This window comes from Rhinoraja longicauda, chromosome 4 (assembly GCF_053455715.1).
Source record: "Rhinoraja longicauda isolate Sanriku21f chromosome 4, sRhiLon1.1, whole genome shotgun sequence".
In the NCBI taxonomy this organism is placed as follows: Eukaryota; Metazoa; Chordata; class Chondrichthyes; order Rajiformes; family Arhynchobatidae; genus Rhinoraja; species Rhinoraja longicauda.
Window position 1 is genome coordinate 42,590,430 of NC_135956.1, and position 72,089 is coordinate 42,662,518.

The window sequence follows — 72,089 nt, forward strand, 5'->3', positions numbered from 1 at the left end:
TCCGTATTTGGATATCCCCTATATCTTTCCTACCCATGTACCTGTGCGAATGTCTTTTATATGTTGTTACAGTACCAAAACTGCACACAGTACTCCAGTAAGATTTGAGTAGAGGAGCAAGGAGGTCCTACTGCAGTTGTACAGGACCCTGGTGACATTGCACCTGGAGTATTGTGTGCAGTTTTGGTCTCCTAATTTGAGGAAGGACATTGCTATTGTGGGAGTGCAGCGTAGGTTCACCAGGTTAATTCCCGGGATGGTGGGACTGACATATGATGAAAGAATGGATCGACTGGGCTTGTATTCACTGGAATTTAGAAAGATGAGAGGGGATCTTATAGAAACATATAAAATTCTTAAGGGATTGGACAGACTAGATGCAGGAAAAATGTTCCCCATGTTGGGGGAGTCCAGAATCAGGGGTCACAGTTTAAGAATAAGGGGTTAGGACTGAGATGACATTTTTACCCAGAGAGTTGTGAATCTGTGGAATTCTATGCCACAGAAGGCAGTGGAGGCCAATTCACTGGATGTATTCAAGAGAGACTTAGATATAGCTCTTAGGGCTAACAGAATCAAGGGTTGTTGGGAAAAAGCAGGAACAGAGAACTGATTCTGGATGATCAGCCATGATCATATTGAATGGTGTTGGCTCGAAGGGTTGAATGGCCTACTCCTGCATGTTTCTATCGACAGCCCTAAAAATGTAGGAAGTGCAGCATAGGTCAACAGACATGTACGTAGGGCTTTGGGCCTGTCACATGAGGAGAGATTGAATAAGCTGTGCCTCTGTTCTCAAGAGTTTAGAAGAATAAATGACCTTACTGAAATTAACAAAATTCGCAGAGGAATTGTCAAGGTAGGAAAAGGGGAGATATTTACATGGTTAAGGAGGTTAAAACTAAGACCACAGCTTCAAAATATGTGGACAATAATCTCTCCCTCAATTTCAGCAGACAAAGGAACTAGTTATCAACTTTAGGAAGCATGGTGTGCATGCCCTAATCTGACATAGCTTTAGATATAGGTACATATAGTTCACATGCACGCAACATCAATCCCAGGAACAGCTTCTTTCCCTCTGTTATCGGGCTTTTGGTGGTCCTTCCTTTAGCTAGAGTGCTATCCTTTTCACCTCTACCCCATTGCAGAGATTGGGCTTTGTCTATGGAACTGATGTGCTGCAATGCTGAGAATTATATTCTGCATTCTGTATCTTCCCCTTTGCTTTATCTATTGACACAAAGCTTTTCACTAGTCTTTGGCACACTTGCCAACAATAAACCTAAATCTATGGCGTAGACTATTTAGGATTGAAATATCTTCACTAATAGGTTAGTGAATCTTTGGAATTCTCCTAAAATGTTGTGCAAGCTCAGCCATCGATTGCATTCAAAACAAAAATGATATACTTCTAGATATGAAAAGAATAAAGGATGTGGGAATAGGACAATAAAGTGGCGTTGAAGTAGAAGATTATTCTTGACCTTATTGACCATGATCGAGCTCAGACAACTGAATGATCTACTTGTGTTCCTTTTTTCTCATGTTTTCTAATGTTCTTGTGTATCAAATTCTCATTTTAAACCCTAGATATTATTATAACCAAGATCCAAGAAGGAAGCTTTACTATCTCTGCAGTTAAATCAGCTAAGATGTCAAAGGAGATAGCAGCAGAATTCTATAAAGATCACGAAGAAGAGCCATTCTTTAACCAATTGATAGAATCTGTGTCTCTGTAAGTAATAAGTCATTCACTTGTTGAAATAAGTTCACCCAGTCTTTGTGGAACTTTTAAAATACTGAATGTTATTGGAAAGATGCTTATTCCCTGAAAGTGGGTCACATGTTGACAGGGTGAAGAAGGCATTTGGCATGCTTGTTTTCATTAGTCAGGACATTGAGTATAGAAGTTGGGATATTATGTTGCAGGTGTATAGCTCATTGATGAGGCACACTTGGAATATTGCTCATCCTACTAGAGGAAAGATGCCATTTCAAAAGAAAAAGTGCAGAGAAGATTTATGAATTACAGCGATAGGTTGGGCAGACTAGAACGTTATTATTTGGAGCGTAGGAATCAGAGAGTTGATCTTATAGATACATATAAAATCATGAGGTGCACAGATAAGATAAATGCATATAATCATTTTCATGGGTTTGGGGAATCATGAACTACAGGGCGTAGATTTAAGGTAAGAGCTTTTATTTAGGCACAGAAATGTGGAGAGAATGGCAGGATATGGACCATGTGCATGCAGAAGAGGTTAGTTTAAGTTGGTATTATTTTTGGCACATACATCATGGAATAATCTGTTCCTGTGCTACAGTGCTCTATGTTCTAGTATCATACTTTCTTATCCATTGTTTGTTGGTAATCCACTCTTTTGTTTACAAAATGCTGGAGTAACTCAGCAGGTCAGGCAGCATCTCAGGAGAGAACGAATGGGTGACGTTTCAGGTCGAGACCCTTCTTCAGACTGATGTCAGGGGGCGGGACAAAGGAAGGATATAGGTGGAGACAGGAAGATAGAGGGAGATCTGGGAAGGGAAGAGAGGGACAGAGGATCTGCAGTTATTTTCTTACACTTTTGTTCACAAATATTTATTTTCATCTTCCCTGTCTATGTACCTTGTAATTTTGTATACATTTATCAGTTCTCCCCTTAAGGGCCTGTCTGAAGAAGGGTCTCAACCCGAAACGTCACCCATTCCTTCTCTCCTGATGCTGCCTGACCTGCTGTAATACCTTCGATTTGTCCCAGTTACGCGATTTTTAAGGCGACTGCCAGCGACTGTCAAAGTCGTAACAGATGGGCAATTTTTGTTTTACCCTACAACAATGTCTACGATAATGACCATGACAATGCCGAGTCAGGTCGTTACAAGTTACTTTTTTTGTGAAACTAGCACCTGGCTAAGAGATTACACCGTCTTCGGAAACATCGCAAAATTCCCACGCTTACCTGACCGTCAAACTGTCGCCTCCAATCTACCTGTCAAATGTCCTGACGGTAAATAAATTGGTTAAACAAAACTATCTTCTGGTATCTTCAAATGCCTTTTTAAAATTTTCGTATTACGTGCTTCTAAATGCATCTGCAACAAGGGTTTTTCAGTGAACCTCCAGCAGAACCAATGCGTTCTCGTGGGAGACTTGGAATCTGGTTTTAACATGATGTCTGGAACTTTTGCGAAGGACAGCAAGAACCCGACTGCCAATACTGTTGTCCCCGCTGTCTTTGTATCAGCCTCCCCGGTATCAACATCTTTTACTTATCTAGTCCCGCTGAAAATCCCACGGCCACTCTTCCTCTCACTGTTAGGAGATCCAATTCCTTGTAACCTGCTGCAGTCAGGTTGAAGAAAATAGACACTAAAAAGCTGGAGTAACTCAGAGGCAGCATCTCCGGAGAGAAGGAATGGGTGACGTTAGGGGTCGAGACCCTTTCTTCAGACTGAGAGTCAGGGGAGAGGGGAAACGAGAAATCCCTGAACGCTGGTAAGGAACAAGTGAATGAAAGATGAGTTGCTCCAGCTTTTGTGTCTATCTTCGGTTTAAATCAGTATCTTAAGGTGAATGTATGAAGGTCCCTGACCAGAGGCAACTCCCTGCTATCCTAATTACTAATCGTTAAACCACAAAAGAAGTCACTCTGCCGGTGTTTACACTGTCACACCATCACTCGACAATCCCCTGCCATTACAGTAAGGTCCAGTACGGTCAGCAGTTCATCAGGATACCGGAACAGAATCATTTCACCAAATAGTTATTGACTGAAAGCAAGTTTATGTAGTTAAGCATTCGATAATAATCACTCTATTGTTTAAAATCGACCAATTACTGGTGTCACTAAACTGCAACTTATTCAATTATAACGGAGGAGAGACAGCATCGCGGTCTCCGCCCCCATTCCACAGCTGGCGTTGCAGCTGCACTTCGGTCAGCTGTCAAAATGGGTTTTGACAGTTCCTGTCAGACCTTGTCTTCTCCTGATCCCGGTACCTGTCTCCAGTTGACGTTGGTAGTCGACAATGAAATTCATCCGTCCTCAGTACCGGCGACAACCTAACAAACCTGAGGACAGCATGCGACAGCGCCCGCAATAAGCTACGATACTTGGCGACAAGCCAGCTGTCGCCGAAAAATTTAGAGCAGGTAACTTTTTCCACGACGCGCCAAGAACCACTACGACTCATTGAAGACTCCTCACGATCATGCCTGCGACACCCCGGCGAGCCTAGTCGCCGGCAGTCGCCTTAAAATCGCCTAACTGGGACGGGCCCTTTAGTCTCCTTTTTGAGGAAATCAAACCTAGTCCATCCCATATATCCTCATCATTGAAATCAGCAAACCCAGCCAACATCCTTGTAAATCTTTTTTGCACCCTCTCCGGTGCAATTAGATCTTTCCTGTAGTGTACCGACCAGAACTGCAGACAGAATGCCGACTGTAGCCTATCCAAATGTTTGTTTATAAGTCCTCCACGTTCAATAATTCAATGATTCAATTATACTTTATTGCCACATGTATCTAGGTACAGTGAAATGCTTTGTTTTGCACACAACCCAGTAAAATCATACAGCAGACCACACCTTGGCAGTACACTAGAGACCGCATTTCTGGCGCCGACTAAGTTTGTATATTTTATGCCCGGCAAATAAAGGCCAGTGTACCGGATAACATCTTCACCACTATATCTACCTGTGTTACCACATTAGGGAACAATGAACTTGTCCACCAAGGTCCCTCTGTTTCTCAGTACTCCTTCGGGACCTACCATTCATGTTGTACAGTATGTCCTACCCTTACCGAACCTATGAAAATGCATCACCTTTTGGGTTTAAATCCCATTTGCTATTTCTCTGCTTTTTTAAGATGATTGATTAGGCTTACATTTACTAGAGTTTAGAGGAATGAGAGAAGATCTTAACAAGATTCTGACAGGACTGGACAGACATGATGTGGGAAGGATAATCATGAAGGTCAGGCATTGAGGACCAGGAGTTACAGTCTAAGGATAATAGGTAATCTATGTACAGCGGTGCTGAGAAGAATTATTTTCTCCCAATGTGAGTTTAGTTTGCGGAATTCACAGAAAGCAGTTAAAGCCATATCACAAAATATATTCAAGTAGGAGTTAGGTATTGTACTTAAGACAAATAAGATCAAGGGATTTGGCGAGAAGATAGAAGCAGAGAACTGAATTTGGATAATCAGCCATCATATTGGGTGGTGGAGCAGGATCAAAGAGCCAAATGGCCTACTCTTTCTATTTTTCAACTTAATTCCCCATTCCATTTAAATGTGAATGTTACACATATTGTTTAATATATGACATAATTTATTATAATTTTCCAAAACTTTCACATATATTTCATCATCCATTTACTAAGTTGGCTCACACATACAGTGCGCTTTCATTCCTCTTAGTTGGGTTGGCTGAAGGTAGATATGTTACGTTATTATTTGGTTTGGAAAAAAATGCTTTTTAACATGGAGAAGATATGGTGCCAGAGTAGTGCCCATTAATTTCTCATTAAAATAAAAATTACAATTTGTTTGTGGAAGTTGAAAATGCACCTTTTCAAGCAGAGGATACTAAAAAGAGGTACAATTTTTGGATGTAATTTATTACATTACTGGAACGTTAAAGTTTTCTTTCTGTTATTTTAGGGGTCCATCAATGATCATAATTCTTACCAAGGAAAATGCTGTTCAGGAATGGACAGAATTGCTGGGACCTGTAGAACTTGAGCTGGCAAAGATATCTTCTCCAAATTCCCTTCGGGCGCAGCTTGATTCCAGTATTTTAAAAAATCAACTTCACAGTTCTTCCAGTGCAAAACATGCTAAGGATCACATTAAGCTATTGTTTGGAGATACCCTCCGAGATTCATTTGTTCTAGGTAATTTTATTATGACTTTAATTTCCAAGACCAGAATTGTGTTTGCATATTTCAGTTAATCTTTTAAGCAATGTGGTAACATTTATCAAACGTAACACAAAAATTAATTTGTTTCACTCATTTGCTAACCTGTGAACAAGAAATTAGGATCAAGAACAGATCACTCAGCCCCTCAAACATGTCCCACCATTCAATCTCATTATGGCTGATCTACTCTGGCCTCAAATAAACTTCAGTATCAGTTCCCTATAACCCCCAATTCCTCAATCTTTGAAATATTTATCTATCTCTACCTTAGATACTTTTAAAGATCCAGTCTCCAGCATCATCTGGGGCAGAGTAATCCATTGATTCAACACCCTTTTCGAGAATAATAGTTTACAAAACTCAATTTCAAATGACTGGGTCCTTGTCTTGTAGCTTATTGCCTTTCAGCATGTTAGATAAAAATGGTAAGACTAACTTAATTTTTCAGTAGAACATGTTGTCAGCATTCACTTTATCTATTCACCGATTCAAACTTTTAGTTGCATTTAAATTAAATGCATGGAGTGCTAGTACCGTGCATGTGAAATCTAAAGAGTTACAAATAACTTAAAGCAAATGGCAAAATAAGAGGTTATAATTCTTTGCAGTATTTACAAAGGTTCAAAAAGCATTTCAGCCCTTTAGGAGCTTTTGTCAAGGTTGAAGTGAGAGGTGGATTCTAAAATATAATGACGAAAACTGAAGGAAAATTAGATAGATTGCTTTGGTCACGTCCATCACAAGTGAATTGCCTCCTGCTCTTTACTCTATTTGGTAACTACTGAAGGGGAGATATTGCATTAGGTATCTATAAGAAGTTATCCTTTTTTGCCCCACAATTTGAAGGATCAGATTTTCCTGTATGCCTAAAAAAAGATGGACAGAAACTTGAAACAATTAAAATGGCATGACTTATTGGATGAGATGAAACTCTTCAGCAACAAGTTAGGATTCAATGAAGTAAAAAAAAAAACAGTCTTCAATCTATCAGTTCATTTCCAAATTACTTATTTAGGCAGAGAACCAGGCCAGAGGATGACGGAGCTTCTCTTTCGTTACAAAGCTCAATAAGCACATTTAATAAGTGAGCATGCACACATAAGTGTGTAATATGTGCACATTTAACTTGCTCTTCCAAAATCAGTCATATTTAAATACTTGCATAAGACTGTGGGCCGTATCAGTCTTGTGAATTCTATGTTTATACACTTATGTTCTCTCAAGCACTTTCTGTACCCAGACGTCCGTTGAGCAGCCTTTCATCCAAGGAAATATAAAGGCCTTCACTGACATAGAATTCCAAGCTCCCCTGGAGATAAAAGGAAGGAGACCGCAGATGTGGATATGGCCAAACCTGTCAAGAATGTAACATACAACCTCAATTCGAATGCTACTGACACTCACCCTTGAGACTAAATTAGTAACTTTTCAAAAAGTTTAATAACCTTAGCAAGACAGCCAAGGTTACATGCAGAATTTCACTCACCTCATTCAATTTTTCAACTTGGACAACAGAACAACAGTACATCCCCACATTATGGGGGATTGCATTGCTGCTAAATAGTCTGTACCACAATTTTCCATGACATGAACTATAGATAACCATTGATTTTCGCTCACATAAATTATGTAAGCGCAAACCTTTATGTCACATGTCACCATTTTTGGCAGTGATTTGTAAATTCCACAATGGTGATTTTCCAATACCCAAACAGCCGTAATGCGGAGGTACTTTATAACATCTTCCAAAAGTGAAATCATCACAGTGCACTTATATAAAGAAAGGTACTATCCTTGGAAATCCTATATTATAGCTATACATGCAACCTATCAGTCTCATGTGAACATGCTTGTGCCTGTGATATATCTAGCTTATTGCACATCACAATGTGTACAGTCTCTCTTATCCATCTGGGGCACATATAATTACCTACCATGTTCTGGACAAGGTTTTGTAGGTAAAACCAAGGCCCTCGATGGGAACAACTAGAATACTTCACCCTAAAGTTAACAGCCCCATCAATGTATCTTGTACCATATTCTCTCTGGCTTTTACGTCACAACTTTGATCATGATTCCTTTAATTAACACTTGGGTAATTACACGTTGGGGAGAATCATGTTAAAAAGTGTCCAGTCAAACTCCCTCATGGACAAGATATGCTAATTAAGTCCTTTTCAGAATGGCAGGCAGTGGTGAGTGGAGTGCCGCAAGGCTCGGTGCTGCGTCCGCAACTATTTACAATATACTAGACCAAGTGGACCCATTGGGTCCATTCCTCATAGAGGGGGAACAGGGTAGGGGAGAGGGTGTGTCTGAGTGAGCCCTGGACCTAAAGCCTCTACGGTATTGGTGTAGCACCCTCAATCCCCCCCCACTCAATCCCCCTTATCCCCCCCTCCTCCCCCCACTGACCCACTCCATCCCCACTACCTCACCCCCACTTGTCCCTCCCCTGCCCCCACCCCCCCAGCCCCGCCTCCACCCCATTCTCCCCTCCCCACCCTTATTCCCTCACGCTCCCCTCCTCCCCACCCCCACTCTCCCCCACCCCTCCTTCCCCCCACACCCACTCTCTCCTCCCCCACCCTCACTCTCCCCTCTTCCCCACCCCCACTCTCTGCTTCCCCCCACTGCCGGCCTTCCCCCCACTCTCTCTTCCCCCACCCCCACTGCCCCTTCCCCCAACCCCCTCCTCCTCCAACCCCCCTCCTCACCACTCCTCCCCCCACCTCTCTCCTCCCCCCACCCCTCCTCCCCCACCCCCTCCTCCCCCCACCCCCTCCTCCCCCCACCCCACCCCCTCCTCCCCCCACCCCCTCCTCCCCCCACCCCCTCCTCCCCCACCCCCCCAGCCCCACTCTCCCCCTCCTCCCCTCACCCCCACTCTCTCTTCCCCCCACCCTCACTCCCCCCCTACCCCCACCCTCCCCTCCGTGCAGCCGTTGACTGCAAAAGGCACTTACCAGTGCCCGTGCATTCAACGCTGACTGCCGACGTGCGAGTCTCCACCGGGGCCGGGTGAGAGGGGAGAGGGGAGAAGGGAGATGGAACGACTGAGCGCGGGCGGGCGGCGGCGCTGCCTGCGGCCATATTGTTTCGGTGAGTGAGCAGCAAATGAAGTCGAACGTGGCCCATTGTGACGTCATACGTTGAGGACTTTCAGGAAATGGGTTAGAAAGTGATTTTTTTAACTTTAAAATGTCTGTAGCTTTAAAAATGTAGCTTCAATTTGAATGAGAGTTGTTAGACATTATGCCCAGGATAATGGTGAGTAACGTGGTGCAAAAATTGTGGCGCTATAGTGTACCATTTTGGCTGTGCGAAGCACCAAAGGTATGGTGCACACAAACACACAGACAGAGAGTTTTAGTAATATAATAATAATAGATAGATATTAATCATTTGGATGATGGAATTAGAAGTAACACTAGCAAGTTTGCAGATGACACAAAGCTGGGTGGCAGTGTGAACTGCATAGAAGATGTTAGAAGATTGCACGGTGACTTGGACAGGTTGAGTGAGTGGGCAGATGCCTGCAGATGCAGTATAATGTCGAAAAATATGAGGTTATCTACTTTGACGGCAAAAACAAGGAGGCAGATTATTATCTCAATGGTGTCAGATTAGGTAAAGGGGAAGTGCAACGAGACCTGGTGTCCCTGTACACCAGTCACTGAAAGTAGGCGTGCAGGTACATCAGGCAGTGAAGAAAGCTAATGGCATTTGGGCTTCATAACGAGAGGATTTGAGTATAGGAGTAAAGAAGTCCTTCTGCAGTTGTATAGGGCCCTGGTGAGACCACATCTGTATTGTGTACAGTTTTGGCCTCCTAATTTGAGGAAGGACATCCTTGCTATTGAGGCAGTGCAGCGTAGGTTTGCGAGATTAGTCCCTGGGATGGCCGGACTGTCATATGGGGAAAGATTGGAAAGACTGGGCTTGTATTCCCTGGAGTTTAGAAGGATGAGAGGGGATCTTATAGAGACGTATAAAATTATAAAAGGACTGAACAAGCTAGATGCAGGAAAAATGGTCCCAATGTTGGGGGAGTCCAGAACCAGGGACTACAGTCTAAGAATAAAGGGGAGGTCATTTAAAACTGAGGTGAGAAGAAACTTTTTCACCCAGAGAGTTGTGAATTTGTGGAATTCTCTGCCACAGAAGGCAGTGGAGGCCAATTCACTGGATGAATTTAAAAGAGAGTTAGATAGAGCTCTCGGGGCTAGTGGAATCAAGGGATATGGGGAGAAGGCAGGCACGGGTTACTGATTGTGGATGATTAGCCATGATCACAATGAATGGCGGTGCTGGCTCGAAGGGCTGAATGACCTCCTCCTGCACCTATTTTCTATGTTTCTCTGTTTCTCTGTCTGTAGTTGATGAGTATTCTCTACTTCATCTTTTGCCTCACTCTTCCATGCCACATGACACACACTTACTTTCATAGGAAATGCTGACTCTATGGTATGTCACTGGTGACCGTGCACTAAATTATCACCCTGGGATGCACCACACAGATAAACTTTCATCTGTTTTCACTAACTCCCCAGATCTAGAGATGATCTTCACTTTTATTTTGCTTCTATGCTCTCTGAAGATCTCTGTGGCATCAGAGGTCATTTGGAAGCTGATGATTTTGCATGTTAGAAGACCAGTGAGTCTTGCCTATCAGGGAGTTGGACAGACTATTTTTAACATGATTTGCTTCAATTTTAGTGTAATTTTCCATCTATGTGGATCAAAAAGTCACAATCTAAGAGAATTGGGTAATTCTTGTTTGGTTCCTGACTTGTTACATGCTTTGGTCTTTGTTCAACTGCAAGCAAACAAGGCAGGTCATGGATTCTGTAATCCACAGAGATGGGAAATTACACCAGTGGCAGGCTGCATAATGTTCAAAGTGCCTGGTCCAACTCCTTAGAGATGGGACCTGCCAGAAATGGGTATGTATTTCAAGATATGTGCAAAATATCTTTATATATGAATCACACATTAAAAATGGGGCAAATTGGTATTCTCAAATTCAATTTTTAGACTAGTTAAACATATAAGGTTCATACCTGACCAAAGAGGCAAAACTTAACTAAGTAACACATACTCAGAGATGTAAAATGACGCTAACAATGCCATGATAACTAAATAAAGATATTATGAAACAAGCTATATAGCAAATAAATCAAAATATATCAATTTAATTTCATACATTATTATTGTTATGTTTATAATTACAGATGAGCAACCAACTCTTTCCAGTACCGGTTTGCTTTCCGTGCCTCCTTCAGCTGAGCCTAGTACCACTGCTATTGAATTATTGGAGACTGAGGCTCCCACTGATGAGCAAGAAATAATTGATACTGATGGTATGGTAGCACCTGAGACCCAAGCTACATCTGTTCCTGGGGAAGTTGCTGATTCTGACACCATAGATGCATCTGCGCCTGTTGAAGAATCTGGTGCCAGTGACATTAATGCTTCTGGTGAAGTTTCTGTTATCGATACCACCGACACCCCTGCTCTTGCTGAAATGGCTGATGTTGGAGATGAAGGTGTAGTTTCTGCTGAAGTTCCTGATGCTGGTACAGAAGATAAATCTGCTCCTGTTAAAGTCCTCGATACCCAAGACCTAGTGGTTCCTGATAAAATCCCTGATGCTGATATCCAACATGTACCCACATCTGATGAAGCCCTTGAATCCACTGCTCAAGATGTGCTTGTTCCTAATGAAGTCCCTGATGCCAGTACCCTTGATGTTTCCACTCCGGGTGAAGCTCCTGATTCCACTACCCAAGATTTATCTGTTCCTAGTGAAGCCCCTAAAACCAATGTAGAGGATGTATCCCTTCTAGATGAAGCCCCTGACTCTGCCATTCAAAACTTAGCTATTTCTGATGAGGTTTCTAATGTATCTGATTCTAGTGAGGTCCCTGACTCCACCATTCAAGATGTTTCTACTCTTGGTGAAGTTCCAGATATTTCTGATCCCACCAATAAATCCAACTTACAAGACATTTCTGCACATGTTGAAGCTCCTGATGACAATGCGGAAGATTTATCTGCTCCTGTTGTAGCCACAGATGCTGACAATGGAAATGCTCCTGTTGCTGTTGAAGCTCCTGATGCTGAAGTTGAAAGTTCATCTGCTCCTATTGAAATCCCTGATGCTGATGTTGAAGCCCCTGCTGCTGATGTTGAAAGTTAATCTGCTCCCATTGAAATCCCTGATGTCAGCAATGAAGATGTGCCTGCTCCCAGTGAAGTACCTGCTGCTGATGATGGAGGTACACCTGCTCCAGTTTGAAAACCCTGATGCTGGAACTGAAGATATACCTGAGCCTTGTAAAGATCATAATACTGGCAATGAAGATACACCTGTTCCCTGAGACTCAGAGCACCCAGGAAGTACCTTCTTCTGCCAAGGGATCTGATTCTGAAATTGTGATGCCAATATTCCAGGCCTCTTATTGCTGATGAATCTAGCACCTAAATGCCATGTCATTTATTACTGATGAATCTAACACCTAAATGTGGCAAGTATAAAAACAGGCAGTGCTGGAAACATTCAGCAGGTCAGGTAACATTCAGCAGGTCAGGTAACATCCAGAAAGAGGTAACATCCAGAAAGAGGTAACATTTCAGGTACTGGTAAAGTTCTGATGAACTGTTCTGCTTCTGATGAAGAGTTTTTGAACAGAAACATTGTTTCTCTCTCCACAGATGCAGACTGACCTGCCAAATGTTTCCAGCATTTTCTGTTTTCAACTTTCCATCTTTAATAGTTTTTTTAATTTTCAATTTTCCCCTAACTGTAGCTTTGTAATTACTATAACTAGGGTCATCTAACACCCTAAATCTAGCATGGATTTTAAATTTCTGAATACAATTTCTGATACAAATTCTGATCATGGCTCCCGAGCCTAGAGGCCTTAACGCAGATTCTGCCTTCTGAATAGTTAATATTATCCTTAACCCAACATTAATATTTCTTGTGATATCACAACCTGTCTGAAATTTGCTTTTGCATTCTCAAGGAAGTTCTGGAAAGAATGAAAAAAGAAATAATGATTAATGAATTAGAATTAAATAAATATGAGTTTACATTAGCTACATGACCCTGCAAAGAAACTGGCCAAATCAGACAGACAAATATATATCTCAATAGTTCCGTGGTATATTGGAAATATTCTAGACCTGATATTGCCATTTGTACTTAAGTGTAAATAATTCATCAATAGCATTTGCCTGTTGTTCAAGTCACAGTCCTTGATTGTTAAAAGTCAGGTAAAACTTCAATAAATATTGCCTTTGAATTAATTCATGCCGATTTACTTTCTAATTCAAACAAACCATTCTGGGCATTGTGATATCCAATAATGATGACACACTCTTGGGAGAAAGAACATGAGGTTATGACTACACTGCACTTGTGATTAGTTTTCACTCTCTGTCAGGAAATCATTAAGATGGTTACAAATATGTAGCAAACAAGAAACTGTTGTAGGAACTCAGCGGGTCAGGCAACATCTGTGGAGGCAGAGGGATGATCTTGACTCGTCCACCATACATCTGCCTCCACGGCTCTACCTGACCCACTGAGTTCCCCAGTAGTTTGCTCTTTTGTTCCATTTGCAGCTCCTACAGTTTCATGAGTCTTCCATTCTTTTGGGGTAGTAAAACAAAAAATCTCATGGATTGTCATCGCTGAAGAAGTTGTGTCACATATTCTTATACATGTTCACATACATTTTTAATTATATATTTATGGAACACCAATAAATTAGGCTGCAATATTCAATAGGAAAAACTAGTTAAATAATTATTGAACTCTTTGAATGGAGCTTTATATTTTGCCCTACTGTAGCCAAGAGATCCCTGATCTTTCTTGTGCTCATGTAGTTGGTACAATAAATTCAGATAATTTCACTCATATTTATCCGTAGAAGAAAACTATTGGTAGGCTAAATGTACCAAAACAATTTGTATTTAATTTAAATTTATGGAATAATAGAATGACACAGCACAAGATTTGTAGTAGTGTTCTATGGAATAAAATACAAAAGGAAAGGGTAAATTTGCTATTAAGATTTATTTTATAGTTCTAAACAGAGGAATGTTGAGTTCTGGGAGCTTAAAAGATGAGGAATACTGCCCTTATTTAAAGCAGAAAGTACTTAATCTTTTAAGAACAAAAATGCCATCTATCAATATATGAATATAATTCCGATCCCTGGTTCCTTCACAAAAAGGGAGCCTTTATAACTTCTAAATGTCTGTTCCAGCAATTCCTTTGAAATCATCATTGATGCCTGAAAAACCACCATAACCAAAGCTACTTTTCTCAAGAGCCACTTCATCTTTCCTTTGTGCTTTGAATTCAAAAACATTTTAACTTGCACCTAATTGACTTAGTTGCAGTTATCAGTATCATGATTTTATACAATTTCCATGAATCATATGTGTAATTAGTGATCATTAAAGTGACATCTTGCAAAAATAAAAATAATGGCATGAACTTTCCAAAATTTTGTACATTTCATTTTAATTAAAAAAGACAGAAACTACCATACAATCTAACATAATAGTTTGATGAATGGTCTTCAACCTACTGAGTTTTTCCAGGGTTTTGTTATTTCAGATTTCCAGCATCTGCAGTATTTTCATTTAGTTAATGTATCAGTTTTTTAATATTAAACTGACACATTGAAAGAATAATATTTTAAATATGTAATGCAATATATCTATGTTAGGGAAAATAATAATTCAATGATAGAGATTAACTTGCAAATGGCACATTGTCAACATACAGTGCAGCAAGCAACTATTCAGTAGCAGGGAGGATTACTCAAGAATACAAGATGGACAGAAATTATTCAAAAACATATTCCCTTGCTTTGAAATATGCTTTCAAAGATGCCCACCACATTGTAGAGCAAACCAATGACTATGGTTGTCAGTGCCTGCACAATGAAAATCCAAACATTCATGTAGATGATACTATACAGACATTTGGAAATACAGTTACACAATAAGTATCAGGCTTATTTGGATTGAAATGACCTGTAGCTTGCTACATGCCTTTGAAGCCAAAGAATGGTATTAAGAATGCAAGTTAGTTATAGCTGCATCAACTTTCCAATTCATAGTTTCTTGGCTTCCTTCTTCTTTTTATTAGTTATTTTACCAGGTTTGCCAGGAACATGGTTTAGGTTCTTCGACCTTAGCTTTGGACCACCACCCCGCTCACTGTGTCCAGTATTTTGGTTTCTCTCTCGAGTAACACCCAACCGCTGTTGCTGGTTTGATCTTTGTTCCCAATGCTAATGAACACAAAAACAAGACAATGGCAACACAAGCTTTAGAGAGACACTAATTATTAGGAAATATATAGCAACTGTGATATGATATAACCACAATGAAATCAACGTTTTGGGTATTCAAGCTCCAACATTTGTAGCTAGGTACTCTAAACTCATATTTCCTTACACCATTTAAGGAGGTAATTTGGTCCAAAAAGTCCATACCAGCTCACAGAACAATCCCAGCAATTCTATTCCCCCCTTAATTCTTTGCAACCTACACTTTCTTGTGCTCTGCAACCCCTCCCCCTCTCCCCACCCCCATATTCCCATCCAGATTCTCCTTCAACTGACCTACACCTGGGATAATTTACAGTAATCAATTAACTCCAACCAGCACAACTTTGTGATGTGGGAAGAAACTGGACCACTCAGGAAAACACATGCGTTTACACGAAGAATGGGCAGACTTCACTGGAGCAGCACTGTACCACTATGACATTCATTTAAATAAGAAGCCTTCCAAACCTCATATTTTCCCTTCCCAAACTCCAATATTTTAAAGGCTCATCTTCAGGTAATATTGATGGCATCTTCCTGGAGCTTGTCCAAATCTGTTTTATTGAATGATGAACTCTGATAATGGGAAATGGCAGATTACTTGTTGATGGCTGAATGATTCTATGAAGATTGGAAATAGAATTGGTAATTTTGTGGCAAACATGACTACTGAATGAAGTAATTTAGTATTTCATTATTTGAAACCCTTAACCTTAAAGGTGAAAATAAATCTAGCAAGGCAAGAATGTTTTTGTTTGGTGGGGGTATTCTGACATTCAGGACCACCATTTGAAGGTAAGAGCTGGAAATGAAGGGACTACAGATATTGGAAAGTTATAGGACTGCAGAGAAAGGGAGGGTCATGGCCATGGATAGATCTAAAAATAACCATGGAAATCTTTAACGAGGCATTTCTTAATTGGAAGTGGGTAGATCAGCAAGCATACAGCTGCTCGGTGAAGATTATAATCAGAATTAGGGCATGGACAGCAGAGTTCCAGCTCTAAATGGCTCCAGCTTTACAGAAAATAGAATGAGGATGGCCAGTCAATAGAAATCTAAATCAAAAAGTTTAAAAAAAGTTTTTTGATTGGGCTGCAAGATCAAATGTTTCTGGAGTTTTCAAATAGCAGTACTGCATTAATTGTGGTGCAGATGAAGATTGTTGCTCATGTTTATATTTGTAAACTTCCCATTATCTTTCCACATCATAATGGCTAAAGAACTTCACAGTGGTCTTTCCTGTGTAAGTCATCAAGCTGAAGAAGAAACGGCACTTCAGCTACAGGGCTAAAAGTAAGATGAATACTACCCACTCACCTTCATCTGTAAAAGTAGATATAGCTAATGGAAGATGATCAAAGAGGTTTACCTATATCTGCACATACTGAGGCAATTTATCATACAATATTCCATATCCAGTGACCAAGAACTACCACAGGACACCACTGCTGGTTGATTAGTCAACTCCACTTTAGTTCCCATGTCATTACCAAACAAGTCAAATCTATTCCGTGTCACCCTACTACACTCTTGAATTTCCTCAATACCTAGTCCTAGGGCGAGATTATGACCTCTTAAAGATCAATGTGTGATAAAGGAGATGGGCACGATCTTAAATTAATATCTCTCATACTCTAGAGAAGGTCATGGAAGCTATGAAATTCAGGGAAGAGAGTAATGAAGCCTGGATTGGTATTGATTTATTGTTATTACATGTACAGGGATGCAGTGAAAAGTTTTGATTTGCATACTGTACAGGCAGATTATACCATACATGAGTACAACAGGTTGTACAAAAGAGAAAACAGTGCAGAATATTGTGTAAAGACACAAAGTGATGGAGTAACTCAGTGGATCAGGCAGCATCTCTGGAGAACATGTAAAGGCAACATCTCTGTCTTCCTCATATTCTGATCTCTGTGTATTCCTGATCGGTCCCAAGCAATGGAATCCCCCTATAACCTTCCCCACCTCCACCACCACCCCCCCCCCCCCCCCCCCCCCCCCCACTCCACCCTTTCAGAAATTCTTTCACCTTTGACCAAGTCATTATTTGTCTTAATATCTCTTTATGTGACACAGCAGAATAACATAATGATCACTAGAAATATTATGTGTACCTAGGGTTATGCGGTTTGGGATGAAGGTGAGCAGAGAATTTCACTTTATCAAATGATCTCATATTTCAGAATGGTCAGTTTCACCAGATGTGGCAGGAGATTTAAACAAATTTAAAATCTCAAATTTTGAATTTGAACAGTGATTTCAAAATTCAACAGTGATCACGACTCAGTAAGTTTTAAAGTAGTTGTGGAAAGAGATAATGATAGTCAGGAAATTAAGTATCTATAATGGGGGAAGACCAATTTCAACATAGACTGGACCTGACAAGCATCGCCAGGGTTGCTACTTACAGATAAATCTAAATTCAAGTAGTGGAAGTCTTTTAAAAGTTAAGACACATACCACTCTCTGTGTAAAATACTTGCCCAGCGCATCTCCTTTACTATTCTTTCCTATCTCAAAGAATTTTCTCCAATAGCTTCCCTCCCATTGACATAAGGCTCACCAGCCTAAAAGAACCTGGATTATCGCTACTTCTCTTCTTAAACAAAGGAACAATATTGGCCACACTCCAAGCTTCCAGAACCTACAACATAGGCTACTCTCCAATCTTCTGGGACAGTTCATTAAATTGGGCAGAACAATTACCAATAGAGTTAATTCACATAAGCGTGTGATGTCTTTTTGTTTGGGACTTGTAGAAGGCGAGTAGGATATGTACCATGAATGGTAGAGCCCTGGGATGCATTGTGGAACAAAGTAACTGGTGCATGAGTTCAAAGATGCCTGAAGATGGCAACACAGGCAGACAAGATGGTGAAGAAGGCACATAGGATGCTTGCCAGAGGTGGAATGTTTCAGTTACCAGGGTAGGATTAGGTAGAAACTTCGTATGTGGCATGGACAAGGTGAGCTGAAGTGCCTGCTTCTGTGACGCATGACTCTACGGCTGCAAAGGCAATATATAGTCTGTACAGTTCGTGTGGATATTAAGAACTGGTATGGATATGTTGGACCAAATGCATTATTTCTATACTGTAAATACAATACATAATCAGACAACAACAAAATGTGTATAAACATTATTCAAAGAACTACTTTGTAAATTATGTAGATTTAACACAATGCAGTGATATTAAAATTGAGAGGATTGAATTGAATTAGATTGAATTGAATAAATTTTATTAGCCAAGTATGTATACATACAAGGAACTTGCTTTGGTGCTTTGCTCGCAAGTAACAACACAATATACAGTAAACAAGCACAATATACAGTAAAACAAACACTATATCATATCATATCATATCATATATATACAGCCGGAAACAGGCCTTTTCGGCCCACCAAGTCCGTGCCGCCCAGTGATCCCCGTACATTAACACTATCCTACACCCACTAGGGACAATTTTTACATTTACCCAGCCAATTAACCTACATACCTGTACGTCTTTGGAGTGTGGGAGGAAACCGAAGATCTCGGAGAAAACCCACGCAGGTCACGGGGAGAACGTACAAACTCCTTACAGTGCAGCACCCGTAGTCAGGATCGAACCTGAGTCTCCGGCGCTGCATTCGCTGTAAAGCAACAACTCTACCGCTGCGCTACCGTGCCGCCCTTACAGTAAACAAATGCCAACTAATATTGGAAAACGTTGAATTTCTAACTCTGGAACTGTCGCTTTACACATACCTTACCTTCAATCGTTTAACCCATTGATCCCTCCATTTTGCAACCAAACAGCCATTAAAGAGCATCAGTCTATGAAAAATCAGGGGAAAAACACTAATTAGACTGTGCACAACATTCAGTGGAAAATAAATATTCCCCAATCTCTCTGAATTAGATCTGATTTTCTTTTGTTCGCAGAAGAAATGAATACATCATGTGCAATAATGAATTTAAATGTCACCAAACTTTTAAATAGAATTGGCCTTTTACATAAACTGACCATTTTTCAGTGAATCAGGAGAGGGGACAGAAATGAAGAAATCAACAAGAAAGGAGAAATAAGACATGGAGAGTGTCTCAAACATCTTCATAATCATTTCCTTGGTTCTTCAGATTTATTAATTGTATCTACTATCTTGGTTTCATTTACAAACCTCAATGCTACTTCATTTGACCTTGATATAAAGATTATTGATGTTTCAGTAAACATGACGAACTACACAACAGAATATTCTGAGATATCATTACCAAGTACCAAGTATCATTACCAAGTTCCAGCATTTAGGAGATGTTGCTGTCAATTCTCATTCATTTTATTTCTCCTCTGTTTCTTCTCTTGTAACCATTCAATTTACTGCCCTTCCGCAATTCAATTCCATAATCACAAATCTACCCCAATGTGTGAAATCTTTGCAAAAGCATTAGGGGGATATTGGCCAAAAGTGGGCAAAATGGAACAAGTTTAGATGGGGCATCTGAGTAGGCACGGATGAGTTAAGTTGAAGGGCCTATTTCCTTGCGCTGTGACTCTAAAAGCTCCATTAATGTCTTTGCATGCCACATCTGATTCCACATGTTTCTGCCATATTACCATCTCTTCAAGAAAGTCTGTGAAGTTTGAACTTTCCGTTCAAAAATACATGTCAGATTATGATTATTTTCGCTCTATCTAGTATTTATCTGTTAACATTGTTATGCTTCTGTGAACATGAACATACTGGTTTACAAAGTTGGCTTCGCAATGTGATATTCATTTCCTCATTTACTTTTTCAAGTCAAGTCAAGATCAGTTTATTGCCATATGCACAAATATGGTAAGACATGTAAAATGAAAAACTTGCGTGCAGCTGTATCACAGGCACATAGACTCATTCAAACACCCAAAAACACATTATACATGAAATTAGACATCAAATTCTGTAAGTAAAAAGACATTAGAAAGAAATACTGCAAAAACAAAAGACATTAGTACAAAACACAATTGGACAATAATACAAGTCAAATATAGTGCAAGAGGTGGTCAGTAGTGTTCCATTGTTGTGGTACAATTAGGGTTCTGTGGGCTGGTTCGAGAGCCTGATAGTTGACGGAAGGAAGTTGTTCCTGAACTGGCTGGTGTGAGATATCAGGCTTCTGTTCCTCCTGCCTGTTGGTAGCAGCAAGAAGAGGCCATGGCTGGATTTAGGGATACTTGATGATAAATACTGCCTTCTTGAGGCAGTGAATCGTGTAGATACTTTCAATGGTGGGAAGGGCTGCTTCTATGATGGACCGGGCTGTGCCACCACTCTCAGTAGCCTGTTATGTTCCTGTGCAATGCAATTTCCGTACCATGCCGTGATTCAACCAGTCAGGGTACTTTCTGCTGTACATATGCAGAAGTTTGTCAGTCATTTGATGATATGCTGAATCTCTTTCAAGTTCTGAAAGAGTGGTGACACTGGTGCACCTTCTTCATTATTGCATTTATGTGCTGGGCCCAGGGCTGATCATGTGAGAGATTAACACCTATTAATTAATCATTTTAACTCTGTCCACTGCCAAATGACTGGTGCATTCTCTCCCAATTTGTCCTTTCTGAAGTCAACAATTAGTTCCTTGGTCGTGTTGATGTTGAGCAAGAGGTTACAGGAAGGATGAGAGGGGATATTATCGAAACATATAAGATTATTAAGGGGTTGGACACGTTAGAGGCAGGAAACATGTTCCCAATGTTGGGGGAGTCCAGAACCAGGGGCCACAGTTTAAGAATAAGGGGTTGGCCATTTAGAACGGCGGTGAGGAAAAACTTTTTCAGTCAGAGAATTGTAAATCTGTGGAATTCACTGGCTCAGAAGGCAGTGGAGGCCAATTCTCTGAATGCATTCAAGAGAGAGCTAGATAGAGCTCTTAAGGATAGCGGAGTCAGGGGGTATGGGGAGAAGGCAGGAACGGGGTACAGATTGAGAATGATCAGCCATGATCACATTGAATGGTAGTGAAGGGCCGAATGGCCTACTCCTGCACCTATTGTCTATTGTCTAATACCACCCAACCAGGTGTTCTATGTCTCTCCTGTATGCTGTTTCATCACCACATGATTTGCTCAACAGCAAATAGTGTCATTTAAGTGGATGTTGCCAGGACTAGAGGGTCTGAGTATAGGGAGAGGTTGAGTAGGCTGGGACTATTCCTTGGAGCGCAGGAGGATGAGGGGTGATCTTATAGATGTATAGAAAATCATGAGAGGAATAGATCGGGTAGATGCACAGAGTCTCTTGTCTCGAGTAGGTGAATCAAGGACAAGAGGACATAGATTTAATGTGAAGGATAAGATTTAAAGGAATCTGAGGGGTGACCTTTTCAGAGGGTGGTGTGAGTATGGAACAAGCTGCCAGAGGATGTAGTTGAGGCTGGGACTATGCCAACCTTTAAGAAACAGTTGGACAAGTACATGGACAGGACAAGTTTGGAGGGATATGGACCAAACACGGGCAGGTGGGACTAGTGTAACTGGGACATGTTGGCCAGTGTGGGCAAGTTGGGCCAAAGGGCCTGTTTCTACTCTATCACTCTATGACTGAATCACTCTATGACTCATTGGAAATTTTATAGATGGTATTGGAGCTGTATTTAGTCACGCAGTCATGAGTGCAAAGAGAGTAGAGCAGGGGGCTGAGCACGCAGCCTGAGGTACACCTGTGTTGATGGTCAGTGGAGGTGATGTTACTGATCAGCACAGGAAGACAAGGATCTAGTTGCAAAGAGGTACAGAGATTAACAATAAATGCAAGATATTCTTGGATTGAAACATCAGCACACCTCAAGGGAAAATAAATAATTCCACAAGCACCTGGAGGTCAATGTCCAACAGAAAATTGTGATTGAATGCATGAGATGCAGAAACTGCAGATAGCCACAGAATGGGTGATTTCTTCAGAATTCTAAATACAAAAAAGGGCCAAACCCTCTGAGAGTCAAGAATGGAGAGCTTATTTAGGGCCATTTAGTGCCTTTCAGATGGAGTACCTTGTAGAAATCCTTAATCATACTCTGCCCTTAACGCTAATGTTCTTTAATACAACCCAAGGAAAATAATCTTGTCCAGCTTCATTGTGGTCTTGCTGGTGGCATAAATACTCTATCAATTGAAAAATAACAATGGCTTGGGAATAGTAGGCATCTGTGCGAAGTTATAAAACGTATTGTGTGAGCGGCACGGTAGCGCAGCGGTAGAGTTGCTGCTTTACAGCGAATGCAGCGCCGGAGACTCAGGTTCGATCCTGACTACGGGTGCTGCACTGTAAGGAGTTTGTACGTTCTCCCCGTGACCTGCATGGGTTTTCTCCGAGATCTTCGGTTTCCTCCCACACTCCAAAGACGTACAGGTATGTAGGTTAATTGGCTGGGTAAAATGTGAAAATTGTCCCTAGTGGGTGTAGGATAGTGTTAATGTACGGGGATCACTGGGCGGCACGGACTTGGAGGGCCGAAAAGGCCTGTTTCCGGCTGTATATATACGATATGATAGCAGGTACTGTATGTGGGACGTGGATTGATGGTGTTTGGGAATGGGCCAGGCAGTGAAGGACAGGTCATAGAGTCAGAAATGTTCAGGGGGGAGGCAGTGAAAAAAGCAACAGCAGAGAACACCCTGTTAGGCAGCTGTGATAAGGACAATTAATGTATAACAACAGGAGAGTATTTCTACCTTTCATTTATTCTAAATAAAATTAGGGGATTTCAAATTGTAGTAAAATAAATGGAATAAACTATCCAGCATAATTAGTTATGGCCTCTAATTTAGAGTACCTAGATAATTCAAAGGGAATCTATGGCAGGAAAACTCAGCTCCATGATATACCCCACCTGTGCTATATGGAAAATCAGGGAAATGCAGATGGAATTCATATTGGAGCTTTCAGATATTGTGGGTAATGCAAGCTGATTAGCTCACAGGCAAAACAAGCAGTTGGTGACCACTGGGTGGAGCTACAGCACTGAAGGTGGTTTCCTGTCACCATTCGGAGAGGTTAGGAGAGCTATGGTGATGAGATTTAATTATAAGGGAAGGAGACAGAAGTTTCTGTGACCGCAAACAAAATACTCAGATGGTAGGTTGCCAACCTGGTGCAGCTGTGGGCGTTTTTAAAGGAGATGGTAAACTAAGGTTGTGATTCACATGCATATAAACAACACAAGTGAAAAGAGATAGGAGTTCATGCAACACTAAATCAGAGAGTTACGAAGATAGACACAAAATACTAGAGTAACTCAGGGGACAGGCAGCATCTCTCGAGAGAAGGAATGGGTGATGTATCGGGTTAAGACACTTCTTCAGATGGTCTGAAGAAGGGTCTCAACCTGAAATGTCACACTATGGCGAGTCTGGAGGCTTGTTCTTTGTTAAAGAAGTTTATTGCGGCAGCAATATTCGATTACAAAGTATAACAAAAGAAATTACAGACAACCATTAAATCAAACTGTTCGCTTCGAAGTTCTCTTCCCACTGACTGGTTTTGGGCGCCAAAACCACCACCTGACCTTGCTGGTCAATCCGAGGGTTCGACTCTCAGGACCAATCCCTATGGTCGCTACATGACCCCCCCCCCAGAACCCGAGGTACGGAATCTAGCAGGGAGCCAGATTTCGCGACCGGAACGAGTAAGGAGAGGGGCTGCAGGAACCACAGGAGCAGGGGGTCCCGGATCAGGTGGAATTGCAGGAGGACGGCCCGCCGAGGCGGTTGACTGACCAGGACAGAGCGGTCCTGATCCAAGTGTGCAGGTTTGAGCCTGGACACGGAGACGAGCTCACTCCTGCCCCCAACATCCAAGGTGAAGGCGACCGTCCCTTTACGCAACACGCGGAACGGTCCTTCATAGACCCTCTGCAACGGGGAACGATGGGCATCCCTACGCAGCAACACAAATTCACAGTCCTTCAAGGCAGGCGGTTCATGCACCATGGGACACCCGTGACGTGAAGTAGGAACCGGAGCCAGGGAACCCACTCGCGCCCGGAGGGATGCTAAAACCGACGGAACCGAGGGCTGCTGACAAGAGGACTCCGGAAGGAAATCCCCGGGCACTCTAAGTGGCGAGCCATATACCAGTTCCACGGACGAAGTTCCGAGGTCCTGCTTAGGAGCAGTACGGATGCCCAAAAGGACCCAGGGGAGCTGGTCTACCCAGTCAGGGCCGTCCAGCCGCGCACTGAGGGCCGCCTTAAGTTGCCGGTGAAACCTCTCCTCGAGCCCATTAGCCTGTGGGTGGTATGCCGTGGTCTGTTGCAACCGGGAACCGTACAGCTCCGGTAGCGTAGCCCAAAGGGTAGAGGTGAACTGGGACCCCCGGTCGGTGGTAATGACGGACGGAACACCGAAACGGGCCACCCAATGGAGGGCCAGGACCCGGGCACAAGAGGCGGCGGAGGTGTCGGACAACGGGAAAGCCTCCGGCCAACGGGTAAATCGGTCAACCACCGTGTGTAGGTGTGTAGCCCCTGGAGGAAGGCAAGGGCCCAACTAAATCAACGTGAATATGGAAAAAACGACCGCAGGGACCGCAAACTCCTGCACCGGAGGTTGGACATGCCGGTGAACTTTAGCGGTCTGGCAGGGAACACAGGAACGGGCCCAAGCGGCTACTTGCTTCCGCAGGCCATGCCACACAAACCTAGCGGCTACTAAGGCAGAGGTGGAGCGAATGGACGGGTGCGCAGCCCATGAATGGCGTCAAACACCCGGCGCTGAAGGGCAGCCGGCACCACCGGCCTAGGGCGGGGAAGGGAAACATCACACCAGACTTTTGTACCCGCAGGCCCGCAAGCCACTTGGGCCAACTTCAACCCCGAAGTGGTGGACTGGTATGCTGAGGCAGTGTCTGCCAGGCGCTGTGCCTCCGCAAGCTCCTGGAAATCCACCTCGCATTCCACCGCTGAAATTGGGGAAATGGCTGGCCGGGACAGGGCATCAGCAACGGCATTAAGCTTACCCGCGACGTGGCGAAAATCGGTGGTAAACTCTGAGATGGCAGTCAGGTGCCGCTGCTGGCGGGCCGACCATGGGTCGGACACTTTCGAAAAAGCAAAAGTAAACGGTTTGTGGTTCGTAAAGGCCACAAATGGGCGGCCTTCTAGAAAATACCTAAAGTGGTGGACAGCTAAATAGAGAGCCAGAAGCTCTCGGTCAAAGGCACTATACTTCAGCTCAGCCGGATTAAGCTGTCGGCTGAAAAACGCCAAGGGCTGCCAACTGCCATCTACATGCTGTTCCAAAACCCCTCCCACCGCCACGTCCGACGCATCGACCGTCAGGGCCGTGAGGGCGGAGGCGCTTGGGTGGACGAGCATGGTGGCGTCTGCCAGAGCCACTTTAGCTGCCTCAAAGGCCGTCTCAGCGGCCGCAGACCACTCCAACTCGAAAGGTTTGCCTGCGAGACACTGGAAGAGCAGACGCATAACCCGTGCCGCTGCCGGTACGAACCTATGGTAGAAATTCACCATCCCCACGAACTCCTGCAACCCCTTTACCGTGGTGGGCCGCGGGAAGGCACGAACAGCCTCCACTTTGTCAGGCAAAGGACTGGCGCCGGCTGAGGTGATCCGGTGTCCTAAGAAATCAATAGATGGGAGGCCAAATTGACAATTGGAGGGGTGGATGATGAGCCCGTGGTCTTGAAGCCGCTTGAACACAGTCCGCAAATGGACCAGGTGTTCCTGCTCCGAGCGACTGGCGACAGGATACCATCCAAATAAATGAAAACAAAAGACAAATCCCGACCAACATGGTCCATAAGCCGCTGGAAAGCCTGCGCCGCGTTTTTCAAACCGAAAGGCATATGCAACCATTCGAACAACCCGAACGGAGTGATCGTGGTAGTCTTTGGTATGTCTCCCGGATGCACAGGAATCTGGTGGTAGCCCCGCACCAAATCAATTTTGGAGAATACCATGACACCTTCCAGCCCAGACGAGAAATCCTGGATGTGCGGTATGGGGTAGCGGTCCGCCGTGGTGACGGCGTTAAGGCACCGGTAATCTCCACATGGTCTCCACCCCCCAGATGCTTTGGAGACCATATGCAACAGAGAGGCCCACGGGCTGTCGGACCGACGGACAATGCCCATTTGTTCCATCTTCTGAAATTCTTCACGTGCTACCCTCAGTTTGTCCGGCGGCAACCTCCGGGCCCGAGCGAAAACGGGGGGCCCCTCGGTGGGAATGTGATGGACAACGCCGTGCCTTGCAGAAGGGGTGTCGAAACGCTCAACGAGCAGCTCCGGAAACTCAGCCAGGACCGCAGCATACGGGTCGGAGGCCGCGACAACGGCCTGGACAGTCGGGCTGGGCGGGGCCGGGTGGCCGGCGGTGGAGCAGGGGGCTCATCGCTGCTAGCGGAGGATCGAAGGCCTTTACCTCGGACATCGGGAACTAGCGAAAAGGACCAGAGTAAATCTGCGCCCAGGATCGCCTGACCGACTTCCGCGACGATAAACGACTATTTGTACGTGCGGGTGCCGAAAGACAGAGACATTGCCCGCGTACCATACGTGCGGATGGGGCTACCGTTGACCGCGATGAGGGTAGGCCCTCTCTTACCCGATCGGGCTTCGAGGTCGGTCGGCGGTACGATGCTGACTATGGCTCCCGTGTCGACCAAGAACTCTGTGTCCGTGAATCGATCTCGGACGTAGAGGCATCGGTTCTGGCCAATCGCAACCGCCTCTATGTACGATCGGCTGAGTCATTTCCCGAGAAGGTGCAAGGTGAGCGGCAGTTGCGGGATTCTCCACCCCATCGCAGATGATAATAACACCAGCCGCGCTTGTGCGGATCTTTTTGGCGGGGTTTTGGAGAAATGGCGGGAGTCGCGGCGCCATCTTGGTGCCGTTGCGGACTGCCCGATGGTGCCGAGACCCTGTTGATCGAACTATGTTTTTTCGATTTGGACGTCATGAGCGCATCGGCTTTCTCCACGTATGCCACGGGGTCCTTAAAAGAACAATCCGTGAGCATTAGCCTAACATCTTCTGGAAGTTGTTCTCGGAATGCCTGCTCGAACATGAGGCAATCCTTGTGCTCACCTGCCAGCGCCAACATTTCGGCCATGAGGGCGGACGGCAGCCGATCTCCGAGATCCGGTAGGTGCATAAGCCTACTGAATCCGAAGGTTCGAAGCATGAGTACCTTCAGCGCCTCGTACTTGCCGTCTGCAGGAGGGGAGTTGATGAACTGCATCACCCGCGCGGACGTCTCTGGCGGTAGGGCGCAGACCAGGTAATAATACTTTGTCTCGTCCACCGAGATGTTTCTTAGGTGGAACTGAGCTTCCGCATGGGCAAACCAAAGGTGGGGTTGATGTGCCCAAAACGGAGGAAGATGAACGCTGACCGCGTTTAGCTGCGGTATGCCGGGCGTTAGAACCGAAGAAGGGGCGTCTTGTCCCTCCATGCTAGATGATCGGCTAGATCACGTCGGAGGTCACCAATATGGCGAGTCTGGAGGTTTGTTCTTTGTTAAAGAAGTTTATTGCGGCAGCAATATTCGATTACAAAGTATAACAAACGAAATTACAGACAACCATTAAATCAAACTGTTCGCTTCAAAGTTCTCTTCCCACTGACTGGTTTTGGGCGCCAAAACCACCACCTGACCTTGCTGGTCAATCCGAGGGTTCGACTCTCAGGACCAATCCCTATGGTCGCTACAACCCATTCCTTCTCTCCAGGGATGCTACCTGTCCCGTTTAGTTACTCCAGCATTTTGTATCTAACTTCGGTATAAATCAGCATCTGCAGCTCCTTTCGCATTTAGAGAATTATGAGATGGATTAATGAGCAGGACCTCTAAAGGTATAATCTCTGCATTACTTCTGGTTCACATTCAAGAGGGTATAGGAATAGAATAGTTCAAAAGAATGTGTGGCTAAAGAGGTGGTATAGGAGGGAAAGCTTTAGATATTTGGATCATTGGGACATATACTCTCTGGACAGGATTACACATGTCTTGAAACTGGATTAATCAACACCAAAGATAATCAGCATGGTTTTGTTAGGAAATTATTCCATCTGACCATTTTAATAGAATTTTTCAAAGAGATAGCATAATGGGTTACAAAGAACACAGAACAGTGCAACACAGAAATGGCCCCTTTGGCTCACAATGTTTGTGTCAAACATGATGCCCAGTTAAATTGATCTTATCTGCTTGTATATGATCCATATCCCTCTATTCCCTGCACTTCCATATGCCACTTTCATATCTGCCCTCTCCACCACCTCTGCCAATGCGTTCCAGGCCCCCACTACCCTCTGTGTAAATAGTTTCCCCCCCATCCCTTTAAATTTTCCCCCTCTCATCTTATAGCTAAGCCTTCTAGTATTGGACATTTCCACCCTGATAACAAGATTCTGACTATCTACCCTAACTATGCCTCTCATAATTTTCCATGATGACGGCAGCACAGTTGATATGGTCTAAATGGACTTCAATTTTTTTTTTTAACAAAGTCCCACATGGGAGACAGACTTAGTGTACAGAACGGCCCCTGTAGCCCATCTTGTCCATTTCAACCTATCTGCCCATTGTCGCTAACCCCATTTGCCCACATTAGGACGTTATCCTTCTGTGCTTTGCTGACTTGAGTATTTGTCTAAATATTTCTTAAATAGTAATTGTATCCGATTCCAACACCACCACTGGCAGCACGTTCCAATAATCAATCACTCCTTCCTATCACCTTAAACCAAAGCACGCTTGCCTTTGATACCCCTACCATGGGGGGAAAAAAGATTTACACTCTCTAGCCTATCTATGCCTCTCATAATGTTCTCCGCTTCTATCTGGGCATTCTTCACCTTTCTTCTCTCGATGAGTGTAGAAGGCAGATAGAAAAAGGTGAGAGTCAGGAGGAACAAAAGCCAGCAGGAAACAGGTGGAAATAGATGCAGATGATGGGTGGATAGAGCTAAGTGGATTATGGGAAATGTGGAACAGAGACGATAACTAATGGATGGAGACAGATGAAGAAAGAGAAAAAAGGAGATGGATAGGCCAAGGGGTCAAGGTGGGTAGAAGTTAAGACACAAGTGGAAGAATAGAAACAAGAGGTTTCAGATGCTGGAATCTGATAAGAAAGGTGAGAAGTGGAACCAGATAAAGGAGGGAGATGGAACAAATTGGGGGAGGAGGCAGGTGAATCAAAAGTTGTAATGTGTGAGTGATAGGAAAATAGAACCAAGTGGGGCAGAGGAATGAAACTGGATGACGGGGGTTGGAGGGGGGGGGGGGGATGCGGACCAGAAAGAAAAAGGGGCACTTGAGGGTTACTTGAAGTTAGAGAATTCAATGTTCATACCATTGGCTGTAGACTACCCAGGCAGGATATGAGGTGCTGTCTTTGCAATACAGTTTGCATTCGGCCTCACGGTGGCAATGCAGAAGGCCAAGGACTGGCAGGACTATGTGGGATTGGGAAGGAAATAGAAATAACATGCAGCCAGGAGGTCAGAATGGTCATTGTGAACAAAATGCAAGGGTTCCACAGAAGGGTTGCCTTGTCTATGCTTGGTCTCACCAATATAGAAGAGGCCTCGTCAAGAATACCAAATGGAGTAGACAAGGCTAGAGGAGATGATCTGCAGAGCTATTTAGATCCCTGGATGGTGAATGAATAAATGAATGGACGAATGAGTGAGTGAATGAATGAATGAATGAATGAATGAATGAATGAATGAATTAATTGATTAATACTTTATTGTTACATGTGATAAGTCACAGTGAAATTCATTGGTGAAGGAGAAGGTGTAGGGACAAATGTTGCAATTCTTACGGTTGCAGGGGAAAGGGTCAGAAGACAGGAAGGGATAGATGGGTAGAGATGAGCAAACAAGGGAGTTATGGAGAGACTGGTCCCTGCAGAAAGCATAAGGGAGTGGGAAGGGAAGAAGTGACTGCTACATTGTTTCTACTGCTGCAGGTCAAAATGACGAAGGATGATATCCTTGATACGGAGACTGGTGGGTGAAAGTGTCAGGTGTCCATTTCACTTCACAGATGCTGCCTAACACACTAAGTTCCTACAACACTGTGTTTTCTGCTCAAGATTCCAGCATTTGCATTCTCTTGTACCTCTTGTCTCACAAATCTGAGTGAGTTTTTTGAAGATGTAGCCAAAATGTTGATGAGCACAGGGCTGTAAACATTGTATGGATTTCAGCAAGGCATTTGACAAGGTTCTGCCTGATAGGTTGCTCTGGAAGGTTAGATCGCTTGGGATCTAAGGAGAGCTGGCCAACTGGATAGAAAATTGGCTTCATGGAAGGAAGCAGTGGATAATAGTTGAAGGTTGTTTTTCGGAATGGAGGCCTATGACTAGTGGTGTGCCTCAGGGTTCGGTGCTGGGTCCATTGCTGTTTGTCATCTATATCAATCATTGAATGAGAATGTACATGGCATGATTAGAAAATTTGCAGATGACAATCATGTGCGGGGTATTGTAGATAGCGAAGATGGTTGTCAAAAATTGCAGCAGGATCTTGATCAGTTAGGCAGGAATCGCTAACGGAGTTTAATGCAGATAAATGCGAGGTGTTGCATTTAGGGATGTCTAACCAGGGCAAGACGGTGCTGGCTCGAAGGGCCAAATGGCCTCCTCCTGCACCTATTTTCTATTTTCTATGTTAAGGCCTACACTGAATAGACGAGCACCAGGGAGTGTTGTAGAGCAGAGGGATCTAGGAGTGTAGATACATAGTTCCTTGAATGTGGTGTCAGAGGTAGATAGGGTGGTCAAGAAAGCTTTCAGCACATTGGCCTTCATTAGTCAGAGTATTGAGTGTAGAAGTAGGAGGATATCTTACAGTTCTACAAAACATTGGCGAGGCCACATTTGGAATATTGTGTGCAGTTTTGGTCACCCTGATATAGGAAAGATGTTAAGTTGTTTCTGGCATTTTCTGTCTTTATTTCAAATTTCCGAGATCAATGACCTTTTGGTATTCAATGTGGATCTATATTACATCGATAAACTTTGACTTAGTCATATGACTATGTCATGGCGAGAGTATAGGAGCAAGGAGGTCCTACTGCAGTTGTATGGGGCCCTGGTGAGACCGCACCTGGAGTATTGTGTGCAGTTTGGTCTCCTAATTTGAGGAAGGATATTCTTGCTATTGAGGGAATGCAGCGTAGGTTCACCAGGTTAATTCCTGGGATGGTAGGACTGACATATGATGAAACAATGGACCGACTGGGCTTATATTCACTGGAATTTAGAAGGATGAGAAGGGATCTTCTTACAACATAAAATTCTTCAGGGATTGGACAGGCTAGATGCAAGAAAAATGTTCCCGATGTTGGGGGAGTCCAGAACCAGGGGGTCAGAGTTTAAGAATAAGGGGTAGGCCATTTAGGACTGAGACGAGGAAAAACTTTTTCACCCAGAGAGTTGTGAATCTGTGGAATTCTCAGTCACAGAAGGCAGTGGAGGCCAATCCACTAGATGAATTCAAGAGAGAGTTATATTTAGTTCTTAGGGCTAATGGAGTCAAGGGATATGAGGAAAAAGCAGGAGCACGGTACTGATTCTGGATGATCAGCCATGATCATATTGAATGGCGGTGCTGGCCCAAAGGGCTGAATGACCTACTCCTGCACCTATTTTCTATGTTTCTATGTTTCTATGACTAGTGGGGTGCCTTAGGAATTCATAGAAATAAGAAATGGAAGTAAACATTATCTATTTATTTCAGTGCCACTTTCATGTATGTTTTAAAAAGATCACCTTTACCCGTCTAAATATCAGTCGGCTTATGCCAAGACTACATGATCCTTCTTCATATATCTGTGAACTTCATCTCCACTTTGCAGGAGCAATTCAAAATAGCATAGAAAATACTATTGGGAATAGGCCATTCATCTCTTCAAGCCAGTTTTGGAGATATGTATAAGAAAATAACTGCAGATGCTGGTACAAATCGATTTATTCACAAAATGCTGGAGTAACTCAGCAGGTCAGGCAGCATCTCGGGAGAGAAGGAATGGGTGACGTTTCGGGTCGAGACCCTTCTTCAGACTGATGTCAGGGGGGCGGGACAATGGAAGGATATAGGTGGAGACAGGAAGATAGAGGGAGATCTGGGAAGGAGGAGGGGAAGGGAGGGACAGAGGAACTATCTAAAGTTGGAGAAGTCGATGTTCATGCCACTGGGCTGCAAACTGCCCAGGCGAAATATGAGGTGCTGTTCCTCCAATTTCCGGTGGGCCTCACTATGGCACTGGAGGAGGCCCATGACAGAAAGGTCAGACTGGGAATGGGAGGGGGAGTTAAAGTGCTCGGCCACCGGGAGATCAGTTTTGTTAATGCGGACCGAGCGCAGGTGTTCAGCGAAGCGATCGCCGAGCCTGCGCTTGGTTTCGCCGATGTAAATAAGTTGACATCTAGAGTAGCGGATGCAATAGATGAGGTTGGAGGAGGTGCAGGCGAACCTTTGTTTCACCTGGAAAGACTGTTTGGGTCCTTGGATGGAGTTGAGGGGGGAGGTAAAGGGACAGGTGTTGCATCTCGTGCGGTTGCAGGGGAAAGTGCCCGGGGTTGGGGTCGTTTGGGTAGGAAGGGATGAGTGGACCAGGGAGTTACGGAGGGAACGGTCTCTGCGGAACGCAGAGAGGGGAGGGGATGGGAAGATATGGCCAGTGGTGGTGTCCCGTTGTAGGTGACGGAAATGTTGGTGGATGATATGTTGGATCCGCTGGCTGGTGGGGTGGAAGGTGAGAACGAGGGGGATTCTGTCCTTGTTGCGAGTGGGGGGAGGGGGAGCAAGAACGGAGCTGCGGGATGTAGAAGAGACCCTAGTGAGAGCCTCATCTATAATGGAGGAGGGGAAGCCCCGTTTTCTGAAGAACGAGGACATCTCGGAAGCCCTAGTGTGAAACACCTCATCCCGGGCGCAGATGCAGCGTAGACGGAGGAATTGGGAGTAGGGGATAGACATTTTGCAGGGGACCGGGTGGGAAGAACTGTAGTCCAGATAGCTGTGCGAGTCAGTGGGTTTATAGTAAAGGTCCGTCACTAGTCTGTCTCCTGTGATGGAGATGGTGAGGTCCAAAAACGGGAGGGAGATGTCAGAGATAGTCCAGGTATATTTAAGGGCAGGATGGAAATTGGAGGTGAAGTGTATGAAGTCAGTGAGTTCTGCATGGGTGCAAGAGGTAGCACCAATGCAGTCATCGATATAGCGGAGGTAGAGTTCGGGGATGGGGCCAGTGTACGTCAGGAAACAGGGATTGTTCGACATACCCGACAAAGAGGCAGGCGTAGCTAGGGCCCATGCGAGTGCCCATAGCTACGCCTCTGGTTTGGAGGAAGTGGGAGGAGTCAAAGGAGAAGTTGTTGAGGGTAAGAACCAGCTCTGCGAGGCGGAGGAGAGTGTTGGTCGATGGGGATTGGCTGGTTCTATGGTCGAGGAAGAAACGGAGGGCTTCGAGACCATCCTTGTGGGGGATGGAAGTGTAGAGTGACTGGACATCCATGGTGAAGATGAGGGAGTGGGGGCCTGGAAACCGGAAGTTATCAAGAAGATGGAGAGCGTGTGAGGTGTCTTGGACGTAGGTGGGGAGGGATTTAACCAGGGGGGATATGATGGAGTCGAGGTAGGTAGAGAGATAAGTTCGGTGGGGCATGAGCAGGCAGAGACAATGGGTCTGCCGGGACAGTTATGTTTGTGGATTTTGGGTAGGAGGTAGAATCGGGCCGTGCGGGGCTGGGGAACTATGATATTGGAGGCACTGGGGGGTAGATCGCCGGAGATGATGAGGTCAGTGATGGTGCTGCTGATAAAGGTCTGGTGTTTATCGGTGGGGTCATGGTCCAAGAATAGGTAGGAAGAGGTGTCTGATAGTTGTCTGGCCTCGGTCCGGTAGAGGTCAGCACGCCAGACTACCACAGCCCCTCCCTTGTCAGCGGGCTTAATTATTAAGTCCGGGTTGTTGTGGAGTGAGTGGAGGGCTGCACGTTCAGGAGGGGAGAGGTTGGAGTTCGTCAGGGGAGTGGAGAATTTATGTAAATATGTAAATATGAGAATATGAGAATTTATGTAAATATGTAAATACTTTAGAAATGGTGCAGAAGAAATTTATGAACTGCAGGGAGGAGTACCCTTATGTGTTTAGATTGGAGAAGTTGGCGTATTATTTTCTTTGGAATAGGAATTATTGCAAGGGGATCTGATAGATGTGTAGAAAATCATGAAAGGTTTAGGCAGAGTAAATAGAGTAATGATTGCAGAAGTGTCAAGAACTAGGGGACACAGAATTAAGATGATCAGTTAAAGAAGCAAGAGTGACATGAGAAAAAAACCATTGTTTCTCAAAAGAGTGAGTGTACACATCTGGTTGCCTTGCTATAGGAAGGATGTTATTCAACTGAAAAGGGTGCAAAAAAGATTTACAAGGATGTTCCCAGTTCTGAATTGTAAGGAAATGTTGGATAGGCTGAGAGGTGACTTTAATGAGGTGAATAAAATCTTGAGGGGTATAGATAAGGTGAATAGCCTCAGTCTTTCCCGAGGGTCTTAAACCTGAAGGCATAGGTTCAAAGTAAGAGAGGAAAGATCTAAAAGGGACTTGTATGGCAATTATTTCACACTGAAGGTGGCACGTACATGGAATGAGCTTCCAAAGGATGTGCTAGAAATAAGTAAAATTCTGACATTTAAAAGACACTTGGCAGGTACATGGATAGAAACGATTCGGAGGGCTATGGGCCAGATGCAGGCAAATGGATTTATCTCAGTAGGCAACTTGGTCAGCATGAACAAGTTGGGCTGAAGGACCTGTTTCTATCCTGTATAGCTATAATTCTGTGACTCTGTGACATTGGTTCATAAGTGAGCATGTTTGCAGAAGGCTGCTCAATGTCAGTTCGCATTAAACATTCTGTGGCCTTTGCAGGAAGAACACAACATTTAAGCATGGGTGACAAGTGACAAGTAATATTTGTGACATTACAGTTTTAAGATTGTTTTGAATAGGGTTAAGTGTGGACCTTGTGGGAAGGAACTAAATTGGAGTAAGGCAAAGCCGAAGCTCAGGAGGGTATATTGGGAGCAGTTGTTATTAGGTGAGACGACATCTGACATGTGGTTGTTTAAAGGACAGTTGATCAAAGTTCAAAACCAGCCAGTAAGGAGAAAGGAGAAAGATGGCAAGTAAGGGAACCTTGGGTGACTAAAGAGGTTGTAAATTTGGTCAAAAAGAAAAAAAAGGAAGCACATGCAAGATGAAATTATACAGCAAGTTGGAAATAACTCAAATGGGCGATGGAGTTTAATCTGAGCAAGTTCGAAATGTTGCACTTTGGGAGGTTGAATGTCAGGGTTAAATATACAATTAATCACAAGACCTTTAACAGCATTGATGTTCAGAGGGATCTTGGGATCCAAGTAACTCCCTGAAAGTGGCATTTGATATGCTTGCCTTCATTGGTCGGGGCATTGAGAATAAGAGTCAGGAAGTCATGATGTAGCTTTATAGGTCTTGGGTTACGCCATGTTTGGAGTATTGCATGCAGTTTTGGTCGCGCCATTACAAAAAGGATGTGGAGGTTTACTAGAATGAGGCCTGGATTAGCTACAGGGAGAAGTTGAAGAGACTTGGATTGTTTTCTCTGGAATGCCAGAAATTGAGGCGAGGCCTGATAGAAGTATATAAAACCTTTTTCCCCAGAATCAAATACTGGAGGGCATAGCTTTAAGGCGGGAGTGGTAAAGTTGAAAGGAGATGTGCAGGGCACATTTTATTTTATACAGACAATGGTGAGTGCATTGAACATGCTGTGGGGGAGGTGATGATGTAGGCAGATACAATAGTAGCATTTAAGACACTTTAGATAGGCACATGGATTGCGGGGAATGAAAGGATATGGATATGGATCATAGCATCATGTTCGACATAGACATTGTTGGTTGAAGGAACTTTTCCTGTGCTGTACTGTTATATATTCTATGTTCAATATATTTGGCCCAAATTCTCACTGTTATTGTTTAGTAGCTTGTACACTTCAGATTTGTACTTGCCCAGTTTTTTGTATGTGTGTGTTCCTAATTACTTTTGTTTTGACACAAAGGATGCCAGCTCCTTTTCCCATTCCTGTACCATTTTCATTTAACTTGTTACACAACTTGTTACTATTTATGTTACACATCAAATTTTCAAAAAAATTCAAATTTTACATGAAAAATATCAGAAGAATTTTCAAACATTATCAAACATAATTGTTATATCTTAATTAAAAAATCTTACTCTGGCCAAGAGTTGAATCATGAAGTAATTTGTTTCAAAAGAATGTCACAAAGATTCTGTTCATTTGGCCTGCCTACCAAACCATTTATCTATTTATGTGAAGTTGAATCAAAGAACAATGCCACTTACCGTGAGTGCAGAACATAGCACATGATAAGTGAATCCTGGTTGGGTGGTAATTGAGGACATGAGCATGAAGAATTGGTGAGAAGGGTTACATAAGGTTGCAGAATAGGTGTCAATGATTTGAAAGTTTTAATCACCTCCACTACAGTTGTGATTTCATTACATCCACTTCTGCTCACTTCTTTTAGTTTGGCCCGAATAACTGAAGTGAAAATAAAACAGATATAATCAAAATTTACAAATAACTTCCCAGCAACAAAAATTAGTTCATGTCACCAAACTATTGATAAGGTCTGTTAGAAAATCATGATTCAATGCTTCTCAATTAATATTTAAGCTGCTATTACCTCGGATCCATTTAATTCAATTTACATTAAGTCTTATTCTAAACTGATAAGTTAACTTATCAGGTTTTTCCTTATGAAATATGCAATATTTTTATATCAGCAATTACTCTGAAAATATCGTGATTCCATAATATATAGCTCAAATAGATAGTTTTTATTTTTATTTTTCACACTAAGGGTGGTGGTTATATAGAACAGCTACCAGAGGAGGTAGTTGAGGCAGGGACTGTCCCAACATTTAAAAAGCAGTTAGACAGGATCATCAATAGGACAGGTTTGGAAGGATATGGACCAAATGTTGGCAGGTGGGACTAGCGTAGCTGGGACATGTTGGCCGTTGTGGGCAAGTTGGGCCAAAGGGCCTGTTTCCACACTGTATCACTCTATGACTCTATGACTATATAAACAATAAATTACTTATAGCGATTCTTATTTGTACAATTTCGCATTGGTATGTTGGATTAATGGAATATTAAAATAATTCTTTTTGCCTAGTTTAAAGTCAGGCCAAACAAATGCAACAACAGTCATTCGCCCTCTCCTTTTGCAGCCCATAAGAATTCTCTTAAAAATGAACTTAGCTGTTCAAACCCTTTAATGGTTCAAGACTTCAGCTCGACCTTTGCATTAATTATAACTAGTAGAAAATTTCACTTTGAAAAAACATAATGATAAATGTGTGAGAAATTAACCTTCCAATAATGCATAGTTTTTGATGTCACAACCCAGAAGCTTAAAGATTAGAGAGCAGTATTAATCTTGATAAATTCAATAGACAATAGGTGCAGGAGTAGGCCATTCGGCCCTTTGAGCCAGCACCACCATTCAATGTGATCATGGCTGATCATTCTCAATCAGTACCCCGTTCCTGCCTTCTCCCCATACCCCCTGACTCCACTATCCGTAAGAGCTCTATCTATCTCTCTCTTGAAAGCATTCAGAGAAATGGCCTCCACTGCCTTCTGAGGCAGAGAATTCCACAGATTTACAACTCTCTAACTGAAAAAGTTTTTCCTCATCTCTGTTCTAAATGGCCTACCCCTTATTCTTAAACCGTGGCCCCTGGTTCTGGACTCCCCCAACATTGGGAACATGTTTCCTGCCTCTAACATGTCCAACCCCTTAATAATCATATGTTTCAATAAGACCCCTTCTCATCCTTCTAAATTCCAGTGTATATAAGCCTAGTGGCTCCAGTCTTTCAACATACGACAGTCCAGCCATTCCGGGAATTAACCTAGTAAACCTATGCTGCACGCCCTCAATAGCAAGAATATCCTTCCTCAAATTTGGAGACCAAAACTGCACACAGTACTCCAGGTGCGGTCTCACTAGGGCCCTGTACAACTGTAGAAGGACCTCCTTGCTCCTATACTCAACTCCTCTTGTTATGAAGGCCAACATTCCATTGGCTTTCTTCACTGCCTGCTGTACCTGCATGCTTCCTTTCAGTGACTGATGCACTAGGACACTCAGGTCTCATTGTACGTCCCCTTTTCCCAACTTTACACCATTCAGATAATAATCTGCCTTCCTATACTTACCACCAAAGTGGATAACCTCACACTTATCCACATTAAACTGCATCTCCCATGCATCCACCCACTCACACAGCCTGTCCAAGTCACCCTGCAACCTCATAGCATCTTTCTCACAGTTCACATTGCCCCCCATCTTTGTGTCATCTGCAAATTTGCTAATGTTACTTCTAATCCCTTCATCCAAGTCATTAATGTATATTGTAAATAGCTGCGGTCCCAGCACCGAGCCTTGCGGTACCCCACTAGTCACTGCCTGCCATTTTGAAAGGGACCCATTTATCCCCACTCTTTGCTTTCTGTCTGCCAACCAATTTTCTATCCATGTCAGTACCCTACCCCAAATACCATGTGCTCTAATTTTGCCACTAATCTCCTATGTGGGACCTTGTCGAAGGCTTTCTGAAAGTCAAGGTACACTACATCCACCGGCTCTCCCCTGTCCATTTTCCTAGTTACATCCTCAAAAAATTATTTCTTGACCTGCATGAATATCATGGATCAAATGACCTCCTTTCTGTGCATAAATTTCTATTACTCTATGATACTTAAACCTTCATTTTGGGCAGGGTTCCAACCAAAAGAGTTTGAGTGACACGTAGTCTACATTCTTAAATGTGCCAGAAAATTAACGTATAAGTCTCTGGGGGAAATTTTGCTGGGTAAAAGAAATAAATACCTGCTGTTGAAGTTACCAAATCCAAGATGTAGTCAGTTCAAATCTGATGAGTTTATTATATTAATTTCAAATGCAACAAAAGAATTTGGTGGACATAAAAGCATTTATGAACTAATTGGGATAGGTGCATGACAGTTTATGAACATGCTGTCAGTTTCCAGTTTATGAAATTATAAAATAGAATTATGCACCTCGACAATCAAATAGACCCCAGAGTGTGATTGACCCCTGAACTCCGAATGTTAGTCATAGATTGTTCAAGATCTGGACAGAAAACCATCGGTGGGGAATCTGCTATTATAGATTTCACAACAAAATACCACCTAATAAATAGGCAGTCACCACTTACCATAGTTATAATTCTTGCCCAAGTAAGTTTTTAGCGTTGGTTTAATCTTTCTACATTTACACTGATCTGTGGAAAATTAAGATGCCATTATAAATTTGTTTGACTAAATAGAAGATTTTAATGAAAAAAGGCAGTGAATATTTTATAGGTGTAGATTAAAGAGAGCAAAGACAATAAATGTTCCCATCGTATTTTACAGTGTCTTTGTGAAATAAAATAATGTAAGCCGTGCACAAGCCAAACTGACACAGCCCAGACCATCACACAAACCAACCTCCCTTCTATTGACTCCATTTATACCTCACGTGCCACGGCAAGGCCCGACCAGCAGACCTCTACCCAGCTGAGGCCAGGCGACAACTCTCAGCCACCTCCTCCTACTTATCCTTAGAAGCCTTACCTTCGTTCCCCTCTGCCCCCACCTCAACGAGTTCTGGGTCCTCCACGACAGACCCCTTCTCCCATCTCCATCAGTCCCCCTCCCCTTGGGGTCCCCAGAACGGCCTTCTGCCCTCTTGAGAACTCTTTATTTCTAACCGCTGGCGTGACATCAACCGTCTCAACTTTTTCACTTCCCTTACTTTCTCTAACCACACCCCCTCTGAACATCCAGCCCTCCACTCACTCTGCAGCAACCCCGACATTATAATCAAACCCACCGACAAGGGAGATGACATGGTAGTCTGACGCGCAGGTGAGAACTCTCAGACACCTCCTCCTCCTTATCCTTGGACCATGATCCTACAGATGAGCACCAGGTCTTAATCTCACACACCATTCCTGATTTCATCACAGCATCTCATAATTTGCTTGGGCAGCTTACAGCCCAGTGGTATGAATATTGATTTCTCTCACTTCAGGTAACCTCCCTCATTCCCTCCCTCTCTGTTCCTCCCCCACCCAAGTCTCGTTTTCACCCAACAAACAGCTAACAATGGCCTGTTTCCTTTATCATCATTACATTTTTGCATATCTTTTATTCATTGTTCTTTATCTCTCCACATCATCGTCTATATCTCTCATTTCCCTTATCCCTAACCAGTCTGAGGAAGGGTCTCGACCCAAAACATCACCCATTCTTTCTCTCCAGAGATGCTGCCTGTCCCACTGAGTTACTCCAGCTTTTTTTCAGGCAAACTGAATCATCTCCCACAACCGGAGAGCAGTGCTGAACTACTATCTGCTTCTTTGGGGACCCTCGAACTATCCTGGATCAGACTTTGCTATCTTTACCTTACACTAAACGTTATTCCCTTATCGTGTATCATAGAAACATAGAAACATAGAAACATAGAAACATAGAAAATAGGTGCAGGAGTAGGCCATTCGGCCCTTCGAGCCTGCACCGCCATTCAATATGATCATGGCTGATCATTCAGCTCAGTAGCCTGTACCTGCCTACTGCCTACATCTATCTATGCACTGTAAATGGCTTGATTGTAATCATGTATTGTCTTTCTGCTGATTGGACAGCACGCAACAAAAGCTTTACACTGTACCTCGGTACACTTGATAATAAACTAAACTGTAAACTGTATCCACATCCGCGAAAAATTACTTTTTTAATTATTACAGCGTGATTGATTTTTGCTGGAATTCTCATTTAAGAGAAGTGTGTGGCGTTAAATAGTAGGTGGAGACATATCAACCAAGAAAGATTGTAATTCACTAGTGCACACAAAGAGCTCCACTTGGGATGTGTGCCAGATCAGTACAAGTGGCGAATGGCCGTAAGTGCCGTTGAAGTTTGCACGCGTGTGTTCCATTCATCGTTGGTACTACTCGATTCTGTAATAAATCATAGTATTTTTTCTCTTTTTTGTGATAACAAAAACGGAATATTCCTTATCGAGCAGTAACCCAATTGCTATAATTATAATATAGTTTGCGGCTAATTTCCCTCTAGGGGACATAACAGGTGAAATATCATCGCTTTAAAATAAACAAAATGTTCTCTCTAATAAAGACTCCAAGAAGCGGTACCCACAATCGACGAACCTCTGCCATTAGTTAATGCCGGCAGGCCAGATATATACAGCACTTTAAAAACCGAGCTCCTAGCACTCACTTGAATTCCAGGTCTTACAGTCAGAAGCCTTCGGCACAAACGTATCTCCGGTGAATTCTATCCACCTTGCATCTGGAAGTTAGAACAAAAGCATAAGGTTGAGGTTATTCTACATACTGGCTTTTGCATTAATAACTGAATACCAAGGTGTGATAAACTCTTGCTACACCGGTGACATTTTCATCAACGAGTTAAGAGATTATCACACCATTTTTCCTGATGGAAATTACAACTATTTTTACATGAAGCGATTTGAAATAAAATTCCCACCCTTTAAAAGGGAAGTCAACCACATTAAAATGTGTGCTTGTTGATGGACTGTTGGTCGGCTCGAAATATTCACAAGGCTCGTCAACAAAAAATGAAGGAACATTCAATATCTCACCTTCGGCTAAATCAGTGACAATTGCCTCGGGAGCGATGCAGACTCCTCGGTCGTATACGGGCAAGTCATTGCAAGCTAGAATCTCGGGCCAGCTGTGATTGTATCTTTTCAAAATAGGCTCGCACCCGTTTCTTGCTCTCTGGCAAACTGATTTACATGGTTTAATAGGATCGTGAAGAAATTCAAAGGTGCAGATGGGCGCGTACATTGCACAGATAAAGAAGCGCAGTAATGGACTGCAACTGGTATCCACTAATTCCTCGTACTGCTCTACAGCCAGAATAGCATTTTCTTGGGTATTGTGATGGAGATGGTTGGGCATTCTCGTGATATTCCAAGGCATCGCCTTGCACATCGGGATCTTAATCGGTTCGCAGAGTGCTCCCTGTACGAAGACGTGATCACCAAGCCAAAAGCACATCGCACAAATCATTGGTAACATCTTGCAAGGCATGATCAAACTGACGGCTCCGACACAGTATATATAGAGTTTTATGTTAAAGTTTTTTTTTTAACATGTTCAGGTCGGGTGGGGTGATGCATTTATGCGGAGCGACCAATTAAGGGCCAAAATGAAATTGATACCGAGTGAAAGGAGGTCATCATCATCATATCATATATATACAGCCGGAAACAGGCCTTTTCGGCCCTCCAAGTCCGTGCCGCCCAGCGATCCTCGTACATTAACACTATCCTACACCCACTAGGGACAATTTTTACATTTACCCAGCCAATTAACCTACATACCTGTACGTCTTTGGAGTGTGGGAGGAAACCGAAGATCTCGGAGAAAACCCACGCAGGTCACGGGGAGAACGTACAAACTCCTTACAGTGCAGCACCCGTAGTCAGGATCGAACCTGAGTCTCCGGCGCTGCATTCGCTGTAAAGCAGCAACTCTACCGCTGCGCTACCGTCCTACCGTCCTACCGTCAATTCCCTGCACTCGGGAGCCATCAAATTGACCCAAAAACATACTCCTGGAAATTATGCCTTTGGATCGGCATCCGAGAGTTCCAGAACAATGGGTTCTCGTTCATCCAGAGGCATCATGCTCACATAATTGACGCGTTTCTACTTATAGGGAGACAATTTCTATCTGCTGTTAATGTCCTAAACTTTATAAAGCAATGCTGCCCCACATTACAGATGTCAATATTGCAGTGCGGGACAATTAAATGTAGCGCAACCCTGTCTAATGCTGCAGCCCAGGTTCATTCATAGGCATCTATTATAGTCATTGAGTCATAGGAACATAGAAATATATAAAAATAGGTGCAGGAGTAGGCCATTCGTCCCATCGAGCCAGCACCGTCATTCAATATGTGTAGGAAAATAATTGCAGATGCTGGTACAAATCGAAGGTATCACAAAATGCTGGAGTAACTCAGCAGGTCAGGCAGCATCTAGGAGAGAAGGAATGGGTGACGTTTCTGGTCGAAACCCTTCTTCACACTGAATCTGCTGACCTGCTGAGTTACTCCAGCATTTTGTGATACCCGCCATTAAATATGATCATGGTTGATCATCTAAAGTCACTACCCCGTTCCTACTTTTTCCCGATATCCTTTGATCCCTTTAGCCCTAAGAGCTAAATCCAACTCTCTCTTGAAAACATTTAGTGAATTTGCCTCCACTTCCTTCAGTGGCAGAGAATGCCACAGATTCGCAACTCTCTGGGTGAAGACGTTTTTCCTCATCGCAGTCCTAAATGGCCTACCCCTTATTCTTAACTTGTGACCATGATCCCTGGTTCCCCCAACATTGGGAACATTTTTCCTACATCTAGCCTGTGCAATCCTTTAAGAATTTTATATGTTTCTATAAGATCCCCTCTCATCCTTCTAAATTCCAGTGAACACATGCCCAGTCAACCCATTCTTTCATCATATGTCAGTCCCAGCATCCTGGGAATTAATCAGGTGAACCTCCGCTGCACTCCCTCAATAGCAATTATGTCCTTCCTCAAATTAGGAGACCAAAATTGCACACAATACTCCAGGTGCAGTCTCACCGGGGCCTGCACAACTGCAGTAGGACCTCCTTGCTCCTAAACACAAATCCTCTCGCAATGAAGGCCGACGTGCCATCAACCACAGCGGCGCAGTTGGTATGGCTGTTGCTTCAATCCTGACCTCGGATGCTGTCTGTCTGGAGTTTACATGTTCTCCCTGTAACCGCATGGGTTTCCCCAGAGTGCTCCGGTTTCCCCTCGCATTCATAAAACATGCGAAGGTTATGGAGCCCTTGCACCGTAGGTCATAAGGTCAAAGGGCATGACGCATGGAGTCGCTCAAGTGTTCTGGAGGACAAGCAAGCTTCTGGCATACACTCGTCACACACGCAACACGTATGTCCCGCTGAGTTACTCTTCGATTTAAACCAGCATCTGCACTTCTTTCCTACACATTTTGTCCGTTCCACTGCAAAATCTCCTCAAGGTAGGTCTACTTTGAAGAAATTCTCCGCCTCTCTCCGAAGAGAGTTCAGCAACATCCTCTCTCACTGCTCCCCCTCTGTGACTCCACTATATTATTTTGTCAGACTAAACCCTTGGCCATCCTTTTCTCCTTAACTTTATCCAGCCTGGCTGCACTCCCTGTCTCCATTGTCTTTCAATTCCAGCATTTAAGTGAGCTGATTTAAATCCCTCCACTACTGGTATCCATAACCTTAAAGGCTTTGCAGGAATATCTTTTGAAATGAAACCAGAGCCACTGCAATTGGTCTCCTGCGTACCAAAACAGAAAAAGGAACTGTAAAATATAAGTAAGCTTTTTTCATTAAGCTCGAAGGAAAGACACAAAGTGCTGGAGTAACTCAGCAGGTCAGGCAGCAACCCGGGAGAACATGGACAGGTGACGTTTTGGGCCGGGACCCTTCTTCAGATCAGTCTGAAGAACGGTTCCAACCCAAAACGTCACCTATCCACGTTCTTCAGGGATACTACCTGACCTGCTGAATTATTCTGGCATATGTATCTTTCTCTAGTATAAACCAGCATCTGCAGTTCCCTGGTACTACAAGCCCCAAGGAACAGTGATTTGTGAGTTCTGCAGCTGGTATCTGGCTTATCATCTGTCATCAAAAGAGCATCTTAAACTTAAATATTCTCTTCACCATAGAAAGATGTCCCAAAGAACGCTATGACAAATGACACACAATAACATAAGGACAAACTCAATCAATGAGTAAGGGGAGGGAGAATGTAGGAAATAAGTTGCTGGGGGTTATGGAGAAAATACCAGAGCTCAGAGCCGGAGCTCAGAACTAGAGCAGAGAGAACTATATTCCATAAGTCATTTCCAGAAAGGTGGAAACAAAATCGAAAAAATTGAATTAAAAAAGGTCTGCTTCACAAGGAGAGAAATATTGAGGAATACATCCTGTCCATTTTCAGCTATGAGATGAATTATTTACTTGGATACGAAGAATTAAAACAAAAACAGATTTATTTAGAAAAATGTTAACATTCTGCTAAATATCACTGTAAAGAGATACAAGAGTGCTGATACATAAAACATAGAAAATTAAAATGCTGTATGTCAAACGGTGTTTTGGTCTTTATTTCCAAAAGGAAAAAGAAGAAAAACAGAATTTGAAACAAAAAATAAAGAATAGTGGGAACACTCAGCAGTTAAGTAGCATTTCATAGAATCATAGAGGAATATAGCACCAAACAAGCCCTTTGGCCCATCATGTCCTGCCGATCATCAACAACCTAGCTATATTAATCTCATCTACAGTACTTCGTTTATAGTCTTTTCTGCATTGGCAATTCAAATGTTCATCCAGCCCTGTCTAATGTCTCTCTGACAATGACCAACATTGTACCCTCCATGGGGGTCAGGCCCTGCAGGAAAGTCTCCCCCATTTTCATTAGTTCTTGCTACCTCCAATTGCAGAAACTTGTCTTCTGCAAGAATGAGAAAGTGTTGTGGATTATACTGGGGTGGTTCAACAGGCAGTGTATGAATGTTGTGGTATGTAACGTGAGGTTTGCAGCGGTACTAAGTTTATTGGGATGAAGTTAAGCAGCCTGATGTGATTAAGCACTGTAATTATGTGGTGCCATTCATGAAGATTTTTGGTTGGGACTGAGGTGTTGCAAGTTTAGTGGCGATTTGGGCTTCAGAGTCTCTGGCAGAATTCTGGCAATTCAACGGCTGCTGGGACCGAACACGATCCCGCTGGCAGCCATAGGAAGTGCTTGCCTGCAGTACACCACTTGTACTCCAGAAGGCGTTGCGTGGCAACAGTATGGGTCAGGGGTCGTGTGACCTCCCCTGCCATGCAAACATAGAAAATAGGTGCAGGAGTAGGCCATTCGGCCCTTCGAGCCTGCACCGCCATTCAATATGATCATGGCTGATCATTCAGCTCAGTAACCTGTACCTGCCTTCTCTCCATACCCCCTGATCCCTTTAGCCACAAGGGCCACATCTAACTCCATCTTAAATATAGCCAATGAACTGGCCTCAACTACCTTCTGTGGCAGAGAATTCCACAGACTCACCACTCTCTGTGTGAAAAAAACGTTCTCATCTCGGTCCTAAAAGACTTCCCCCTTATCCTTAAACTGTGACCCCTTGTTCTGGACTTCCCCAACACCGGGAACAATCTTCCTGCATCTAGCCTGTCCAACCCCTTAAGAATTTTGTAAGTTTCTATAAGATCCCCCCCCGCAATCTTCTAAATTCCAGCGAGTACAAGCCGAGTCTGTCCAGTCTTTCTTCATATGAAAGTCCTGCCATCCCAGGAATCAATCTGGTGAACCTTCCCTGTACTCCCTCTATGGCAAGAAGGGCCCTATAGGTTAATTGGCCTCTGTAAAGTTTCGATTAAATCCATCAAACTCTCTCCAATGCAATCTTATCCCACGCACTGCCTGGAAGCTAGTACTGCTGGGTTGGGGGATGCCGAAGATTCACCTTCCAACAGCCGACCTCATGCCCTGCAGAGGTTGTCCTTCCTATCTCAGAACTTTATTCGTTTCCTTTTCATCGTTTGAAAGCGGTCACCTCCTACAACTTCGGGCTTTTGAGGGGTATATGTCCTTTCTGATTTCCCAGAATGGATGGTCTTGAAGAGAAATCATTATTTGCTAAGATAAGTAGCGGTTGGCAAGAGGCTAGTCCAGACCCGGGGAGGCGGTGGAGCTCGAGAGCGAAGCTCCCGCACGTCACCGCCAGCGCCCGCCCGCCCGTCCGCGGGCATCACGTGCAATCATTTCGAATCTTTGGCCATGGGTAACGGCCGGCCGCTGGCGTGCGCGGGCCCGGCATGGCTGCTGGCGCTGGCACTGCTGTGTTGCTGGTGGGTGCCCGTCCCCTGCGTTGCCCGACCTGCTCGGGGTTCCGGCTTGGAAGCATCCGTCCAGCCTCAGCCGTGCCAGGCCCCGCAGCAATGGGAAGGCAGGGCTGTCGTGTACGACCACACCACGGGCAAGAACAGCCGGGTCCTCATCTCATACGATGGGCAGAGCCAACGTGTGCGGATCCTGGATGAGAAGAAAGGTCACATTCCCTGCAAGAAGTAGGTACAAACCTGCGCAGCGCGGCCTTGCAGCCGCCCACGGCACGGGCCTTTGTTTGTACCGCCTGGGCCCCGGGTCACTAAAGTTAGGGATATGATCTTTGTGCCCCTGTTTATCCTGACGCGGATAGACGCTGGGAACAATAACATTATTTTCACTTACCGAACTCTAAGTTAAACCCTTGATGAGTGAGAGGACGTTTCTTCATGCTACTGCGGCGACTACCAACGAAAGTGTATTGATGGCACTTTTAAAATGATTGTCAAACAGGATCAACACCCGATTTTATACGTAAGGGTCCTGAAACCTGATAATGCTGCTGGTTGTTTACATACATAGAACAGTACTGCACTAGAAAAAAAACCTTCGGCTCAAAATGTCTGTGCCAAGATCATCTCTTACCTACCAACACATCCATATCTCCATTGCATGGATATTCATATGACTGTTGAAGTTTCTTAAACCCACTGTTATATCTGGCTCAACCACCACCCCCATCATCGCCTTCTGTTAAAAAAAGGTTACCCTGTAAATCTCCTTTAAACTTTGTCCCTCTCACCTTAAGGCTATGGCCTCTAGTATTTGATATTTTTCCATCCTGGGAAAAGGGTTCTGACTACCCTACCTATGATCTCAACCCGAAACGTCACCCATTTCTTCTCTCCAGAGATGTTGCCTGTCCTGCTGAGTTACTCTAGATTTTTGGGTCCATCTTATGTGTATCATAATTTTATATACTTCTATCAAGTCTTCCCGCAACCTCCAATATTCCAGAGAAAACAATCCAAGTCTGTCCAACCTCTCCCTGTAACTAATGCCCCCTAATCCAGGCGTAATTTTGGTAAACCACCTCTGTACCCTGTCCAAAACTTCCACATCCTTCCTGCGAATGGGACTAGAACTGCAAGCAATACTCAAAATAGAGCCTAACTAAAGTCCTACAAAGCTGCATAATGATTTCCTGAATCTTGTACTCAGTGCCCTGATCTAAGAAAGCAACCATGCCATATGTCTTTACCATTCTATCTACATATGATGTCAGCTTCAAGGAGTTAGGGACTTGCACCCAAAGATCCTTCTGTATTCTGCAAGGGATCATGCCACTAATCATATATTTTGCCATTGTATTGAAACTCCCAAAGTGCAACACCGCACTTTATCAGATGAACCTCCATCTGCCATTTCTCCACCCATTTCTGTAGTTGATCTATATCCCACCATATACCTTGACAGCTTTCCTCAGAGTGTGTGAGCTCAGCAATTTTGGTGTCATCTACAAACTTACTAACCAACCTGTCTACTGTACATAGTGTGGTTAACTTGTTCAGCTGTATCATGATGACACAACGTTTTTACTCCAATACCTTTCTCAATGAAGGCAAACATGACAAATCCAGTTGCAGAGAGGTAGCTTGAAGATGAGGTTGGTTGGAATTATAGCGTTAAAGGTGGAGTTATCTATATACTAAAACTCTTGTTTGTTTGTTCCTGAACTACAGCCAAAACTGTACACGATAGTGCGACAATGTTAGGCCCACCTTGCTCACCGTCGTCCCTTAGGTGCGAATGGAAGAAGTTTCATTGAAATTGGTGTTATTTTTAGTTATTCATATTTTAAAGTTTAAATCTACCTCCTAGGGAGGGGGGTGGAGGGAGAGGGGAGGAGGGAGGATAAGGGGGTTGAGGGGGGTGGAGTGGGGGATGGGGAAGGTGGAGGGAGGGGGTGGAGGCGGGAGGGGAGGGTGCTGCACCATTGCAGGAGAGATTTGAGCCCAATGGGTCCACTTGGTCTAGTAGTCAATAAATAAGATTCAGACGAAGGTGTCCTTGTTTTCCAGGTGTTCTAGGGATGTTGTCTGCTGTGTCCTCTTTGTGATGGCAGGCAGTGGATTTAGGTTGTTTGGGAGGCTGGAGTTGATGTGTGACTTGAAACACTTCATGGTGGTGGATGTCAGAGCACTGGACGATTGTCATTAAGGCACATCACCTTGTATTTTTCTAGCAACGAGATGACTAGTTGTAAAGCAGATTGACATAGGGAGAGAGATTACGATGTCCGCGAATACTTCTCTTAGCTGGTCCATGCAGGTTCTGATGAGACTACATGCTGACCTGTAAAGATATCTATGGTAGAAAATAAAAAAATATTGATTTATTATTGCGTATGTACTGCGATTCAATAAAAATATTTGTTTTGTGTGTTATCCACGCAGATTATCTAAAAACGTTAAAATGATAAATTTGTAGATCCAGTATCGAAATGCATTAGACGTTCATAACAAGGTGCACAAATTCACAGTGTAAATTGGTTGCCAGGCAATAAGAGTTTGGAACCAAATATTCAAGGATGTTTAGAACAAGTAGCTGGAAAGAAAAGGGTAAAAACAAACGCCTTATTTCAAAATCTGAGAAGAAAACAAATTTGCTGGAAATACTCAACAGGTTGGGAGCAAATAAATTTTAATGTTATCAAAATTCCAGTTCTGATGAAGTGTCTTTGATTTGACATATTAAGTCTGGTTCTCTTTGCATTGATGCAGCCTGACTTGCGAAATGTTTATGTTATTAAAGGTACTGAAGGTACCTGATATGGCATTGCTGGAAAGGATGAATTCAATGTATTCATTCAGAAATGAATATGTGAATGAGCCTGCATGGAGCAAAGAAACAAAGGGAGTGGAGTATCCGAACAATTTTGGAGTAGTCTACAGGTCTTCAAATAGTCATGGTAATGTAGTAGACACAAACAGGCAATGAAAGGTGATTGTAGCCTGGGCACTACAGCAATCATTTGTGACTAATGTACCTACTGACTGGACAAACAAGGAAGAAATCCTACACCGTGCGCGGCATAACTTCAGGTTTCAGTATGTTGAGCAGTCATCTGGAGACTAGGTTATTCGAGATCAGATGATGTTCAATTAAAACGGGTTGGTTAATCCTTTTATGATAAGGTCCATACGAAAATAGCGACCAGAACATTATTCATTAAGATGAAAGGTAGAATAGTTAAATTGAAACTAAGCTTCTAAATCTTAACAAAGGAAATTATGGAACCATGAGAAATAAATTGCCTATGTTGGATTGAAGAGCTACTTGAAAAAGTACAATGATGGATAAGTAGTGGCTATCTTTTCAGAAACATATGCAGGAACTACAACAGTTGACATTGAAGAGTTGAGGTGAGTCATCACAATAAAACCAATGGGTATTAAATGGGGTTTCGTAATTGCAATAAAATATATAATACTGAATATGCTCAGTTTGTCAGAATGCACCTGTGTAACAAGAAACAGAATCTTTTCAGATTGACCAAAAGTTAATTGAGCAAAATGTTAACTCTATTTTGTAGGTGCTGATTGATCTGCTAAACATTGCCATTATTTTTTGTTTTTATTTCAGCTTTCCAACGTTTTCAAATTTTATTTGCTTTTATAAATTGACTTACTTGGTTGAAAAGGTCTTTTGATATACTCCAACTTTTTTTTCCTTCTAGATTTTATGAATATATATATTTGTATAAAAACCCAGTCCTTTTCAAGATTGAGCAAGTGACAAAGCAATGCTCCAAGCTGCCTCTTATTCAGCCATGGGACCCGTATGATATTCCTAATAACTCCACCTATGAAGATCGTTACAGCATTGGTGGGCCAGGAGACCAGATTATGGTTCAAGAATGGTCAGATAGAAAACCTGCTCGTAAATGTAAGTAGTATGCTGAGATGCAATAAAAGGTGACATTTAAATCTTATTGAGGGACAAAAGAAACATTTAAAAATGTTAAGATTAGGATGTCTTTCAGTGAACATTCATGCACATTTTTTAATCTTCCAGTAGATACAGGTAATTTGATACCATTATTGCCTGTTATCAGTCTTATTACGATTAAAATATTGCACTAATATCAACACCATGGATATCCTTATTGAATTAAAGTATCATCCAAGAGTAATCATGTAAAAACAAATTTTATTAAATGCATCATTATATGCAAACAGTTCAAATCTAAAACTTTTTATTCTATGAGGATAGACATTGATCTCTTTATTTTTATAAAAAGCTAAATGGGCTGTTGAGTTGCAATTGTATTCCATTTAGCCTTCCAACTTGTAAAACTTTGAATATTTTGAATTATTCAAAATAAAACCTTTACATTGCATATATTCAAGCCACTACACCATATTGTGCATAGAAGTAATATTAAATTTAGATTATTATTTGGTGTGCATTGAACAATAATTAATTAGGTATCTTTAAATTGGATGCTTTGAATAAGGCTGTCTTGATCTGATTCATAGTGCCATACAGCAAACTATTACAAATTATATAGAAGGATTGACAAGCTAGTAATGGTAAGTGGGAATATACACAAAGAATAACACACTCTCCTGAACAAAAAAAATTACTATGGTCTATGTAGGTGCAGGTTAGAATAATGATGACACATTTTTGTTTGCCAAGTTAGGTTAATTGTTAAATATTAATGCAGATCACTAATCATTTCTGGTCTAAAAATTTGTATAATCTCAAAGGTTAATGATCATTTTGTACAACTTGCATTGCCAAATTGTTTCGCAAATTGTATTTACAGATCAAAGTCTATGTTGCATGGTGTGCATGTGGATTGAAACATTCAGAATATAAATGGAAAGACTAGATCTCTGTGTTTTTTAATTTTTCCTGAAAATTATTTTCTATTTAGAATATATTTTCTATCTTTTGGATCCTATGAAATTTCTTGAAATTTAGAATGTTGTAGAAGATAATTTAAATCAGCGTGTAAACAAATGGTTTTCTATTTTGCAGTTGGCAAGACACTAGATATGTCAAGGCCTGTCCAAAGTAGATTTTGATTTAATGTTTGCACTTAGTTGCAAGACTGTTCTGTTTGGGTTTTTGTAAATATTTAAAATAAATGAACACGTTCGTATTATACATATATTTTTGTGAATTCTACTTTAACTGATTTAAGAATTTCATTCAGTCTGTTTTAGTACATGAGCTCGAGCAAACATTTATTTTCCTTTGAAAACATTGGGATTAAAATTGTGCAGCTGTAGTACCAAAGCTCTTACAGGATTTATTATTGGGAATTAAGGGGCAATTCCAAATTTTAGATTGAAAGTTGAAATTAGAAATGTTCCGCAATCCAAATGTTCCGCAATTTCTTCTTTCATAATTGACTCCAGCATCTTCCCCACCACTGATGTCAGGCGAACTGGTCTATAATTACCCGTTTTCTCTCTCCCTCCTTTCTTAAAAAGTGGAATAACATTAGCTACGCTCCAATCCACAGGAACTGATTCTGAATCTATAGAACATTGGAAAATGGGAAATTTTGAAAACATGGCTGAATGGATTAGAAGTACGCATCTTAACCACTTCACTGTTAGCAGACATCTTGCCATTACAAAATCCAGTCTACTTTGGCAACTAGTCAATTTCTAAGTAGTCAGGAAAGAAACAGTAGGGATTAACGGGTTCCTTTCACAATGGCAGGCAGTGACTAGCGGGGTACCGCCAGGCTCGGTGCTGGGACTGCAGCTATTTACAATATACATTAATGACTTGGATGAAGGGATTAAAAGTAACATTAGCAATTTTGCGGATGACACAAAGCCGGGTGGCAGTGTGAACTGTGAGGAGGATGCTATGAGGATACAGGGTGACTTGGACAGGTTGTGTGAGTGGGCAGATGCATGGCAGATGCAGTTTAATGTGGATAAATGTGAGGTTATCCACTTTGGTGGTAAGAACAGGAAGGCAGATTATTATCTGAATGGTGTCAAGTTAGAAAATGGGGAAGACAAAGAGATCTGGGTGTCCTTGTTCATCATTCACGTAAAGTTAGCATGCAGGTACAGCAGGCAGTGAAAAAAGCTAATGGCATGTTGGCCTTTATGACAAGAGGAGTTGAGTATAGGAGCAAAGAGGTCCTTCTGCAGTTGTACAGGGCCCTAGTGAGACCACACTTGGAGTACTGTGTGCAGTTTGGTTTCCAAATTTGAGGAAGGACATTCTTGCTATTGAGGGAGTGCAGCATAGGTTCACTAGGTTAATTCCCGGAATGGCGGGACTGTCGTATGTTGAAAGACTGGAGCGACTGGGCTTGTATACACTGGAATTTAGGATGAGAGGAGATCTTATTGAAACATATAAGATTATTAAGGGATTGGACTCGTTAGAGGCAGGAAACACCCTTAACATTTGATCACCCCTCATCTTCCTGTGCTTCTGGGAATAAAGTCCTAGCCTGCTCAACATCTTCCTTTAGCTCAAACCCTTGAGTCCTGGCAACATCCTTGTAAATCTGCACCCTTTCCACCTTAACAGCATTTTTCCCATAACAGGGTTAGTAAAACAGAACACAATACTTTTCGCCAATGCCTTGTACAGTAACATGGCCTTGCAACTTCTATACTCAATACTCTGACTGATGAAGCCCAATGTGCCGGAAGTCTTCTTGACCACCCCAAATGTGAAGCTACTTTCAAGGAACTATGTACCTGCACTCCTCAATCCCTCTGCCCGACAACACTCCCCAGAACCCTGCCATTCACTGTGTAGGTGTTGCCCTTTTGAACTACCTAAAATGTAACACCTTGCACATCTCCATTAAATTCCATTAACATTTCCTCAGCCCACCTACCCAGCCAATCAAGATCCTGCTGCAATATTTGACAACCATCTTCGCTAACTACAATATCACCCACTTTAGTGACTGCACCCCCAAGCTTTCTACCGTATAAATTTCTTGGTGTCTTGCTTTTTTGCCATATCTAGCTCTATGTGCATCTTGTCATCCAGGGGTCTCTACATTTGGATGTTCCATTCTTTATGAAAATAATAAATTTATTCTTTAAATTAAACTATGAATGTACTTTGCCTAGAGTTGGCACATTATTTCTGAACCCCCAGCACATGCTGGTGTAAAGAGCTGTGGCTAAACATTCCTTCTGGTTTATGTGTACCTAGGGCACTTGCAATCTGGTGGTTACAGGATCAGCTGGTGTCAATCTGTGTATAGTTCCAATTAGTTAAAGCATGTATCTGGAAAATTTCGTTATGCCTCTCATGCTTGTATTTCACTGCTGAGGCAGAGGTTTCTGATTTCAAGCCTCACTTTAGCAATTGATCTATTTTTTGAAAATGTGTTTCTTTGTTTGTTTACAGCCTGAACAAAATACCACCTAATTTGGTGTTTTGAACCCAAGTCCATTACTTGGACTTGGGTTCAAAACACCAAATTAGGTGGTATTTCTGCCTTTCTTTTTTTCTTCTTCCACACTTTTATCCTCACTATTGCATAACTTTCCTTATTAGATATTTGGGTCTTAAAGGGCCTGTCCCACAGGCGATTTTTTTAGGCAACTGCCGGCGACTGTCAAAGTCATAGCAGATCGGCAAAATTTTATTTTACCCTACGACAATGACCACGACAATGCCGAGTCAGGTCGAGATTACACAATTTTCGGAAACATCGCAAAATTCCCACGCTTATCAATGCTTCTCCGGTGTCCTAATTTTCGCTGAAATCACTGACAAGTCGGTAATTATTTGAGAGTTTTGAAATATAACATCTTGCCCGGGTTATTTGAAAACCAAGCTTCACGGTAACAAGGCATAAACTGGATTGACGTCCAGTTTACTAATAGCACTATTAAGAAATATAATTTTAAAAGTGGTTAAATTGATTTTTGTGCGGAGTGTGGTAAATAAATTGGTTAAACACAAGTATTTTATGGTATCTTCAAATAACTTTACTTAATTTAATATTACGTGCTTCAAAATTCACCTAAGACAACCTAGCAAACCTGGGGACAGCATGCGACAGCGCCCACAATAAGCAACGGTACCTGGCGACAAGCCAGCTGTCGCCGAGAAATTTCAAACTGGTTGATTTCTCAGCGACGCGCCGAGATCCACCACGATTCTTTGAAGACTCCTCACGATCATGCCCATGACACCCCGGCGAACTGTCGGCAAAAGCCTAGTCACCAGCAGTCGCCTTAAAACCACTTAAGTGGGACCAGCCCTTAAGTGACAGTATCGTACCTTGCCCAATATCTTCCCTTGTGCCATCTTTCTCATGTTTTGTTCTCCTATTCTCCTGGCACTTTCTTTTAAAACTTCATCTTCAATCTATTTTTACCAACTAATTAGGACATCTTTACCTAAAGATATGTTAGGAACACCATTCCCCAATTACATGTACACTGTTAAATATCATCCAATACTTTAATTATATTTTATTTAGTATTATTGTTTCATGTTTTAATTTTGATATATAAGTAAATTAAATATACACTCAAAGTATGTCATACTGCTTTATATTTTTGTATTTCTGCTTGTTTTCTGCAGTTGAAACATGGGTTGGAATTTACACAGTAAAGGATTGCTATCCAGTGCAAGAAACTTACACCAAGACCTACAATGTAACAAGTTCCACACGCTTTTTTGATCTCCAGTTAGGGATTAGTGACCCGTCTGTGTTCACCCCACCCAGCACCTGCCAGGCAGTCAGCCCAGAGGAGATGAGCGATGACTGCTGAGTATAGGTATTGGCTTACAAAATACAGCCATCATTTATTAACTGTCACTAATGATCTTTTTTTTGAATGATGATGTATAAGGGAACTGTTAGTTCATTTCCCCCTCAAATAATCTGCCGATTGACATATTATTTCCAAGGAAAATTGGGTATTTTTCACCTTTTGCATGTTTGTGTAATCATGCCTTGGATCTGGGCTTGTGTCTGTGTGTACATGCATTGAAAAATAATTATTAATTACCTGGAATACATTAACAGAATTGTACAAGTGTTTTATCTTGTTGTAGTTGGTTCTTTACACATGCTTAATAGTGTGTACAATAATATAACCCAAATAAAGCAAAAGACAACAGACAGAACTGTAGTTTCAAATGAAACATTTAAAACATGGTTTATCCAAATACTTTAACGTATGAACAACCTATATTGTGAAAGTCGTACGTGTGTTCAAAAAAGTAAATATGGCACAGCAATAGATCAACAATATCCATGTCTGACTGAGGATCAAAGAGTTAAAGTTTCTTCTGTGGTCTTTTACTGGCTTGCAAGAGAATATACAACATTTCCAATCTTACATTTGTAATTTGGGTGCTGTTAATGGTCGTTAATTCAGGAAGAGTTTAAACTTGAAAATTCAGAAGGGGAGTTCATTTTTGTATTTCCTGGGGGTATTGTGGTATTCTGTTATCTGCTTTAGTTCACAAATACTGTCCAGCCCCCCCCCCACCACCACCACCACCATCTAAAACAGTGATGGATTTATTACTTTAAAGTAGCTGTTGCTTTGAAGCAGAACTGAATTGAACTTCATAGTGATTCTAACTGTACATTTTAACTGGATACATTTTATTCAGTAATTTCTGAGTTGATTTATGCATGCACTGCATTTTTCACCATGTTTAGTATGAGGTGCTGCAATTCAATGTAATAAGTAATTACCGATAAAATAAAATCTTCTCTGAACACCATATTGGTTTCTTTCTGTGTATTTCTTTTTTCTTATATTTAGGATATAGTTAAATACCCATCTATGGGTATAAATAGCCATCTAAGAGTGGCATGTCGGCGATACAGTAGAGTTGTTGCCAGAGACCCTGGTTCGATCCTGACTACGGGTGCTTGTCTGTACAGAGTTTGTACGTCCTCTCGTGACCTGCGTGGGTTTTCTCCGGGAGCTCCGGTTTCCTCCCACTTTGCAAAGACGTACAGGTTTGTTGGCTAATTGTCTTGGTATAATTGTAAATTGTCCCTAGTGTGTGTAAGATAGTGTTAGTGGTTGGTGCAGACTTGGTAGGCCGAAGGGCCTGCTTCTGTGCCGTATCTCCAAACTAAACTTATTATATTTAAATAATTTAGAGAATAATATTAAGCATATTTGATCTCAACAGAGTTTTCATTCCCATCTTGGCATGAATAGATAAAGGAAGTTCTCTAAATGTGCACATTTCTTAAAAATACGTGCCAGTTCCACTGTGTTTACTTGTGAGAAGTAACTTGTGTTAAAACATTACATTAAACTTTCCTTGGATTAAGGCTGCTGTGAACAGAAACCTCTATCTTTATTCAACAATGCACTTGGTTAAATTACTTGTGTGTAACAATTGAGTGGAATTATTGAACCCTACGGGAATATGTGAAATAATAGCACAATGCTGGAAATAGTCAAAAGAACAGGCAGCACCTTTATCGTGAGAAAAATTAACAGTTTGTTTAATTGACTTTTCATCTGAATGTAGGAAACCGTGTAAATTTAAGAGAAGGGAATGGGATAGAAAGGGAATGGCTGTGATAAGGTTGAAACCATGAGTGCATAACACATATAGTGGTGTCAGCAGAGGGAGGTAATCTAGCTGAAAGAGATTGAAAAAGATAAATAATGGCAGAGAGGAAAAGGAAAAGAAATGTAGTGCTAGAACTGGAGATCATTGAAAAATATGCGTACCATGTTTATATTGTGTTGGAAGAAATAAAACAACATATTACCAGACCAAGTATGCACATGCTGATAATGCTTTGGAAGATTTTTATGGGAGAATCATATAACTAAGAAATAATAAGATTGTTAAGAGAACACAATAGCCAGAGCTTTATAACAAACCAACAGCACCCGTTTTATAATTCAGAAAAGGTCCTAAGATGCATCACAAAGGCGCAATCAGAGAATAGAAGATGCCTGAACCAAACATGGAGTATCAAATGGATATATTTTGAAGATCAACTGAGATTGAGATGTTTAGGGTTGAGTAATATGACAGATCAGAAATGAGTAGGACAGGTAATGAATGAATGATTCACTAGTGGAAGTGAACAAAGATTTGGGTCAGGTAAACTTGACAATGCATGAAGGTCATTTAGATTTTAGATTTTATGAGGAATGGGCAAGTTTGGTGAGATGATCCATGTCCAAGCTGTCGAGTTGTGACTTGAAGAGTGACAAGGTTGGGGCACATCTGAAGGATGGGAATACAAACAGAAAATGCTGGAAAATCTCAGCAAGTTAGGTAGCATCTGTAGAAAGTGAAGCAGTTAATATTTCTGGGACCCTTTGGCAGAAATGAGAAGAAGTAACAAATTAACCAATGTAACACAAGAAGTTGGGAGAGGGGATGGTAATTGGTGGAGCAAAGGGAAATTCTCTTTTTGGGCAATATAATGTGGAGTTTAAATCAGATTAAGCTCTTTTGTAGTATGTGACATGTCCAGGCAGCGAGACTACAAATAAAATAAAGGATGGCAGGTAAAAATGTCCAGTTCACAAGCAAACAAAAAGACAGCACAAGTTATCCGAAGTTGGAGGATTTGATATAAAATTATGTAGCCTGTAGAGATTGAACATGAAGTAGCATTCTTTGACGTTACACCAGGCCTTGTAACAGTTCGGGAGGCAACAGTCGCCAAGTGTGAAGTGTGGCAGGCAAGCAGGAACCTCGCAGTTGCTCGTATGACTGAGCACAAATGTTCTGAAAAATAAATCCCCAGTCTGCATTTGCTTTCTCCAATATAGAGGAGGCCACATTATGAACACCAAATGCAGGACATTAGACTTGAAGAACTACAAGGGAATTGCAGTTTCTCTTGGATTTAATTTTCTGCAGCCATATAGCAAACATGCATAGGGGAGTGGTAGGTGGGGACAGATTAGAAAGTTGCTACGGGATAAATCCTTTTGAAATGCTGAAAGGGGAGCAGCTTATGTGTGATAGAGGATGCGAGGCTCGTTAGGGATGGTTTGGAAAGTTGAATTTGTGGCTTTCAGAGATGGCCGAGTGTTTCAACAACACAAGGACTGAAGAAATGCTGAATTGAGCAATGACCCAGAGTCAGAACTAAGTGGTTTTTTTGCAACAAAAGTTTTGAAGTTGGCATACCGGCACAAACTGGTTACTTATGTTGTGAATAGTCTGCTTTCCTACAATAAGAAAGAGGATGCATAAATTGTATTTTTGGCAAGGGCAAATAATTATTGATGGGACCCAAAGATGATTTGAAACAGCATTGACCAAAAAATATTTACATTAGTAGCAATGCAGAAGAGCCCCGCTGGAACAAATCATCTATATATAAGCTGCACATATCACTATGGTAGGTAGTACATTTAGGTGATTGAGGTGCTCGTAAGACATCTGTTTAATGTAAGTGTATCTTCCATTCCTGATTCCAACCATGCTCCGGATAAAAAGGTCCTCCCCATATCTCCTTGTGCTATGTGGAAACTTTTCTACTATACCCCACTCCTCAACATTGCCTCCCAACTTCAGCGAAAACAAATCCAGTCTAAGAGCATAGGACAAGAGAAAATAAGAGCAGGAGTAGGTCACTCAGCCCCTCAAACATGACCTGACATTCAAAATGGATGATCTTCCCCTGGTCTCAAATTCACATTTATTTTGTACCAGTTACCCATAGCTCTCAATTTCATGGTAGACACAAAATGCTGGAGTAACTCAGCAGGTCAGGCAGCATCTCTGGAGAGAAGGAATGGGTGATGTTTTGGGTCAAGACCCTTCTTCAGACTGATGTCAGAGGGGTGAGCGGGACAGTGATAGAATGTAGTCTAAGACAGTAAGACTAGTGGGAGAACTGGGAAGGGGGAGAGGATGGAGAGAGAGGGAAAGCAAGAGCTATTTGAAGTTAGAGAAGTCAATGTTCATACTGCTGGGGTGTAAGCTACCCAAGTGAAATATGAGGTGCTATTCCTCCAATTTGCACTGGGCCTCATTCTGACACTGGAGGAGGCCCAGGACAGAAAGATTAGATTGGGAATGGGAGGGGCAGTTAAAGTGCTGAGCAACCGGGAGATTAGGTAGGTTAAGACGGACTGAGCAGAGGTGTTCAGCGAAACGATCGCCGACTCGAAACGTCACCCATTCCTTCACTCCAGAGATGCTACCTGCTGTTACTCCAGCATTTTGTGTCTCCCTTCGATTTAAACCAGCATCTGCAGTCCTTTCCTACATTCTCTCAATTTCATGATCGTTCAAAATGTATCTAATTCTTCTTTAAATACCTCTAATGATCTAGCCTCCTTACCCCTCAGGAGTTGAGAATTCCAGAGATTCAACACCTTCTATCAGTCTATCCAGTTGCATAATTGAAACACTCCATCCCAGGGTAACATCCTGTTCCATCTTCTCTCACTCTCTGCAGTGCAACCGTGCATTTTCTATACGGCCAAGATATTGAAATCACCTACCTCACAATCCAATACCTTAATTTCTGGACCATCCTTATCTCTGTCCATAACTACCTCAAAACTTACAAACTTTTTGGCATTTCCTCCAAAATTCTCACCTACTGACACTTCAACCACTTGCTCTGCTACATTGCCTATGATTAGGTCTAAGATTGTGTATTCTCTAGTTGGACTATCAATGTGGCTTAAGTGATCTGATAAAAAGTTCACACACTTTGTTGTCCCCTTTCTATTCATAGGTCTTATTCATATGGTCTTGTTTAAAAAGCCTTCCACAATATTCTTCCTCATTAGCACAGTACTAGACTCCCTATTCAAAACTGTAATGTCACTTCCTCTTTTGAATCCGCACTACCTACATTCCCATCATGCCTGTAGATTCTATACTCTGGATTGGTGAGTTGTAGGTTCTATCTTTTCTCAACCATGTCAAGGTTCAAGGTTTCAAGGTCAGTTTATTGTCAAATGTGCCAATTAAGGTACTGTGAAATTTGAGTTACCATACAGCCATACTAAGTGATAAGCAACAAGACATAGCCACATAAAATAAAAGTTAACATAAACATCCACCACATCGGTTCCCCACTGTATTGGAATGTAATAAAGTCCAATCTTCTCCCTCTTTATTCTCCCGCGGTCGGGGCTGTCGAACCATCCGCAATCGGAGCCATCAAAGCTCCCACAGCCGCCAATCCAAAGCCTTCGCATCGAGGTGATCAAAACTCCCTCATCGGGACGGTTGAAACTCTCCGCGGCTTGGAGCTCCCGAATTGGTCTCTAACCAGGGACTGCGGGCTCCACAATGTTAAAGTCCACAGGCCTACATTTGGAGCACTCCACAGTTGATCCCCGGCAAAGGGATCGCAAGCTCCACACTGGAAAGTCTGCGCCGCACCCGCGGTTGAAGCGCCGGGTCGGTCTCCAGGAAAGGCCGCAACACTCCATCCCCCAAAAAAATCCAAAATAGCTTTATTTGTCATTCCTTACGGAACGAGATTACTTAGCCAGCAGTACAAAAACACAAGACACAACCCCAACACAAACATCCATCACAGTGACTCCAAACACCCCCTCACTGTGATGGCCAAAAACTTCCCCTCTCTCTTCCCCCATGCCCCTCCCACGTACAGACAACTCGACCCCTACCGAGGCGCTGTTCAGTCCCGTGGCCGAACCGCACCGGGCGATGGAAGGCCCCGCGGCCGAGCCGCACCGGGCACTGTTCAGTCCCGCAGCCGAGCCGCACCGGCGATGGAAGGCCCCGCGGAAGAGACCTAAAAAAAGAAAGATTTCCCCCACCCCCCACACCCCCCCCCACCACACATACCCCCACCCCCCCACATACACAACCAAAACAAAACACCCCACCACCAACACACAAACAAAAAGGACAAAACAGGCTGCCAGCGAGCCGCAGCTGTTAGGCGCCGCCACACATGACCGCCATGATGTTAGACCGCAGTGGGGATGGAGACGGAAAAAATCGCATCTCCGTCGAGGTAAGAGATTGAAAAAAGTTTCCTCCAGCCCCCCACATAAAACTGACCATGGAACACTAAAACATACTCTTTAACACATACTTAAAATAACAAAAACAGAAGAAAGGACAGACAGACTGTTGGCGAGGCAGCCAGTTGCTGGCGCCACACAGTGACAGCAACAATATCATATTCCCATGTGCTAATCAATGCTCTTAAATTCATCTGACTTATTAATCAGACTCCTTCCATTAACATAGATGCTATTTAGCCTTTCATTTCCCCCAATTGCCTTATCAATGTCTACTTCAGCTCTTTGCATGGACTTACTTAGTGTACCTTCCATATGTGACCGCACATACACCTAAACACTCTTCTGTACATCGGCTAAATCTATTCCCTTTCCGATTTTACTGCCAAATTAGTTCAAACCCTTGCCAACAGCATCAGCAATTGTCCTGCAAGGATGTTAGAACCATTCTCATGCAGCTGCAACTCCTCAAGCTTCTTGCATCTAGCTACCATTTTCATCAGAAACTACCAATGATTCAGAAATGTAAAATCCTCCCTTCTATACTCTCCTTTTAGCTACACATTCTTCTGATTTATACTCATTAGCATGTGGCATGGCAGGTAAAGCAGATATTATATTCTTAGTCATCCTGCCCTTTAATCTGTGACCTAGTTTCCTAAATTTATTTTGCAGGACTTCATCGCCCTTTTTAACTATGTTGTTCGAAGCAATGTGGACGATAACCTCAAGACTATCCTTCCCATGTAGAATGGCCTGAACCTATTTGTAACATTCTTGGCTCTAGCACCAGGCAGGCAACACAGCATCCAACTGGGCTCTTCAGAGATGCATTTACTCCCACCATTTTCAACATAGATAGGTGTCAAATAAGCAAGATGAACTTTAAGGTTACATACTACCTATCATGCTTATTTCCTCTGTCTGGAAGTCACCTATTCCTTCTCTAAAAATGGGCAATCCATTTAACCTTAAGCCTCGTGGATGCCCTGTGGTGCCTCTCATCAGTGCCCGTTCCATAACCTGGCGCTCAAGCTGGCTCTCAGAATTCCCACCTGCTGCGAGCTGTACAACATGGCTAGCAGCATGTGGGAATACTGAGGAACTGAGCACACCTGCTGCACTGTACACATTCTGTATATGACAATATAAACTGAAATTAGTCACTAACCACTCACCTACTATCACACTAATACAATGTATGTGTTGGAAATATGCCACAGACCCTCCTTAACATCCCCCGGTCACCAAAGCCCACATTGTAAGACTGCTGCACTCTAAACTAATTTGCGAAAACCATTAAAAAAAATTATACACTTAATTTGATTTAAGGTTAAACTACAGCCTCAAAATTAAATAACTTGCAAAGAAACAATTTTTCACAATAAATAAAACTTGGTTCTTAAAGTAACCAGAACGTTATTGTGCTGTAAGAAATCATAATTAAAGAATAATCAAATTGAACATTTTGCTTTTATGATAAAGCTTTCTGTGTAACTAAACAAAAGAAAATGTACAAATCACTTGAGATCTATGGATTTTTGTTAAGTTATTGGGTTCTTTAAAAGTATTATCACAAACCACTTAAATTTTTTTAATGGAAGACTACTTTTAATGCTTGCATGCAAATAAATAAGATAAATGCTGAAATAACTAAATATATATTAGTATTAGTATGTGGATTTATCAGATCAGTTTGATGCAGTTTATTATTCAGAATCCAAGTCATGTTATATATTGGCATCATAAAATGTTCTACTTTTGATTCTTATTTGGGCATTAGCTCCTATGCACTTGTTTCTTCACATCAGCTCATACTCTATATCCTGTGGAAACAAGGCAACACCTCAACATGAAAAAGAATGAGCTCACACCATCTGTAGAGCTTGCTCCAAGGGAATAGGCAGAGTGTTTTACCAAGGAGGACTCCTGCTGTGATTGCAGTAGTTCAAATAAAAAGTCTTCTATTACCAAAGTCATTAAACAGGGTGTTTATGGGAATCACACAGTTACACTCTGTGATTTTTAGTGTGGAATTCATTACAAAGATGTACTAAAATAGAAATTAATTTCACCAACAGATGGGAGTGTCATGTGTTCTTCTGCCAATAACTAAACAAATTGTACAAATCCAGATGTGTCTTAAAGGGGAATATAGTCATATAGATCCAAAATTAGAAGCAAGAAGCGAGAAACGACTTGATACTCAGCAAAATCTGAGCCTGTAAGACTGTTACTAACTTAAGATATCATATTTTCTATTTTAAACTTGTAGTTAAACAAGATACTCAGAAATTCAGGTGCAAGGTCTCATGCTGAAGGTTTGCGACAGCACGATTTCCAACAGCCCACTCTCACAATGAATAGCAAATGCCTGGATTACATAGAAACCTAGAAACATAGAAAATAGGTGAAGGAGGAGGCCATTCGGCCCTTCGAGCCAGCACCGCCATTCATGGTGATCATGGCTGATGATCCACAATCAGTAAGCTGTGCCTGCCTTCTCCCCATATCCCTTGATTCCACTAGCCCCTTGAGCTCTATCTAACTCTCTTTTAAATTGATCCAGTGAATTGGCCTCCACTGCCTTCTGTGGCAGAGATTTCCACAAATTCACAACTCTGGGTGAAAAAGTTTCTTCTCACCTCAGTTTTAAATGGCCTCCCCTTTATTCTTAGACTATGGCCTCTGGTTCTGGACTCCCCCAACATTGGAAACATTTTTCATGCATCTAGCTTGTCCAGTCCTTTTACAATTTTATACGTCTCAATAAGATCCCCTCTCATCCTTCTAAACTCTCCAATTCTCTGCCCCAGAGAGTTAGGAGGCAAACTCAAGGGAAGCATTTAGAGTGAAGGTAGAGAATTGTTTGCTAATGGGGAGATTGAATGCTTGGGAGATCTGGCACAGAAAAGGAGTTGAGGCCTGGATTAGATCAGACATGATCATATTGAAGGGGCCTTGTCGCCAACTTCTGTGTGTTTGGATCATTGGTGCCAAATACCAGGACTGAGGCAATTGGTCAGTTTGGCTCAGAAAGATGTGATGGTGCTGACAAACCTGCAGAGGAGATTTCCCAGGAGGTTGCCAGAGATGGAGAATTTCAGTTATGAAGAGAGATGGGAGAGGTCTATTTTCCCTGACAATTAAGAAGGAATATGATTGAGGTGTATAAAATTATGAGGGTATAGATAGGGTTGACTGTAAGAAATCTTTCCCTATTTCAAATGTAGCTAAAACTAGAGGACATAGATTTAGAGTAAGGGGGAAGAGATTGAACGATATTGGTATTGGTTTATTATTATTGTCGTGTGTGCTGAGATACAATGAAAAACGTTGCTGCTATCTGCAAATCATACCACACATGAGTACATCAAGCAGTGCGAAGGAGAAAATAAAGTGCATGCAGAATATAGTGTTACAGCTACAGAGAAAATTCAGGTAAAGTAAGCGGAAGGGCTGCACCAAGATACATTGAAAGATTGGGAAATTATCCTTAGCATGTGAGGGATCCATTCAAGAAACTGATAACAACAGAGAAGAAGCTGTTTTTGAATCTGGTGTTCTTGAGTCTGTTGAGGGGAACTAAGAGGGACCTTGCTCATCCAGAAATTGGTGAGTACCTGGGAGTTGGGATTAATACGGATGGCTGCTCATTGATCAGTGTGGAGCAAGGGATCCATTTACATGTTTTCCAGAGAGTCACAACGAACCTCATTTGAAAATATCTCCTTCATAATTGGGCCTAAATCGTGAATTTCACTCCTGAAAGCATTGTTTAGTTTAGGTTAGGTTAGTTTAGTTTATTATTGTCATATGCACTGAGGTACAATGAAAAGCTTTTGTTTGCATGCTATGCAGTCAAAGAAAAGTCTATACATGATTAAAATGAAGCGATCCAGAGTGTACAGATAAAGGATAAAGGGTACAACATTTAGTACAAGATAAAGTCCGATGAAGTCATGTTAAAAATAGTTCAAAGATCTCCAATAAGGTTGGTGGGAGGTCAGGACCACACTCTAGCTGATGACCATTCAGTTGCCTGATAACAGCTGGGAAGAAACTGTTCCTGAAACTGGAGGTATGGTTTTCAAACTTATTTTCCTCTTGCCTGATGGGAGAGGGGAGAAGAGTACTATAAGAGTTCTGGCTCGAGAAGGACTGCAATGGTTCAAGAAGGTTGCTCATTGCCGTCTTCATAAATGGCATTTGAAAGGTAGGCAAAAAATGCTAGTCTTGCCAGTGGCCTTTATCCTGATAAATGATTAATAATAACATAATTTCTATTACTGATATCTAAACTGCTACGTAAGTTGTGACTGTTTCTTAAAATTTTACGTATATAACCATATAACCATATAACAACTACAGCACGGAAACAGGCCCATTCGGCCCTACCAGTCCACGCCGACCACTCTCTCTGACCTAGTCTCATCTACCTGCTCTCAGACCATAACCCTCCAATCCCCTCTCATCCATATACCTATCCAATTTACTCTTAAATAATAAAATCGAGCCTGCCTCCACCACTTCCACCGGAAGCCCATTCCATACAGCCACCACCCTCTGAGTAAAGAAATTACCCCTCATGTTACCCCTAAACTTTTGTCCCTCAATTCTAAAGTTATGTCCCCTTGTTGGAATCTTCCCCACTCTCAAGGGGAAAAGCCTACCCACGTCAACTCTGTCCGTCCCTCTTAAAATTTAAAAAACCTCTATCAAGTCCCCCCTCAACCTTCTACGCTCCAAAGAATAAAGACCCAACCTGTTCAACCTCTCTCTGTAGCTTAAGTGCTGAAACCCAGGCAACATTCTAGTAAATCTCCTCTGTACCCTCTCCATTTTGTCGACATCCTTCCTATAATTTGGCGACCAAAACTGCACACCATACTCCAGATTCGGCCTCACCAATGCCCTGTACAATTTTAACATTACATCCCAACTTCTATATTCGATGCTCTGATTTATAAAGGCAAGCATACCAAACGCCTTCTTCACCACCCTATCCACATGAGATTCCACCTTCAGGGAACAATGCACAGTTATTCCCAGATCCCTCTGTTCCACTGCATTCCTCAATTCCCTACCATTTACCCTGTACGTCCTATTTTGATTTGTCCTACCAAAATGCAGCACCTCACACTTATCAGCATTAAACTCCATCTGCCATCTTTCAGCCCACCCTTCCAAAAGGCCCAAGTCTCTCTGTAGACTTTGAAACTCTACTTCATTATTAACTACACCACCTATCTTAGTATCATCTGCATATTTACTAATCCAATTTGCCACACCATCATCCAGATCATTAATGTAAATGACAAACAACAGTGGACCCAACACAGATCCTTGGGGTACTCCACTAGACACTGGCCTCCAACCTGACATACGGTTGTCAACCATTACCCTCTGGTATCTCCCATTCAGCCATTGTTGAATCGATCTTGCAACCTCACTATTAATACCCAACGATTTAACCTTCTTAATCAACCTACCATGTGGAACCTTGTATATATGTTGAGGTATGGGTACAATGAAAAACCTTTCATAATTCAAGCATTCCCTTTATTTCTTCAAAATCATATTTCTTTTCATTTAATTGGCAAAATTCCCTTCGTGCTTGTTCTGACTTTCTAGTGGATAATTTTGTCAATTGAAGGGAAAGAGCTCCTAATTCAAAAATACATTGGGTTAATTAGGAAAAGAAAGTTAAATCAGGTGGCAATAAAGGAGGTGAATGTGAATGGAAAGAAGGAAAGAAAAGATGAAGAAAGGGAGAGAAAATATCTTAACATGGTAAACAGCTGATCAGGAAATATGTATACAAAAAAGGAAAGAGGACGAAGAGACAAGAAGTGGAGAGGCAAGTTTGAAGTGGTGAGGTGGGGTGGGGTGTTGGGGGAAACAATGAGAATGAGATTGGGGACAAGGATTGGGAGAAGATAAGGAAAGAGTAGCCTTTACAACCATTTGCACTTTAAAACACATTTATAAGAAATAAGTTGTCACGTGGAAATTATCACATACGAATCCACAGTGAGCCCTTGCAGACTGTAGCAGGAGAGTACTTTAAAAACTTGAACAGTCCTATTTTAAGAAATATAAATGATAAGGATGAGAACTAAAATTAGGATATTTTAGTTACCTGCTAATATGTTAAGTGTATAGTCTACTTTTAATGTGTGACATGTGGTCCTGGTTACCACTTCTCAGAAATTACAAACCTTGACTGGCACTGCAGATGTACTAAGCCTAATTATTTCATATTCAAAGCATGGGGTTTTGATGTTTTTACTGGAACATATTACCTGACCACTGTCTAATGGGTTGTGATGCCTGATTAGCGACACACAATTCCACATTGATAAAGATATTGCAGCTAGTGCCTGGTGCACCTGCACTGCCCGTCACCAGAGGCTAGCATTTGTAAGAATTTTTAAATAACCTTTGCGTTTCGCAATGCACTTTGACAGCTTGTCAACTGAATTTGTAAATGCTGGTAAAAGTTAGAACCTGAAGATCATTTCTTTGGGATTCAATCAAGCATTCATACAGCAGACAGGGTGATAATTTAGTTCAACAAGTCTGTGCCAGTTCCTTGTAGATTAATCCCACCATTTTCTTTCTCGTGGTTTTCTTCCATTATCCTGCAAATTATTTTCCTTCAGATGCCTATCCAATTCTTTTTTGAAAGCCCTGATTAACACTGTTTTCAGATCCCCGACAGACATTAAATTCCAGATCAAAGGTATTCGCTCCATTTCAAGTTGTCATTCCCACCCCTCTCTAACCTATGAATAACATTTTAAACCTGGCCACTGGTCCTTTAACCATCTGCATGTGGGAACAACTTCCCTCTATTTACCTTTAAACCAGTCATGATTTGGCACACCTGCCAATCCTTCCCTCAACCTTAATTCTTCCACGCAATGCGCCGAAGGGTTGTAAATAATGATAAATGGAGTCATTGATCTGCAGGAATGATGATTATTGGTTCTGGAACCAAATAAAAGAAAATTATTGTAAAAGTTGATGAAACCCTAAACATAGCAACTAAAAATAAATTAAAATACTAACAGAGTCACTTTATTCTTCGGTTCCGGATGTCTCACACTTTATAATATTCCAGTTGTCAGTTTGCAGAAGTTCATAACAAAAAAATCTCTTTGGCCAAAATGTCACTTGACTGATTAACCAGAATGGTAATTAGTCTGAATCAGTCTGAACAAGGGTCCCAATCTCTCTGGAGATCCTTGTTCTCCAGAGATGCTGCTTGATCCACTAAGTTAATCCAGCACTTTGTGTCTTTTTTTATAAGCCAGCATCTGCAGACCCTTGAATCTCCAGAAGGTATGCCTTGCTATCAATTGCAAGGATGTCAAACATGTACCTTTGCCTTTAATGCTAAGAGTAATGCAAAGCACCCCTGCTACCAAACACATTAAATAAAACACTGTGCATACATTCTTCACTGCATAAATATTTATAAAAATGCTCCCAGGTTCATGAATGCCTAACTTATGGACACCCGTACATATGAACAAGCACTAGGAGACCGACTGGATCAGTAGGGATGGATTTGCTTGCTTTGCAGACATGAAGCTGAAATGGAAGAAGATATTGTATTGTGTAGGAAGTTGTTTTCACTTATGTTTGTCCCTTTTTCTTTGTACATTAAATCCCTGGCTCTCAGTTATCATTTGTTGCAAATAAAACAATCTACAGGCTGAGTAATGGAGCCAAAGAGCCTACCACATACATATCGACCGATGAGTATACACTTCTGATACACTTCTGCCACCTGCAGAAGTTTTCAGATGACTCTGTAATTGTGTACTGCATCAATGAGAGGAGGGAAGCTGAATACAGAGGTGTACTCAACAACTTTGTTGAGTGATGTGGGCTGATTCACCTGCAGCTCAACACCGACAAGACTAAGGAGTTAATGGCGGACTTTAGGAGGAGAGGAATACCCTGCCCCCTGTTTCCATCAATGGTGTGGATGTGCTGTTTACCAGGGAGTACAAATACCTTGGAGTGTACCTGGACAGTAAACTGGATCGGTCCAGGAACGCTTAGGCCCTGTACAAGAAGGGACACTTTCTTGTACTTTGAGAAGGCTTCACCCCTTCAACATCTGCAGTAATATGCTGCAGATGTTCTACCAATTGGTGGTAGCCAGTGCCATCTTCTTCGCTGCCGTGTGCTGGGGCAGCAGGGCGAAGGCCGCGGGTGCCAATAGAATTAACAAACTCATCAGGAAGGCTGTCTCTATCCTGGGGGACGGAGTTGGATTCATGGGAGGTGGTCTTAGAGGGGAGGATGCTCCACAAACTGCGGAGTATCCTGGAAAATCCAGCCCACTCCCTCCATGACACACTGGTCAACCTGAGGAGTACCTTCAGCAACAGTCTGGTTCCACTAAGATACAGGACAGAACGTCACAGGAGATCCTTCTTCCCTGTGGCTATCAAACTGTACAACTCCTCCCCTTTCTGTTGTGGGGTAGACTGAAACTGCCTCCCCCCCCCCCAGTTGGTAGGTTAATTGATCACTGTAAATTAACCCAAATGTCATTGGCAATGTCTATGGACATGAGGAGAAAATAGATTGCTGAAAAATAATTAGAGAAGTGGAATTTATAAGATTAGATTAAGAGTTAGCATAGCTACAATGGGCTGAATGGCTTACTTCTCTGTCATAATTAAAAATGAAATACATAAAACCTTGTAAAATTATCCATTTTTTCAACGCTGGTCAGGAGCACAGAGGGTGGAGTTCCCACCCTACAACCTCCCCACCCCAGCCCCAAATCTTTGCACTTCCCCAATCCTTTCCAGTCGTCACTGTAATTTCATGTATGTATTATGACTTTTTTATGATTGTTGGCTGATCAATTTCCCTCCTGGGATAAATAAAATTCTATCTTATTGTATCGAGCACCCATCTGTATTCATCCCATCTGCGCAAAGGTTGTATGTAAGGTTTGAGAAGATGAAATCGGACGTGACCTTTGGGTGGCATGGTGGTGCAGTAGTAGAGTTGCTGCCTTACAGCACTTGCAGTGCTGGGGACCAGGGTTCGATCCCGACTACGGGTGTTGTCTGCACGGAGTTTGTACGTTCTCCCCATGACCATGTGGGTTTTCTCCATCTTCGGTTTCTTCCCACACTCCAAAGACATACAAGTTTGTAGTTTAATTGACTTGGTATAGGTGTAAATTTTCCCTAGTATTGGTGTGCGGGGATCGCTGGTTGGTGCGGACACAGTGGGCCAGAGCCTGTTTCCATGCTGTATCTCTAGACTAAACTAAAATGATCTAATTGAAACATCAAACATTCTTAAGTGGCTTGTTAAGATAGATGCAGGGTTAATGATGACCCCAGCTGGGTTGTCTAGATGAGGGGACACAGTCTCAAAATAACTATGCAGAACAGAGCTGGAATTTCTTCACCAAGAGGTTGGAAAAATTTCACCCAGTCACTGAGAATATTCCAGACCAGGTTCAATAGATTAGATTTCGTACAGAAAAGTAGGGCGAGGTTAAAGATCAGCCAAGGTAATCAGCCTGAATGGCAGAGATGAGTAGTTTAACTTGACATCATGGTCAGTGCGGACATTATGGGCTAACGCGCCCGGTCTGGTGCTGCACTTTTCAAAAAAAAGGGGCAAGATGTCCCGAATAAAGTATTCCTGCTTCTATTTTTGATGTTCTGCAA

At 42.5% G+C, this 72,089-nt stretch overlaps 2 protein-coding genes across 3 annotated transcripts; one reads left to right on the forward strand and one right to left on the reverse strand.

Moving 5' to 3' along the window:
• Nucleotides 1-14,536: 14,536 nt before the first annotated feature.
• Nucleotides 14,537-42,526, reverse strand: LOC144593134 (secreted frizzled-related sequence protein 4-like). 2 transcript variants are annotated; one of them, XM_078398604.1, is made up of 6 exons: nt 42,085-42,526; nt 41,700-41,771; nt 39,632-39,697; nt 36,722-36,920; nt 19,057-19,120; nt 14,537-15,254 (listed from the first exon to the last, which is right to left on the reverse strand). In XM_078398604.1, exons 1-6 carry the CDS (start codon nt 42,524-42,526, stop codon nt 15,075-15,077), a joined length of 1,023 nt encoding a protein of 340 aa, XP_078254730.1. In that variant the 3' UTR covers nt 14,537-15,074. The 2 variants fall into 2 exon arrangements, with proteins under 2 accessions (XP_078254730.1, XP_078254731.1); XM_078398605.1 differs by having other exon boundaries at nt 19,052-19,120.
• Nucleotides 42,527-44,155: 1,629 nt separating this feature from the next.
• Nucleotides 44,156-57,139, forward strand: epdr1 (ependymin related 1). The gene is made up of 5 exons (XM_078398423.1): nt 44,156-44,194; nt 45,990-46,067; nt 47,213-47,619; nt 51,117-51,325; nt 55,982-57,139. The coding sequence occupies exons 1-5, from the start codon at nt 44,156-44,158 to the stop codon at nt 56,170-56,172; spliced, it is 924 nt and encodes a 307-aa protein (XP_078254549.1). The 3' UTR covers nt 56,173-57,139.
• The last annotated feature ends 14,950 nt before the right edge of the window (nt 57,140-72,089 follow it).

Excerpts from the sequence above, each read along its gene's own strand:
- epdr1 (XM_078398423.1), top strand. The coding sequence starts at position 44,156 with ATGAAGGCCGACGTGCCATCAACCACAGCGGCGCAGTTG. Across the intron at positions 47,620-51,116 it reads GGTCACATTCCCTGCAAGAA|ATTTTATGAATATATATATT; the intron begins GTAGGTACAAAC and ends TTTTCCTTCTAG. Across the intron at positions 51,326-55,981 it reads TAGAAAACCTGCTCGTAAAT|TTGAAACATGGGTTGGAATT; the intron begins GTAAGTAGTATG and ends TGTTTTCTGCAG.
- LOC144593134 (XM_078398604.1), bottom strand. The coding sequence starts at position 42,526 with ATGTTACCAATGATTTGTGCGATGTGCTTTTGGCTTGGTGATCACGTC. Across the intron at positions 39,698-41,699 it reads CTGTAAGACCTGGAATTCAA|ATCAGTGTAAATGTAGAAAG; the intron begins GTGAGTGCTAGG and ends AATTTTCCACAG. Across the intron at positions 15,255-19,056 it reads AATGGGTTAAACGATTGAAG|CATTGGGAACAAAGATCAAA; the intron begins GTAAGGTATGTG and ends TGTGTTCATTAG.